The sequence below is a fragment of the Capra hircus genome, chromosome 4, assembly GCF_001704415.2.
Source record: "Capra hircus breed San Clemente chromosome 4, ASM170441v1, whole genome shotgun sequence".
Taxonomy (NCBI): Eukaryota; Metazoa; Chordata; class Mammalia; order Artiodactyla; family Bovidae; genus Capra; species Capra hircus.
Genome location: NC_030811.1, coordinates 119,966,847 through 120,038,935, shown reverse-complemented (window position 1 = coordinate 120,038,935; position 72,089 = coordinate 119,966,847). Strand labels below are relative to the sequence as shown.

Genomic DNA, 72,089 nt, shown 5'->3' with positions numbered 1-72,089 from the left:
GCCATTTCCTTCTCCACAAATCCTTAAATGTCTTTTTATATGTCAAAACACTATTTTGATTATATTTCAGTTCAACAAATATAAAGATTATTTTTCCCATATTTGGGTTCATTTGTTTTAGAGTAGACTGTTAACAACAGTTACAAACAATCTGAGACTTTATAACATTTATTTTAAAAATATCTGTGACAGGGATCTGATTGACTTTTGTGATCAATTTGAACTGTCTCTAATAAAGTCCACTGTTTTCAGTTCATTTGTATTTTAATCTTTGTATACACGAGGTTTTCACCTTTTGCAAAATGTGAACTGAGCTCTGTCAAGGGCTAAGATTTGTTCCTGGGTACTGACTTCCCCAGTGGCTCAGACGGTAACGTGTCTGCCTATAATGTGGGCGACCCAGGTTCGATCCCTGGGTTGGGAAGATCTTCTGGAGAAGGAAATGGCCCACTCCAGTACTCTTGCCTGGAAGATCCCAGAGGCAGGGGGCATGGTAATCTACACTCCATGGGGCCCCAAAGAGTTGGACACTACTCAGCGACTTCACTTTTACTGAGATTGATCTTAGCCCTGAAGAAATTCACCCTGGTCCTTCCCATCTCAGTTCCTGGAAAGGAAATGACTTTGCATTGATGTCCAGGGATTGATCTAGTGTGATTCTGCTGGATTGAAATGGAATCATCTTTCCCTGCCACTTGGCTTGTTTATTGATTCAGAAGAGACGGTGGCAGAGATGAAAACCCACAGTTCCCAGACTGTAACTGTTGACATTAAGGATAAAACAACCAGTAGAAAGAGCAAAACGTGTTCACCTGGGAATCAGGACAAGCAAGCTTTTATGAACCAAAGGCAAGTCCAAATGAGCTCAGGGTTACAGCAGCATGTGGCAGCTTGAAGTCAGATCTTAATTTACTGCCTGGGAATTGAACCTGGGCTGTCTGGGTAAAAACCAGGAATCCTAACCATAAGACCACCAGAGGCTGTTCGCTAGAAGCAGATCACTTGCTCTAGACTTCTCTGAAAACAAGAGTTTTACAAGAAGACTGAAATAGTAACATAGGTACAGAATTTATGAGAAGCCAGCACATATGAGAGAACACACAGAGAAGTAGTTTATTTAAGACAGAAGACAAGCAGAACTACCCATCCAGACAAAAGTGTACATCCTCTAATGAGGAGCCCTAAAAGAGTGGTTTAAATTGCTTATATGGGAGCATCTTCTGGGCCTTTTTTTCCTTTGGCCAATCATCCTGCTTCATTTCCCATATCTTATCTGACCCAGGGCCTTTCTGATATGCATGAGTATCTTTTAGCTAAAATGGATTCCAGTGGGAAGGTCTCTAGGAGATAAACAGCGCATAGTGTGGGGTAGTACTCTCTCCCTTTCTCACCCCTGAGAAACCTTTCTGCAAGTGTTTATTCAAGGAGGTCTCTTTGACCTCAAGAATTATAGATATGTTCATCTTGTCTTTTACTCCAGCAGGACTCAGATCCTCTCTGCTCCTGCTATTTTTCCTTGAAATATGAGAGAGAGACAAGCTCCAATTTGCTCAGCCTGACAAATTCCAGCTGATCAGCCCAGGGGCCCATCTATCTCCTTTCTCACAAAGAGACAAAAGGAAAGTCAATGCTTATTAGGTTTCAGGAGGAACCTGGGGAGAATTGCTTTCGATAAAAGTTCACTGGAAGAGAATGAGTTCAAGGTTGGGGCAGGTTCTCCTTGGCTGCAAGGGTGGCTAGTGCACTATTGCTGGGGCAGGGAGGGCCCTTCCTTCCTTTTCTTAAAAGTAGGAGATGAAATTCCCATGTGAAAAATATCCTCCTTGTAGCAGATCAAAAAGTAAATTCTTACCAACAGGGACAAGAAGTTGAGAAGAGAATTCTACACAAAGAATTCTACACAAACAGACTTTCTTACTTTTGTCCTTTCTGCTTGGTTATGCAGGCTGCATGGTTGTACCTGCATGAGAATCCTCTTTGGGGCCTCCTCAGTTCAGTTCAGTTGCTCAGTCGTGTCCAACTCTTTGGCCTCCTGACTCCATTTTAAATGAAGTTTTCTCATTATTTTCACTAGGACTTCTGAACTCTCTTCATCTTGTCCTGACAGAGTCCTTGGGCTCAGGGAGCAGATTCGCTAATCACCTCACAGCAGCCACCACTCAGAGGAGGACATACCTACCACATCTGCTCATGGCTCAGCTGTCACATCTGCAAGGGAGCATGGAACATTGGGGCTTGCTCTGTGAGTGTGGCGGACCTTTGAGGGAACATCTAAATCCAGCTTTGTTGATGTTTTGGTTAATGTATAATTCTCACAATTCTGGCACTACACTAATGGCCAAACTCAGTCTTTAAAAATGGAATTTGTTTCCACCACTCTTCACTGGCACTATTTGGGAACTTTCTGTATGCTTCCCTAGTGGCTTAGGCTGTAAATAATCTGCCTGCAGTGCAGGAGACCTGGGTTTGATCCCAGGGTCTGAGAGATCCCCCTGGAGAAGGGACTGGCCACCCAGTCCATTATTCTTTCCTGGAGAATTCCATGGAGAGAGATGCTTGGTGGGTTACAGTCCATGGGGTCGCAAAGAGTCGGACACAACTGAGTGAAAAACACACAAACATGGTGACTGCAGTATAATGTAGGCACAGCTGGTTTTCTTACTTAAAATCCTAAGGCATTGTGCCCTTAGAAAATTGTTTCTAAGAATTCTTAATCGCTCTTTTTTTTTTTCTTTTTTTTTCTTGCAAATCTGGTACTTCTTTCAAAATCTTAAAGGGTACTGGAAATTGGGAAAACACGAATCAGACATCAGTTTAAACCAAACCTTGATTCAGTGAATAGTGGGGACCTGTGTGATCATTTAACTCATATTTTTGAGTCATAGTTGGAAAATGCATTAGGTCCAAACAACATTCACTATTTGTCATGGGTAACACAAGTAGTAAGAGACCGAATCTGGTATTTTAAATCCCAGTGTTCTTCAGCTGTCTTCCATGTAGAGATAATAAAATGACACTTTTAATTTTTTATTAGCACCTCAGAAATTTCTTCACATACATTATCTTACTTTCTTCTTGCAGGCACCACATGAGACAGTCAGCACAGGACTCATAATTCTCACTGACAGATGAGGAAATTGGGGACCAGGGAGGTTAAATGGCTCATCATGGGCATGCTACTTCTCTGGTAGAAGGCATCATTTTTGTTGAAAGGAACATGTATAAGAGAAATGACACCAGTTTAGGAAGCAAAGTGTCTTAAGAGTCCTGTCTTTTCCCATCTGCACAATCTTGTCCTCATTATTTAAATTATCTGAAGTCTGTGTCTTTCACAGAGATACCTATTAATGAAATGAAACACACTAAGTAACAATAACAACTTACATACTAACAAGCTTAAGATAATGAATGTGATGAGCAGAAAATGGAGACGGCAAGCCAACAAATAGGGAACAGTGACAAGATGTGGGATAAAATTGCTGAAAAGAGTGAAAAGTTATTTTATTATGATTATTTTTATATTTACGTTTACTTTGTTGGAACACTCCTCTGGGCATGTAATTCATCACAGACCTACAGCATTTTTAGTTGTGAAGAACATGCAGACTATAATCATGGATGTATAACATGTTCCCATAGCACCTACCACTTCTAGAAAAGAACAGGATGGGTAGGTGTCATTTGGTGAAAGATACTTTAGAAATGAGAGGGTAACAGGCAGGAAGGCTAGGGGTCTCCAAATGGAGAAATTAGCCTGCAAGTGTCATACATTTTTATCTCTCTTCAGTGGCAGGAGGAAACAAACTAGCTATAGTTTTTCCTTCTCAATTCAAATTTAAAAGAAGGTTTCTATGAAAATACTGTGTTGCTATAATGACACCTGGTTTCACCTGAAGTTAACTATTCTCAAACCTTGAGTTAACCACTGCATTTTTCTTACAGAAGTGTTTGTCTCAAGCTATGTTAATGTACTATGCATTTACCCCAAATTCTGTCAAGTCGGTTCCGCCTAATGGCTCAGAACCTACTTGACAAACCAGTGTATGTTTCAGATAGTTTTCCCATAATCTACGTAAATGAAACTATTTGTATGGTAATCTGCCCTTCTGCAAGATTCAAGTCAATTGTTTTATGGCCAGGGACGAAACATCTGGTGCCAAGATTATTCCAAAATGCATCTTATAGATGAGGGGCCTGGCCATTCTGAGTTTTAAGACATTCCTTTCTTTCATTAACAGTCTGCTAGTGACTACATAACATCCAGCTGAAGACTAGCAGGGGGTACTCTTTCTGCCTCCTTCTGATGCCTATGTCAGAATCTTTCTCTTTGTCCTTTATACTTTAATAAAACTTTATTACACAAAAGCTCTGAGCAATCAAGCCTCGTCTCTGACCCCGGGTTGAATTCTCCTCCGGAGGCCAAGAATCCCGGCGTCTTTTTGTTCAGCAACAACCTTTCAGAAATTGGGTGAGATCTGTACCCCTCTGTCAGGTGAGTGCATGCTCCTTGGTGCCTTGTCTCGTCACAACAAAGATTTGGAGTGATGGACATTAAAGCCCCCCTCAGCGTGTCACAGCTCTTGAGTCTTGGACAGACTGTGTTATAGCTCTCAGGTCTCGAATGGACCATGTTATAGCTCTTAGGCAAATCAGTGTTACAGCTCAGTGTTACAGCTCTATTTTATTTAGAAGATTGCAGGGGGATCCATCCTTGAAGAAGAGAAGAGAGTGGAGGAGCCCTCCAGTGCATGTCCACACATGGGAGAGAGAGAGCGACAGAGAGTTTTTGGCTCCTTCTTTCATATGTTTTCTTCCCCCTGGCCCTGCCCTATGCAAATTGGGCTCAGCCAGCAGTGCTGTTCTACCTGAAGTCCTCAGGACCCTTCTTTGACCTTCCTTTGTTCTATTTTCACAGGCTTTCCCCTTCCTTGTCTTTTCAGTTCAGTTCAGTTCAGTCGCTCAGTCGTGTCCGACTCTGCGACCTCATGAATTGCAGCACACCAGGCCTCCCTGTCCATCACCAACTTCCACAGTCCACCCAAACTCATGTCCATTGAGTTGGTGATGCCATCCAGTCTTCTCATCCTCTGTCATCCCCTTCTCCTCCTGCCCCCAATCCCTCCCAGCATCACAGTCTTTTCCAATGAGTCAGATCTTCTCATGAGGTGGCCAAAGTACTGGAGTTTCAACTTTAGCGTCAGTCCTTCCAAAGAACACCCAGGACTGATTTCCTTTAGAATGATGGACTGGTGTGATCTCCTTGCAGTCCAAGGGACTCTCAAGAGTCTTCTCCAACACCACAGTTCAAAAGCATCAATTCTTTGGTGCTCAGCTTTCTTCACTGTTCAACTTTCACATCCATACATGACCACTGGAAAAACCATAGCCTTGACTAGACGGACCTTTGTTGGCAAAGTAATGTCTCTGCTTTTCAATATGGTATCTAGGCTGGTCATAACTTTCCTTCCAAGGAATAAGCGTCTTTTAATTTCATGGTTGCAGTCACCATCTGCAGTGATTTTGGAGCTCCCAAAAATAAAGTCTGACACTGTTTCCACTGTTTCCCCATCTATTTCCCATGAAGTGATGGGACAAGATGCCATGATCTTCGTTTTCTGAATGTTGAGCTTTAAGCCAACTTTTTCACTCTCCTCTTTCACTTTCATCAAGAGGCTTTTAAATTCCTCTTCACATTCTTCCATACGGGTGGTGTTATCTGCATATCTGAGGTTATTGATATTTCTCCTGGAAATCTTGATTCCAGCTTGTGTTTCTTCCAGCCCAGCGTTTCTCATGATGTACTCTGCATAGAAGTTAAATAAGCAGGGTGACAATATACATCCTTGATGTAGTCCTTTTCCTATTTGGAACCAGTCTGTTATTCTGTGTCCAGTTCTAACTGTTGCTTCCTGACCTGCATATAGGTTTCTGAAGAGGCAGGTCAGGTGGTCTGGTATTCCTATCTCTTTTAGAATTTTCCAGTTTATTGTGATCCACCACAATTTTGGACTACTTTTCCCTATTCTAACTACCTAACACCTGAGACTTGAGGGATGTGTTTGTGTATTGCAGTTTATTGGGGTGTTGTGAGTACAATTTTGGCTGGACCAGATGCTATCTGGGAAAAATCACTGTGGGGTAGGACTGATATGGTAGAATGAATCCAGCTCTTATAGACTTCCAACTGCTTGTTTACATAATTTATGCTCCATTAGCAAAGAAGAGATAGTGAAAAGTTTTGAAGAAATTCATTTGCATTCATTGGATGCAGTCACTGGTTTCCAACTGGATTTAACAAACTGATAGTTTAAAATCATAAAAACTTCGCTGGTTCTCCAGTGGTTAAGACTCCATGCACCCAGTGGAGGGGCCCCAGGTTGGATCCCTGGTCCAAGAAGTAGAGATTGCATGTTGCAACTAAGACCCAGTGCAGCCAAATAAATTAAATTAAAAATAAATAACATTACAAATTATGTACAATATATTATTTGCATATAATTATGATAGCATATTCCTTCATTTATTAGATGTTTACAATAAGTATGTAGACATTATAAAAATATACAGGCTAATGCCTTATAGCAATAGTTCATGAAGCTATTCAAATTTTATGTTCTCTTCTGTATATTGTTTTTGAGATTGAATCCAGGTACTACATTTCAGATTCCTTTGTTGACCATGATAGCTACTCCATTTCTTCTAAGGGATTCCTGCACACAGTAGTAGATATAATGGTCATCTGAGTTAAATTCACACATTCCAGTCCATCTTAGTTCGCTGATTCCTAGAATATCAACATTCACTCTTGCCATCTCCTTTTTGACCACTTCCAACTTGCCTTGATTCATGGACCAAACATTCCAGGTTCCTATGCAACATTGCTCTTTATAGCATCGGACCTTGTTTCTATCACCAGTCACATCCACAACTGGGTGTTATTTTTGTTTTGGTTCCATCCCTTCATTCTTTCTGGAGTCATTTCTCCACTCATCTCTAGTAGCATATTGGGCACCTACAGACCTGGGGAGTTCATCTTTCAGTGTCCTATCTTTTTGCTTTTTCATACTGTTCAGGGGGTTCTCAAGGCAAGAATACTGAAGTGGTTTGCCATTCCCTTCTCCAGCAGATGACATTCTGTCAGACCTCTCCACCATTACCTGTCCGTGTTGGGTGACCCACATGGTATGGCTTAGTTTCATTTATTCTCCAAGTTGTGGTCCAATGTGATCAGATTGGCTAGATGTCTGTGATTGTGGTTTCAGTCTGTCTGCCCTCTGATGTTCTCTCTCAATGCCTACCATCTTAGTTGGGTTTCTCTTACCTTGGACTTGGGGTGTCTCTTCACGGCTGTACCTTACCTTGGATGTGGGGCATCTCCTCATGGCTGCTGCTACTGACCTTGGATGTGGAGTAGCTCCTCTCAGCCACCACCCGTAAACTTGGACATGGGGCAGCTCACCTCAGCTGCTGACCCTGCCCTTGGACGTGGGAGAAACACTGGGTTGGATGAAGCACAAGCTGGAATCAACATTGCTGGGAGAAATATCAATCACCTCAGATATGCAGTTGACACCACCCTTATGGCAGAAAGTGAAGAAGAACTAAAGAGCCTCTTGATGAAAGTGAAAGAAGAGAGTGAAAAATTTGGCTTAAAGCTCAACATTCAGAAAAAGAAGATCATGGCATCTGGTCCCATCATTTCATGGCAGATAGATGGGGAAACAGTGGAAACAGTGTCAGACTTTATTTTTGGGAGCTCCAAGATCACTGCAGATTGTGATTGCAACCATGAAGTTAAAAGACGCTTACTCCTTGGAGGGAAAGTTATAACCAACCCAGACAGCATATTGTAAAGCAGAGACATCTTGTCAACAAAGGTCTGTCTAATCAAGGCTATGGTTTTTCCAGTGGTCATGCATGGATGTGAGAGTTGGACTATAAAGAAAGCTGAGCACTGCAGAATTGATGCTTTTGAACTGTGGTGTTGGAGAAGACTCTTCAGAATCCCTTGGACTGCAAGGAGATCCAAGCAGTCCATCATAAAGGAGATCAGTCCTGGGTGTTCACTGGAAGGACTGATGTTGAAGCTGAAACTCCAATACTTTAGCCACCTGATGCGAAGAGCTGACTCATTGGAAAAGACTCTGATGCTGGGAAAGATTCAGAGTGAGAGGAGAAGGGGATGACAGAGGATGAGATGGCTGGATGGCATCACCGACTCAATGGACGTGAGTTTGAGTGAACTCCGGGAGATGGTGATGGGAAGGAAGGCCTGGGATGCTATACAGTTCATGGGGTCTCAAAGAGTCGGACACGGCTGAGCGACTGAACTGAACTGAACTGAACTGAACAATGCTTGAAGTTTCTGGGCTTTCAAAAGGCTGGTGTTAACATACTCAGAGCCTATCAAGTTTAGAAAATAAATTCAGGCATTTGCATTATAACGACCTCATCAATGCATCTTCATTGTTTACTTTTCCTGTCTTTCTTTTCTCTTCATTTACATGCAAATATTGCATTTTTACTCCAGGCAAGAAGAGAAGATACAAGTATTAAGGATACAGAATATACCTCATGGGACTTTATGAAATGTGCTACTAGTTTCACCCTGAAGATCTAAGAGTCACGTTTCAAACCTTTGCATTTGGAATGCAAGCAGAATAAAATTCTAATAGCAAAGAAATTCCTAACTGTATGATGTGGAAATACATACAGTGCTGTGCTTTAAGGACTCATTGCCTGAATTATAGTTTTCTTTGCTTAATTATCATCACCATAAAATTTTTTGGTAGTGCAAGGTTTTAATGTATATTTTGCATCTTGCTGTGTGAAGCTTTAATTGTTTGGCTTGATTTTTTGTTGATGATACTAATCTCATGATTTAGTAACACTGGCATGTGATTTTAAAGACAAATAGTTGTGAAATCATTGTTACAATCCTATCACAATCTTTGAGTTCAATCCAGCTGAGCAAGCCTGTAGTCAGAGTATCTTGATTTTTTTTTTTTTTTTGAAACACAGTAAAGTGTGTAGTCATATTTTGAAGCATCTGGGTCAAATTTTTCTTTTAAAGTAATACATTGCAGTTTTTAGAAAAAAAATTAGGTTTACAGAAAATTCAGCAGATGGTACAGAGAGATAAGATACACTTTCTTTTACTCCCACTGTTTCTCCTATTATTAACATCTTCCATTAGCATGGTATATTTGTAACAACTGGCAGACTAATATTACTTACATTAGTAGTAACTGATACATTAGTACTAACTGAAGTTGAAAGTTTAATAGTAGAGATCACTTTTGTATTGGACGATTAGTTCTATAGACTTTTAAAAAATGCACTATGTAGGGTATTATACAGAATAGCTTCACTGCACTTCCACACCTGTACTTTGATCCATCTTCTTTCCTTCTTCCCACTAAGTTCCTGGCAATCCCTGATTGCTTAGTGTCTTCATAGTTTTGCCTTTCTGGATGTCATGTAGTTGGAATCACACAGTATACCAGTCTTTTCTTTCACTTAGAAATATGCATTTAAGGTTTCTCTGCATCTTTTCATGGCTTGATTACAAATTTCTTTTTATCACTGAATTACAGCTCATTCCATGAATATTGTCACAGTTCTTTAGCCATTCACTTTTCAAAGGACATCTTGGTCACTGCCAGTTTTTGACAATTATAAATAAAGCTGCTGTAAACTTTTATGTGTAGGTTTTCATGGAGACATAAGGTTTCAACTCATCTGGGTAAATACTTAGGGGTGTAATTGCCGAATTCCATGGTAAGACTATATTTAACTATGCAAGAAACTGTCACACTGTCTCCAAAGTGGCTGAAACCATTTTGTATTTCCACAAGCAATGAATGAGTTTCTGTTGTTCCACATCCTCACTAGCATTTGGTATAGTTTTAATCAAAATTTTGAATATATAATTAAAATTTTGAATTCTAACTGTTCAATAGGTGTATAATGGTATCTCATTTAATTTTGAATGACTTATAATATTGAGCACATTTTCATATGCTTAGTTTCCACCAGTATACTTTTCTTCAGTAAGGTGTCTACTCAGATCTTTTGTATATTTTTAAAATGGGTTACCTGTTTTCTTATTATTGTCTTAAGCATTTAATGTATATTTTGGATACAAGTCCTTTATCAGAAATGTGTTTTATAAGTATTTTTTCCTAGCCTATGGTTTATCTTTATACTATCAAAAAAAATCTTTCACAGATGTTTTTAATTTTAGTAAAATATGACATCGATTTTTCTCTCATAGAGTATGTTTTGTATTATATCTAAAAATTCTTCACTAAGTCATCTAGATTTTCCATTTTTCTATGAGTTTTATAGTTTTATGTTTCACAGTCAGCTCTTTCATTTAGATGCACCTTGAGTTAATTTTTGTGAAAGGTGTTAAGACCAATGCCAGTATTTATTGTTCTTCAGGTGCTGTCCAGTTTCATTTATTGAAAAGACTACTCTTTCTCCATTGAACTATCACTGCTTTTTTGTCAAAGATCATTGACTGTATTTGTGTGCATCTATTTTTAGCCCTCTGTTTTGCTCCATTGGTTTATTGTCCATTCTTTCACCAACACCACCCTGCCTGGGTGACCGCAGCTCTATAGTAAGTCCTGAAGCCAGGCAGTGTTGGTCCTGCTACCTTGTTCTTCTTAAGTAGATGTTGACTTGAGTCACCTTTTTTGTCATTTTTATTGCACTTCCCTAGATGTAGGTTTACCTACGTATCAGAAATAAACCTGACGTTGACACAACAGAAATGGAAATCTGAACCATCTCATGATATGACTTTTTCATAAAAAATAACAATAGAAAGATATATTTACTTTTTATCTACTATGTGCCAGGACCTGAGCAAATGACTTTTGGAAACTTGTGTAAAAACAGGCTAAAGAGGACTGTCTACAAACTGTTCACTGTCAGACAAGTGCCTAGTAGTTGGGCAAGTAGGGTTCTATGCACACTTTGAGATCTGTCACAAGCTCAGATTTTAAGCTAAAAGCAGCTTTTCTGATGAAAAGTTTTCAAAGCCTATATCTTCCGGCAACAAAAGCGACTATATTAAAATTAATGATGATGAGATAATTTAGGTAAGAAAGAAATATTTCCACAACAAATTTAACATTTAAAGACGTTTTTAAGTCCAAAAAGTTTCTGGGGAAAAAGCAGCTGACCAACTCAGAGATAAGATTTGTTCTGGCTTTGAACATTTTCTCCACGATACTATATGCCAACAATCATTTGGGAAATATGTCTACAAAGTACTGAGTCAATAGAAAGAGTATGTAATGTTTATATTTCTCCCATGTTTGCATAGCTTTATAAAAAGTCTTCTCTTATAACTTCAATTTTCTCTACATCACTTGTTTTATTCTTTAGAGAAAGACAAATATTGTATGACATTGCTTATCTTTGGAATCTAAAAAAATGGTAGAAATAAACATATTTACAAAACAGAAATAGAGTCACAGAAATATAAAACAAACTTATGATTACCAAAGGGAAAACTGGGAATTGGGATTGACACATACATAGTACTATATACAAAATAGAAAACTAATACAAATCTACTATTATAGCTCAGGGAACTCTACTCAATATTCTTTAATAGTCTATATGGGAAAATAATCTAAAAAAGAGTGAATACATGTATGTGCATAACTGACTCACTTTGCTGCACAGCAGAAACTAACACAACATTGTAAATCAACTTAACTCCAATAAAATTAATTTTAAAATATTTTTTCTTTGTCCAATAGTTATTCGTGTCATTATCCAATTTTCTAACTGGGTATTCCTGCCTTTCTTCCATATATATGATCTGCATAAATATTAAGGATATAATCATCCTGTTTCTTTTTTTGTCTGTTTTTCTTTCCAAATTGTTACTTTTCAAAAGTTATATAACAGAAATTTTATATTTCTATGTATTTTATCTATAGATTACTTCCCTGTATAATTGCTTATTTATGTTCCTTTATGCTTAACGTTTTCACCAGTTTTTTCCTTTTTCCCATATGATTGCCTAATCCACAATTTAATTGTCTAATATTCACTAATTCATGGTGAACAGTGAATATGCAACTGCCTTCAATAAAATTGTGATTACTGATTAAATAATTTCACTTTCCCAGTTGCTTGTTCATATTGCCTTTATCATGTATTATTTTTTATACACACTTGAGTACTTTCTGGAACATTCATTATGTTCCACTTATCTTCTTGTCAATATTTGGACCCAAACCACATTATTTTAATTATCATGCTTTCATTATCTGGGAGGTTAATTCTCCATTCATTACTCTTTAAATATTTTCTTTGGCTACTTTTTCTCATTCCTTCTCCAAGATTAAGCTTAAAATAATTTTCCACTATGTTTTCCTATCTGGCATAGAGCAAAGTACATGTTGTCTAAGTATATTAATGTGTATCTAGTATGGTTAACCACTAGCCTTAAGCTTAGAAAGTTCAGTCAGTAGAGTATCACATGTTTAATCTGAGGGCCCAGGGTTCATGTCTCTGTTTGGGTGCTCTGGTTTTGGGGCTTCTCTAGTGACTCAGATGGTAAAGAATCTGCCTGCAATGCAGGAGACCCAGGTTCAATCCCTGGGTCAGGAAGATCCACTGGAGAAGGGAAATGGCAACCCACTCCAGTATTCTAGCCTGAAGGACCCTAGCAGATGACAGTCTATGGGGTCACAAAGAGTCAGACATGACTGAGCAACTAGTCATGCACTAGCCCTAAAATATATCAGTATACCCTCTTATGTTTTTTCATCAGATAACTATTTACCTGCAAATTATATATAGTATTCTTTCCATTTTTTGTTTCTTATTTTTGTATCATCCAAAAATTATACAAAATTAGCTATTCAAGTTCACAAATTTTTTTAATGATTTTGAACTTTATCAAATATTTATCATCTGTGAGGTGATCATTATTTTATTATATATACTATAATCTTATATTGCCTTATTTCATCTTATATTAACACATACTCTTGGGTTCAGTGAAAGGGGCTTCCACACACAAAGACGGTTCTGGCTGCCACTCTGCCAAGGGCCCAACTTGCCTATAGTAGAAACCAGTGTTGAACCTCTGATATGGCACCATTCCCAGGAAAACCTAAACCGTAGTAGGGTGACTACACTGGATTATTTCCATTAAAGAAAGGATACATGTATTCTGTGTAGAATAAACAAGCATCTGTGCATGGGTTTTCTTCCTTTGGCACTATCATCACAACACTGACTTTGATTAAGGGATCATTCCACAGCAGAAGTGTCCCAAAGGATATACACCCATAGAATTCACTGTTGTTACTACATACATCATCACCAAGAAACAATATAATTAGAGAAAGACAGGGTCTATTGAAGACTCTGTTATACCCTAATTGGTATCAATGGGTGCGTGCTCAGTAGCTCAGTCATGTTGGACTCTTTGTGATCCCATGGACTGTAGTGCACAAGGCTCCTCTGTCAATGGAATTATCCAGGCAAGAATACTGCAGTGGGTTGCCATTTCCTCCTCCAGGGAATCTTCCTGACTTAGGTACCAAACCCATGTCTCTTGTATCTCCTGAACTGGCAGGTGGAGTGTTTACCACTGAGCCACCTGGGAAACCTAGTAGGTATCAATACCCAGAAAAATAATGTATGGTTTGAATCAACATCTGATCAGTTCAGTTCAGTTCAGTTCAGTCACTCAGTTGTGTCCTACTATTTGCGACCCCATGAATCACAGCACGCCAGGCCTCCCTGTCCATCACCATCTCCCGGAGTTCACTCAAACTCACGTCCATCGAGTCAGTGATGCCATCCAGCCATCTCATCCTCTGTCATCCCCTTTTCCTGCTGCCCACAATCCCTCCCAGCATCAGAGTCTTTTCCAATGAGTCAACTCTTCTCATGAGGTGGACAAAGTACTGGAGTTTCAGCTTTAGCATCAGTCCTTCCAAAGAAATCCCAGGCTGATCTCCTTTAGAATGGACTGGTTGGATCTCCTTGCAGTCCAAGGGACTCTCAAGAGTCCTCTCCAACACCACAGTTCAAAAGTATCAATTCTTCGGTGCTCAGCTTTCTTCACAGTCCAACTCTCGCATCCGTACACTACCACTGGAAAAACCATAGCCTTGACTAAACGGACCTTTGTTGGCAAAGTAATGTCTCTACTTTTCAATATGCTATATAGGTTTGTCATAACTTTTCTTCCAAGGAGTAATTGTCTTTTAATTTCATGGTTGCAGTCACCATCTGCAGTGATTTTGGAGCCCAAAAAGATAAAGTGTGACACTGGTTCCCCATCTATTTCCCATAAAGTGATGGGACCAGATGCCATGATCTTCTTTTTCTGAATGTTGAGCTTTAAGCCAACATTTTCACTCTCCTCTTTTACTCTTTTTTTTTTTTTCACTTTTTTTCCTCTCCTCTTTCCCTTTTGCAAGAAGGCATCAGAGGGCAGACACACTGAAACCATACTCACAGAAAACTAGTCAATCTAATCACACTAGGACCACAGCCTTGTCTAACTCAATGAAACTAAGCCATGCCCTGTGGGGCCACCCAAGATGGGCGGGTCATGGTGGATAGGTCTGACAGAATGTGGTCCACTGGAGAAGGGAATGGCAGACCACTTCAGTATTCTTGCCTTGAGAAAGCCATGAACAGTATGAAAAGCAAAATGATAGGATACTGAAAGAGGAACTCCCCAGGTCAGTAGGTGCCTGGTATGCTACTGGAGATCAGTGGAGAAATAGCTCCAGAAAGAATAAAGGGATGGAGCCAGAGCAAAAACAATACCCAGCTGTGGATGTGACTGGTGATAGAAGTAAGGTCTGATGCTGTAAAGAGCAATATTGCATAGGAACCTGGAATGTTAGGTCCATGAATCAAGGCAAATTGGAAGTGGTCAAACAGGAGATGGCAAGAGTGAATGTTGACATTCTAAGAATCAGCAAACTAAAATGGACTGGAATGGGTGAATTTAAATCAGATGACCATTATATCTACTACTGTGTGCAGGAATCCCTTAGAAGAAATGGAATAGCCATCATGGTCAACAAAAGAGTCTGAAATGCAGTATTTTGATGCAATCTCACAAATGACAGAATGATCTCTGTTTGTTTCCAAGGCAAACCATTCAATATCACAGTAATTCAAGCATATGACCCAAGCAGTAAGGCTGAAGAAGCTGAAGTTGAATGGTTACATGAAGACCTTTTAGAACTAACACCCAAAAAAGATGTCCTTTTCATTATAGGGGACTACAATGCAAAAGTAAGAAGTCAAGAAACACCTGGAGTAACAGGCAAATTTGGCCTTGGAATATGGAATGAAGCAGGGCAAAGTCTAATAGAATTTTGCCAACAGAATGCACTGGTCATAGCAAACACCCTCTTCCAATAACACAAGAGAAGCCTCTACACATGGACATCACCAGATGGTCAACACCGAAATCAGATTGCTTATATTCTTTGCAGCCAAAGATAGAGAAGCTCTATACAGTCAGCAAAAACAAGACTGGGAGCTGACTGTGGCTCAGATAATGAACTCCTTATTGCCAAATTCAGATTTAAATTGAAGAAAGTAGGGAAAACCACTAGATAATTCAGGTATGACCTAAATCAAATCCCTTATGATTATACAGTGGAAGTGAGAAATAGATTTAAGGGACTAGATCTGATAGATAGAGTGCCTGATGAACTATGGACAGAGGTACATGACATTGTACAGGAAACAGGGATCAAGACCATCCCCATAGTAAAGAAATGCAAAAAAGCAAAATGGCTGGCTGTCTGGGGAAGCCTTACAAATAGCTGTGAAAAGAAGAGAAGTGAAAAGCAAAGGAGAAAAGGAAAGATATAAGCATCTGAATGTAGAGTTCCAAAGAATAGCAAGAAGAGATAAGAAAGCCTTCTTCAGCAATCAATGCAAAGAAATAGAGGGAAACAACAGAATGGGAAAGACTAGAGATCTCTTCAAGAAAATTAGAGATACCAAGGGAACATTTCATGGAACATCTGATACATGGTGATAATTTCCCAAAGCCAGATTATGTGGGTCCAGGAGCCAAGGCTGGAAGTGAGAGTGGCTCTTCATACTGTTATACATAATTACCCACTGACAGAAGTTTTGCTTTCTGTCCTTTTTGACATCTAGGCATTTGGCAATTTTGGTTCTTCAGGGAAGTATGCCTCCATCAGTTGACAGACAGTGCTTTCCTTGAATTGGAGGTTGAGGTTGCCAGTCACCAGTTGGAGATTTTTATGCCTCTGAACCTACTATGGATTATCATAGACATATATGTTATAGTCTTGGGTTACTTTTAGTGTCTTATCTTTTGTTATAAGTCTTAACATTTTATTTTGTTCCAGGTTTTTTGAATCTATCAAACTTTCCATCTGTTCTTTAAGTTATTTTTACTATATTGTTAATTATTTTTGTTTCTATTTTTTTTTATTTCTTCTAATCTTTTGTGGTTTATTCAAATAGTAATTTTTACCTTCTTGGGTTGAGGATATAATTCATACAATTTCTTGTTTTATAATAAAACATTTAAGAATATCCATTTTTCTCAAATACAGATTTAAGTTTACAAAGTATTGGTCTTGCTATCATTTTCTTTTACTTTAGTGAGATTTAGTATTTTCATGTACATTGGCTATTTATATTTCTCTTGAAAAATTTCAGAACAATTTTGAATTGTTTTTCCTTTTTTTACTGTTTGAAGATGAAAAACATGGAAAGAATATTGATTTGGCATGTCATATAAGTTGAAGTCTTTTTTCCCTTATTTCTTCTTTTGATTTTGAGTTTTTACCTACATTAATTTTATCTTATATTGCCCTTAACTTATTATTTCCTCACTTTAATTTGCTTGAAATTTTGTCCAAAGAGTTGATCAGTTATTCCAAGATTGTTTATAGAAGTTTCCCCAGTTGATTAGGAAGGTTGTTATTATCATATACTATATTCATAATATATGTAAAACATGCATATATACTTGTATTTTATACATGTATTTTATTGTCAGGGATCTGCTGTTGGATATTTCAAGTCAAATTTAGTATGTTCTCTAAGTATCTTAAAAGAAGAGCATTTTCTGGAAAAAATATTCAAAGTCAGATTTAAACTTTTTTGTTTATGGGGAACTAATTCTTCAGGACACTATAACATGGGTTAATAGAGTATTGAAGACATGTCAGAAACAGGGAAACTAAGGGTGTGACATTTTTAATCAGTTATTTGTACCTTTCAGACCTTCTTAGATATTGTCTTACTTCTGCTTGATGGAGCTATTGTGGTATCCTGGACTTTATAGAAACCACTAAGTCCTGATAGACTGTTTAACTGCTTGTTGTTCCAAATTTATTTAATCTCTACTAGGGAACAGTGGTAAATGGTTTCTTAAAAGTAGTGACTTGCTGCAGAAAGGATGGCTTTCTTAGAGAATTCTGATGGCACTAATAATAATTCTCCTAGAAAGATTTTTAGCAGGCCCCAAATAAAGTCCTGAAACTAATGAGATGCTTTAAACACTGTGGGCCCTACAGGACTATAAGGGGCAATGGGCAAAGCTACTTCTATAATGGCCTCACCAGGTAAATGATACACTCTTCCTCTGGCTTACACTCAAACCTGGCAAACCTTCAGGTTACTGAATAGGTTAATCAGAGCACACCAGACTGTAGAGTGTGTTGTTTTCAAAATCCAAACAGGCCATGAAACATGAGCTCTTTCTCAGTGTTGGGAGGGACAAAGTATGACAAATGTGTCCTAGCACATTTCAAACAGTGATTCAACTTTACTTATTCTTGAATTTTGTATGAACTTCCTGCTGTATGTATCCCCTTATGTCTTCAATCAATCAAGTATCAATTACAGCTTTAAGATTCACCCATAATGCTGTAAATAGCCCTGGCTGATTTATTTGTTGTTCAGTATATCCTTTTATGGGGCTTCCCAGGTGGTGCAGTGGCTAAGAATCCACTTGCCAGTGCAGGAGACACAAGAGAGGCGGGTTTGATCCCTGGGTCAAGAAGATTCCCTGGAGTAGGAAATGGCAAAGCACTCCAGTATCTTTGCCTGTAAAATTCCATAGACAGAGGAACCTGGCAGTTTACAGTCAGTCTATGGGGTCACAAAGGGTTGGACACGACTGAACACATACCCACTATATCATTTCATGAACATACTATTTATTTATATATTCTGTTATTAGTGGTCTTTTGTGTTCTTTCTGATTGTGGATCATTAAAATGCTTCTAAGAACAGTCTTGTCTGGTAGATACATATCAGCTTCCCATTTCCTACTATAAAGGGAAAATATTCAGGGTCATAATTTACTATGATGTTTGCTACAAAGGTTTTGAAAATACTCATTCCTAGAGTAAGGAAGGGCTTTTTTTATTCCTAGTGTTCTGAGAGTTTTAAATCATGAACAGATGTTGAATTTCATCAAATGCCTTTCTTTCATCTACTGAAATAAATGCTTCTTTTCTCTTTTGTTCTTTACTGCTGCAGCAAGAGCTGCTGTGGTCCACATCGGATGAACCTCAGCACTTCAGTGTATTCAAGCACATTTCTCATTGTCAGTATTTGCAGTCCTTTTCCTGAAGATTGTGATGAAAGGTGCAGAGGCTGTTCTGCTTTTGCACAAAGCAGGCTTCAAGGGCCTGGAAATGAACACCATTACCTTCTTTCTCCACTAGGGAGAGCCACACTCAACTGATTGCTGGCAGGTCTGCTATTTATTCTAGCTTCTCCTTTGCATGAGGGCAACTCTGAGGTGCGTTTTATACCTCTTCCTTCATTTCCCCATTGGATTGAACTCTGGTTCCCACAGTGGTAGCTGACTTGATGATACAGCCTGCCTTTCCTTCTTTGTCGTACCTCCTCCTCTTCTAATCATGATTCAAGAGTCCCCCAGACAAATCAATTAGACTTGAATCCTGGTCTTAGTTATGTTTCTGGGGATAGCGATCCAAGACCATTGTTGGCTTTTCCAACCTTGCATTCCTGATATAAGCTATGTTCATTCCGTATGATGTATTATATATTGATGAATGTTTTTATTCTATGGATGACTTTTGAATCCACATTCATTAGAGCCTGTAATGGCCCTTTCTCTCATTGACACTGTTGGGTTTTCTAGCAAGGTATGCTTGTCTTATAAAATGAGTTGAGAGCAAGCCATATTTTTTCATTTTACTGAAATATTTTGTGGAAGATTGAGATTATTACTTCCTTGCATGTTTAAAAGTACACTTGAAGCAATCTTTGCCCTACATTTTTTAAGTAGGGTTTATCTTTCATCCTATAGGGTATATTATTAAAGCCTCCAGGGTGCTATTTCTTCCTGAGCTCCAGATCTCATCAACATGCCGCCATTACAGTAGCACAGCCAACAGGATATCTGAGGGGCTGGTGAGGAGGCTAATTGAGGCCCAGACCTGGAGAATCAATGTAACTTTGAGGCAAGACAGTAAAGGAGTATTTTCATCCCTTCCATGTTAAAAAAAAAAAAACAAAAAAAAACAAAAAAAACACCTTTATTCTAATTGCAGTAAAGTAGCAAATTACTACATTTTTAACTGGAGCTCTGCCAATTTGTTTTCCAGTAAGTGCTCAACTTCCCTGGTGGCTCAGCCGGTAAAGCGTCTGTCTACAATGCGGGAGACCTGGGTTCGATTCCCTGGGTCAGGAAGATCCCTTGGAGAAGGAAATGGCAATCCACTCCAGTACTATTGCCTGGAAAATCCCATGGACAGAGGAGCCTGGTAGGCTACAGTCCATGGGGCCGCAAAGAGTCGGATATGACTGAGTGAGTTCACTTACTTAAGTTCTTAAGTTCTCAAGTTCTCAAGTTCTCTCTCCATCTGGTTCCTTCCTGGAGATCTCACAATCAACCAACTATTCAAAATCGGGTCAGATGGTTCTCATTATCTTCCTGGAGTCACTCCTTATTTTGGTCACCGCACATGCCTTTCCTCTAGTGGTTAAATACCACTGCTCGCATGTCCTCCATCATTCCCTTGATCTCTGCGGACGACTCGGAGTGGATTTCCACGTGCTAGCATGCCACTCTCCAAGGTACTTCTGAGCTTTGAAGAAGGAAATGTCTCCTGGAGGACCACATTAGTTGTAACTAGGAGTGGGGGATATCTCAATTATAGGAAGGGGTTTCTGACGATGATTAAACCAGAAAAGAAAAAGACAGGAACCTAAAACAGAACAGGAAGACCACAGACACAGTAGCCTAATCACTCTCCTGTCCCCAACGTGATTCATATCTTTTTTTTTCCCCTCTTGGATCACCTCTAACTTCTTATTTTTTTTTTTTTTAAGCATAATAAGAGTTCACAAACTCAATTTGTTGTTTCATAGTATTTACTGTCATTTAATTAGCTCATCATTTGTATCACATTTTGGAATAAAGTACACCTGTGATACTGTTTACTTCAAACTTTGTTTTGTAAAATCAATTTAATATTTTATGGCAAGTGTTAACAGAACAGAAAAAGAACAACACAGAAAATACTAGAGTGCATTTCATTGCATGCACAAAACAGGGATAAATATCGTTTTGTGAAACTTTAGTTTCATTCACATACAGTGAAATGCAATAAAATATTCAATGATTCTTTGGATTTAACACTTTCATATGGTAGACGCTTATATGGTAGACAGCTTATATTTATTTATTTTTAAATTTATATATATTTTTGCCTACTTATTTTTATCATCATATTTGATTGCTATCTTGGTTAGAGAATTCAAGAGTATGTCTATGCTATTTTTCTTTGACCCTTGACTATTTCAGAATAATTTTATTCCTTTAACAATGAAAATATAATTTAACTAAGTATAAAGTTATTTTGTTAGAATATTTTCTCCATTATACTCTTTAATTCATTGTCTTCTGAGATTTGTATTATAGAGAATTCTAAACTATTTTCTAATTTTTTGATCACTCTTTTTTTTTTTTTATTTGGGTGCACATGTAAATTGTCCACCTCCCTCTACTGTTTTAAATTACAATATTTTACCAGCAAGTGCCTAGGAGTGAGTCTCGTTTCTTTTAATCTGTCTGCACTTTCAATTTATATACTCATGTTTTAATTCAAATAACATTTTTAATTTTTGTTATTATCAGTGCTACACAAAAAGCAGACCTGATCATCTTTCAATCTTTCCGTTTCCTCCTCAAAATCGTCAATTTTAGATTAGCATCAAACTGTTGAGTTCAGTTTTGTCATGCCTAACATAACCCTGCAGCTTCTATACAAACGTCCAACTTGAGTGACTACTTGAAGGACTGTTTTGTTCCCAGGGAAGTCTCGTTTACAAGCTGAAGTGAAAGTCAAAGTGAAAATGAAGTCGCTCAGTCACGTCAGATTCTTTGCGACCCGTGGACTGTAGCCCACTAGGCTCCTCCATCCATGGGATTCTCCAGGCAAGAATACTGGAGTGGGCTGCCATCTCCTTCTCCAGGCTAAAATTAACCCCAAAAGAAGTGGGCTCCAGAGAGCAGAATAAACCTCACACTGGGATTTTCTGACTTCCTGTCAGGGAATTCCTCTGACATCCCACACTTCAGCCCTCCCTCTAACCCAGAAGCCTGGATTCACTCACAGCAGGAGTTTTGCACAAGTAGTTCCCTCTCTCTGAAGCCTCTTCTTTCAGATCCTCTCTTGACTGGCCTCTCATCATTCAACTTTTGCACAAACGTCACCTCCACAGAGCAATCTCCCATGACTACACCTAGTCAAACTCCTTAAGAAAAACATACTGAGTTTTTCTTCTTAGAATTTACCAATGTGTTTTATTTTCTTGTTTATGAAAGTTTATTGCCTTTCTCTAGATACAGGAAAGGATCTTATCTATTTCATCCCTGAAATTCTGAGGTCTTCAACACTTTCTGATTAATAGACTGCTTCCCTTATTAATAAGCAGTTCTAAAATTAAAGTTATTTGGGTTTAATATTTGAAATTATGTACCTACATATTTTGTAGCTTCACAGACTTAATTCCAAGATGCAGTCATCAGAGTTTGTTATCTGAGACAGACTGCATTTGCCTTTTCCAATTATTTTTTTCATAGAAATTACCATTAATTTAATAAAACATCAATACCAGAACCACTTATTTGAACAGTATCTTCTGTGTGTATTTTTGTAAAGTTATATTTTAAGATTTTAACATTGATCCTAAAAATTCAACAGATATCATGCCATATCTATTCGTCCATGCTGTGTATCATAAATTTAATAAAAATTTCCTGGACTTAAAAAAAATGTTTTCTTTGCCAGTACAGATATACTATTTCCCTTAACATGTCCTGCTTCTAAGAACTTTAAGGTAAGCTAGTTCAAAATTATAATAAGTATGTCCTTTCAGGGCCTTCTGTGGTGGCTCAGCAGTAAAGAGTCTGACTGCAAAGAAGGAATCAGAGGAGGCATGGGTTCGATCCTTCGGTTGGGAAGATCCCTTGGAGGAGGGCATGGCACCCTACTTCAGTACTCTTACCTGGAGAATCCTATGGACAAAGGAGCCTGGCAGGCTACAGTCCATTGTATCACAAAGAGTCAGATATGACTGAAGTGACTTACCACACATGCATGCAGGTCCTTTAAGGTGCTCAGAAGTATTTAACCTTAGTTTTAGGTCAGCAAACCATAATCTAATCACTTTCAGAATCAATGAATGTGAAGGACAATCTCCATTAAGCAAATACACACGTGCAAAAATATGTGCATAATTTCAGTGGCTTCACGGACTCTGCTAATTTTATTTACTAACTCAGATTAAGAGCTCCTGCCTTAGATGATGATTTTTGTTTATGTTCCAGTGTTTTCATTTGCATTGCCTCTTTTGTAAGGAGTTTGTAAATCTTTAAGAAAGAACTCAAGAATTTGACTTAAATTCATGTAAGCAATTTTAGCTTTTTGTGACTTGTTCTTATAAAAATATTTATCATATAACCTTGGATGTCAAGGTCAAGAAAGTCAAATAACTTATTTTTCAATCTTTATTTGCTTCTATAATCATAGTTGCATACTAAGTAATTAGTCCCAGAGGGACATGGTATATGGTAAAACTAGACATCTCCTTGTTATAGTTTTTGTTCCAATATTTAAGATTCACATTAAAATTTCTAGCTTGGAGAAATAGATTGTATGCCATGTCTTGCTCAAAGAAGTCAGTAGGTCAGACTCTTGGTAGCACACTGATAAAGAACTGTTATTTTGTACCTTGATGCAATGAGTGTAATGAGAGTTCTTTCCAACCAGCATAATGTTCTTTATTACAAGTGAGAATGGTGAACATCACTGATACAGATACATGTCCATCTTGCCTTAGAACTGATCAATCTCATGACCTGAACTTTGTGTAAAAGTAAATTACATTGTGGATTTTCCCAGTCTGACTGAATTTGAAAATGTATACTTATTTATGCTTGAGTGTATACAAATTTTAGAGTCCAGATATACTTAATAAATAATATTTATCTTGTCATATTATGCATTTTAACCATTAACCTTGAAAGAAAATAAATTTCTAAGTTAATAAAATAGTGAAATCAAATCTTTTATTTATTTTTTCTCATTAGACTGAAATAATAAGCCAAGTGAACAAAAAATGTCAATAAAAGATTTAGCATGAAACATAATTTCTCAAATGATAATGTTAAGGATATTATGAAAATATCACATTGCTTATAACTGAATTGCAGAAAATCAATGCATTTACCTTTGAAAAGCAGAGGTATTCATTGCTTCAGGCTCCAGTCTAGGACCTTAGACTTGGTGCTGCTGGTCCTATAGAGATGATCTTCTGGTTTGTTATGAATGAAAATGGAAGAGTCTCTCTGGAAGGAAAACTCAGGTAATTTCTATCTCAACCATATCTATTCCATAGTGTATATGGAACGCAATGCTAGTTCTGCCTATCATTCTTTGCCAGAGTAGAAAAGAGGTTCCAAATAAAATAGTCATAAAGCCAAAAATAAGAATAAAATATTTAAAATTATAATTCACTTAACTAGTGAAAACTGAACACATTATCTTCTTTAGTTGGGAATTTGTAGTCATCTTTTGCATACTATATTTAGCCAACAACCAAATTTTAATTTTAATTAGCAGACATTAAAATATAATTAGCAAGTAACAGAATAACAAAGCTAGAAAAATTCATACAGATCAAAGGAAGCAACATTTTTTTAGCCATAGCAAAAAGTGTTCTTTCATGAATTTAGGGACTCATGATGACCCCTTCACCGTCCCCATATCCCCTTCCCAGGCAAATTTTATAGAAACGACATTGCTTTTTGACAAAAATGATGGTGATACAGGAATGGCTGTCAAAACAAGAGCACGTACATTCTCAGTCAAAAGATCCTCAAGCCCCAATAAACACCTTATATAAAGGAACATAGCAAATTCCAACACAGCATACACACAACAAAATTAATTAATTTATCAGAGACCAATACAATTTTGAATATGCATTTTCCAGAAGGAAGCAGGGGGCAACAGAAGCCACCTGCAACTGTCAACCCTGTGGGAGTGAAACAATGCATTACAAAATACCCACTATATAGGAATTCTAAGTGAAAAACAAATGTTTTATCCAAAAAGAAAGTTGGTTGATGGCCCAACATATAGATATTTATTTGTATATATTTATATAGACAATGATAAAAATCAGCTTGCATGAGGCTCAGAGTCTATCTACTTTGAAGTTGTATCACACATACTATAAGCAATTTACAGAATTTGTCATTTGCGTATACAAGAATTGCAAAATAACTTAAAATGCACTGAAATATAGAATGCTTAAAATGTCTTCATATAAACCTCCCAGGATTTACAGGGATTGGCCATAATCAGCTTTTGCCAGCATGGAATAAAAACTACAATCAAGAAAAAGGAGACAAACCCAAGAAAAGGGTTGAAACAACAACAACAACAAAATTCTCTTTTATTATTTCTTATTTAAAATTATTCCTTATTTAAATTATTATTTATTTAAAATAATGTTGTAGACTTGCAGTGTTGAAAATTTTGTTCTTGCCCCCAGCCAGGGGTTTTGTTTGATGATAGTTTATTTTCTGTAGCCTTTTGATCTCTGCTTACTTTCTGCAGATAATGGGTCTTTAGTAGGAAATCAGTGGTGTCTGTGGTAAATATTCACTATACCGAGGATGGTCAGGCCAACCCCTGAGCAGTCAGTGAGATGATGCTTTGAGTAGCCGAAAGAAAAGGAAAAATATAGATCTTGCTATTAGAAAATGTTCTATCACTTCACACTAATTCTCTTGAAATAAAAGATCAGTGATTTGCCCAAGAAAATGTTATGAACAAAGCGTGAGATAGCCTCTTCATTTATGCTTCGGAAAGTGGGCGCTCCTTGTGTAGGTAATTAGAGTACAGTGGGTGCAGAGTGGTGCTTGGAGTTTAGGGTCAACTTTGCTGTCCGCTCCGTAGATTTTACAGGCGATTTGCTCTTTGCTTTAAGAAGAGAAAGTGATATTGGAAAAAAGTCAGCACTTTAGACTAAAGCAAAGCACCCTTCACAAAGCCACAGACAAGAAGCAGGACAGAAAGTCCATGGCTTGTAGCTATCCTCGCACCTGCGGAAGAAGTTATAAGATATTCGCTCATCTTGAAGATTTCCAATGCTCCTTATTAGGCTGTTTTAAACACATACATATATATATTTAATTAGCTCGCCAGCTTGGCTCTGGTGCCCATGAATGTCTTGGCATGCACTGCAAATAACAACACATACAAAGTATTTCAGTCCCAGGAAGTGGTCTTGTTTGCTTTGTCTGTTTTCAAACCATGCCATTTCACGGTTGGGAACACTGAGAGGAACAAATGCAGATACTTTTTCCTCAAGCAATTTTGTGACGATTATTCCCTATAGTCATTTGGTTGTTCCTAAATGGGTGTCTAAAAACACATCCCCTGTTTTACCACTGCAAGTGTAAAACCACAGGAGGTGAAAACCAAACCAAGGGCAGCAGGCTTCTCAAGGGCAAGGAGAACAGGTTCTGGAGCATGTGCATTTGGGCATCTGCTTTTAGAGGAAGAGCTTTCTCAACTTTTTATCCTTAAAATCTGAAGAAAATTTAGCATTATCAAGAACTGGACACATTTGACAGCTCTCTGAGACTACATAAGAGAGGGAATGAAATTGTCCTTTTGCATTTTTCTTTACATATTTTATCCATGAATGTAAATGATATACCTTTACTAGTAATAATCATTATTGATAAGAAAACAAAAATGTGATGGACCTTAAAGCATTTCTTTTCTTTCTTCCTTTAATTCAAGAAAAGTCAAAAGAGTTTGAAGGGAGTGAAGGTAGGCAATTACAATCTTTCAAATATTTCAGCTAAATCATGTCCAAGTCTACTTTGGTAGTGATAGAAATTAAGGTGAAAGCACACACTCTCAAAAGTCACTGTAGAGTAAATATTTAGGGTTCTAAAGGGGCGGTTTAGCAGACTCACATTAATGTTTCTAGTTAGGTTACTTAAGTGTCGCCATTGATTTGCCTTTGTTTAGGTGGTGAGTCATGTACTTAACACAGAAACCTGATGACTCAAAACCCAAGGTCAGTGGTGGGTCTCTGGAGTGTGTTGCTTCACTCAAGCTGGGGGACAAATTTCAAAAATGCAAAAGTAAAGGTACAGTCCATGTGTGGCTCTAAATATAAAGATTATGCAAGGAAAATATATACAATCCATGTATAATCACTTGCATCAGGGCCAAAATTAAATATGTGCCCTCATTATCTTTGAAGGGAGACTCTTTGACAGGAATTCATTTAATTATAAGAAATAAATTCATGTAATTAAAAGAAAGAAAGAAACAAAATGATTACATGACTCAAATTGCCAGTAGTACTTGACATAAAGTATGTATGATAGCGAATAAAGGTTTAAAAAATGCTAAAAACAATAAAACCAAGGAAAATGATTCATTCTTCAAAAATGATATTTTGTGAAATAATGTTTCCTTTTCAGTATAAGCATTGCAGATTGGCTCAATCTTGCTGAAAGTGTTAATTATGTGCCTCTTTTCTCAACTAATCAACCCTTCACAGGAGATATCCATCATTCCTGAGAATGATGAGATTCGAAGGGAACAGCTACCATCCTGACACAACATTTTCTATTATACTGTGTCCAGTATGTGCAAATTAAAACAAAATTTACATAGGCAGTATAACTGCAAACAAACCCAATTATACACTGTAAAGAATATGTTAAGATTAATATTTTGAATTGCCATCAGATATACAATAAACCACTGCAACACATAACATTTTTTTCCGATTGTAATCATTCATCCACTTTAGGCACCTGCATTACTAGCATATTGTTCATTAAGTGAAATTTATGTCTGTCAAGCCAATTATGTTTTTTTTTTCCCTATACAGTAAATTCTAGAACAAATCTGTTTTGTCATCAAATCATAGATTGTTTCTCTCTTCTTTCTAAAGGTTTTATTCATGCCTGGAAAGAAGGGATATGTGCTTCTTCATAGATCTTGGTAACCCCAAAGATTTCAACAGTGAAATCTGAGACTCTAAAATGCTATACTGGGTCCTATGTAATTTTAACAAATAATCATCATAGTCAATTTCATTTAGACGCACACTATTCTGAATATATAGGGCTTCCCAAGTGGCACTAGTGGTAAAGCCAGTGCAGGAGATGTAAGAGATCTGGGTTCAATCCTCAGGTGGGGATGATCCCCTGGAATAGGGCATGGCAACACACTCTAGCGCCTGGAGAATCCCATGGACAGAGGAGCCTGGAAAGCTATTGTCCCAAAGAGCCAGCCACAACTAAAGCAACTTATCACACACAAGCACACATTCTGAATATAACATTATTGTTTTATCAAACATGCTGTGGTTTATTCCAAAGAAAATTAAAAAAAAAACAATACTTTTTTTTTTTTGTAAAGTGCAAACTTTGGCTACTCATCATGCTCTATTGTTGTTATTGTTTTGGAATGATGAGATTCAGGATTGCAATCAGGAGCCCTGACTTTTAATTTCCTCTGCAGCCACTCACCTCAAAATCTCAAAAAATTTATTTCTTTGATGTTTCCTAAAATGAGCATAACAGTTGTTTGCATTTTATTGTTTTATATATATTTTCTCATGAGGAGGCCAGAAATTGTATTTGGTCACCTGTTTTGCTTTATTTGGTTTCCTTTTGCTCTGTGCTCAAACCAAGCTAAGATAACCTGTTTTTCCCTAAAAATGATCATTCTCTTAAGCAGCTCTTCCCCTCACATAACCTGTATTCTGCTGTGTCTGTTCCCATCGAGTAGCTGGAAGCTCTCTCTCCTCTAATCTTCCTGGTGATTCTGGTTTTGCCTCTCTTATGGCCTTAACAGGGCTCACATTGACTTATAACTCATTATATTTGTATTTTATCCGACTGATTACACTATAAACTCATTAAAGGCAAGGATAAAATTTTAGGAATGTTTTTATTATTCTCAAAGTGAAAAGCAATGCCTTAAGTTTTTAAACTTTTGCCCCCACCACAAAATACCCTGTGAAGAAGAAAGGGAGAGGCTGTTATCTAAATTATGGCTAGAAAATGTGAAGATAACATGCTTCAGTGAGGAGCAGTCTAACAGAATCTGAAGATTTTTCTCTGATTCAGAATGTGATTTCAAGATGTCCTTTGACTTCAGTGTAATAATGACACCTTTCATTTGTTTTAATGTTTAAAGATTCCTCAGTGCTCTCTCGGGTACAATTTCTCATGCCTTTATAAGACAGGGTGAAGAGGGATTTGTTCCATTTTGCAAATGGAAATGTCTAAGAAGTCTTCTTAGAAGTCTGATGAGTATAGGCACTTAGCTTTCTTCTTCAGCCCTTTGTCTTTCTGGTGATAGTGCATCACACTGCCCTCACTGGGATGCAGATAAACAAGATCGCTGCCCAAGGCTGTGTCTGTGACAAATGAGTTTGGCCAATGAGAAATAGGAAAGAAAAAAGCTTCAAATATTTTATCTTCACTGTGTAAAACAATTATTTCAGAGAATAACAGAAAATTCCATCTACTTCTTTTATAAGAAACAAGACAAAATAAGAACCTATCATGACAACACAAGAGTCGAGATCTTGGAGTCCTTGGAGATCAGGTGGAGGAGGAACCATTTACTCACATTCTCAGTCACTGCCTTCCTCCTGCCTTTAAGTCAGCACAGTGTCCGAACTGGAAAGCCTTCCTGGCCCTCAACTGTTTGCCAGATGGAAAGACTTGGCTCCCTTTTTGCACCTTCCTTTTTAGATGGTTCCATCTGAACTGCCATTTTTTTTCCCCCTGCATCTACAGCCATGAGGCTCGAAGACACTGGGCAGATTGAACAAAGCTGCACCCTCTCCTTCGCGCCAAACTGGAAGATTCAGCACCTACCATGTATCTCTGATGGAATACGTATACACATGACATACAAATGTTGTCTTAGTTTATCCTCTCATTAGGCCCATACAGTGAACACACAGATTAGGAAAACTCAGCGGCATGGAATAACTCAATCTAGGTTACACAGTTAATAGATAACTAAACAAAGGTACAGAAATGAGGACACAGCAATGCAGTCAGATCAACTCACGCTCTGGATGTGTTTTTTTCTGAAAATCCCTCAGGCACTGCAACCTTGCCTCACTGCCTCCACATATTAGATTAAGATGTGAAGCTATTATTTAAATGTACAATAATCTTTTCAGGGAAAATACAACTGGCTTTAGGGAAAAAAAAATAAACTTTTTCCCCAAGACTGAACTGATAAGTATTGGATATGAAAACATCAGCTTTTTTTTTCCTAAATATTAATAAAGTTTGTTTTGTGCCATGCAGTATGCCAAATGTCTGATGATATAATATCATTTTGAAATTTTTTATAGTCTTTTAGACGTTACAGGTTCCTCCAAATTCATTTCAATATTTGAATGAGATGTGGTCCCTCCCTTATTCTTACATGTCCTCTTCTTTCTATGAACTCTTCTCTATACTTTTAACCTAAATTTGATAGCCTGGAACCTGGAAAAGTTAAGTTGATGTTCAAAGTACCACCATTAGTGGTGGGAAGAGAAAGACAACCAAAGCTTCTGGCCACCAGGAAAGGTACGGGACATGGATATTTAATTCAAAGAAGGAAACCATTGAGACAACTATCTAGATAATTTATCACATCTAAATCTTGCCAGCTCTTTAAATATCCTCTTTCTCTGGGCTGAGATTGTTTTGGTGGATTGATTTCCTACGTGAGGACAACTTGGTTTTGATATGGGGAAGAGTCACAATTCAGGGCACCAAATCTAATCTACAGATTTAGGTATAATCCTCATAGGTTCTTCTTCTTGTTTGAGTATCCAGTGGGATTAAAAGGAGCAAGAGAAGAGAAAGGGCACAATTTATGTCCTGCTGTGGCTTTCTGATCTGGCTGCAGAATCTTAATTTTCAGTCATGTTTATCCTATGAACAAACTTAAAATGGAAATTTTCCAATAATAAAAGAAGCAACACCAGAAAAACTGTTTTGCCTGTGAAGAGGCCTAGGTTACAGCTCTAGGGACAGACAGGCCTTGACTAACCTCTTTTTTACTATAGGTGTCAGCTTTACAATATGAAATTAGCTGTGAGAAAATTTGAGCTATCTTTTAATGCAATTTTTATTCAGGTTTGCACATACTAAATCACAAGGGGAAGCGTCAAATAACACGATGATTTTAATCCTATAATTTTTTGAAAATAATATCTTTTTTATTAGATTCCTATGGAACTAGTGCCAATTTCTTATAGAGATCCATTTTTTAAAAGAAATGTGCTTCATTTTGACCTAATGCATAAATTCCCTATTTTGCCCAGGCATGTTGGCAGCAGCTGTTTAAACTTCCTTTCCTGCTTTCCTTTAGTTAGCAGATTTACACCTCTATTCTAGTTATGAGGCCTCTTGTAGCTGAGGGAGACAACCACAGCTTCCCATGTACACAAAGGTCTAGGTGACAAGGTGCAGGAGCGATACCCCATTCACCACAGAAGGTTCCAGACTTTTCTGCTTACAGCAGGCTTTTGGGGTTCCTACTTTCTACAGCAACTCAAGAATGGGCACATAAAAGTGAAACTGCCTTCTGCCTGCTAGGACCACAGTGCATCTCAAAACAGCACATTTTCACTGTAATTGACTCATCCAAGTAAGAACTGATCCTGGTGCAGACAGGGTGATGATTAGGACAATAGCAGCTAATATTTCTTTACCTCTGACTGTGGTCCCAAGAGGCTGCCACAATCATTCTGCTGATTAAGGAACTGAAACTGAGAGGGGTTATACAGTACTGTTTGCTCAGATTGTAGGTGAAGGACTGCTACTCAGGAGTTCTGTCTGAGGCTAGAAACTGATTTGCATCTTAACAAATGTTTGTCTGAGCACTTAAAGAAGCACATTCAACTCAAGAATAATCTATGAGGACAACTGGTGCCAAGGTGGGATGACTTTGCTGAGGGCCTGTGGGCCAGATTTCTGATCCCATCACACTTACATCACTCTAAGGACAGTGTCCTAAGCTTTTGCAATTTGCTTTATTTCAAGCACTGAGAGTTTAACCTATATTGGATCTTTTAATGCACATAGGATTCTGAATTCATACAGAAATGCTCTCTCAGACTTTTTTGAAGCATTCGTATGAAATTAAACAAGGTTAATATGTATAAAATCTCCCAGAGTATTGACTTTCCTTGGCACCCCTGGAGACCATACCACCACTCATCACTTTGATCTCCCTCCAAACTGGGGGATCAGTCAGTCATATTATAGAAAGGAAAAGTAATTGAATGAAATTTTATTTAAAGACGTTATATGTGCTTGATTTATTTTATCAATATAAATGTATCAAGATAACACCCATTATGTTTAGACAAATAAGAATAATTTGATGGTCAGATTCTCCAACCAGCTCCCAGGAAATAAGATAGAATGCTCTTAATTTCAATGCTACTAGCAATTTCTAGGGACACCACTTTCACCATAGTGCTTTTAATATACATACACACATATGTATACATGCATGTGAGTTTTTTTGTCATAAGCTTCACAATTACACAAAACTTTTACTTTGCTTTTGTTCATCTGTTCAATGTATTTTCTTTGTTTTTCTCTCAAGAGCTGTCTGACATTGGCTTATTTTTAAATTTGGGCAATTTAGAATATCTTTTTCTTATGACAAAAGTAATAAATTATCAGTGTACAAATGTTATCAATACAAAGAAAATAATCAAATAATTTGACGGGCATTTTCATATTATTTCTTGTCATTTTCTATGTGAATATCTCAGATTGACTTAAAATTTAGTATTCTTTGTTTTCACTTTAAAGATCTTTGTCCTATATTTTTTCACGTTATATTACATATTGGTTATTTTCTAATTTCATTAAACTTTCTTTGAAGACATGATTTTAGAAGGTGCTTACTATCCATTGTATGGTTTTGCCATGCTCATTGTGACACTTCCCTCCTATTGGTCCTCTGAGTATTTCCCATTGTGGGCAGAACTCTGTGATATGCATTCTTGTTCACAGGTCTGGGTCTGCCTCACTCCTGAGCTCCTTGGATTTTCCTTCCCGAGCATCATCTCAGGGCCAACTTCAAGCCCTGACACCGATTTTTCTTGCCAAATTCCCTCCAGAAAGGCAGTATCAATTCACCCTGCAAGCAATGATACAGCAGAATACCTGAGTCACTGTAACCTTGCTGGCATGTGTTGATTATTAAGTGAAAGTGAAAATTGCTCAGTTGTGTCCGACTCTTTACAACCCCATGGACTATACAGTCCATGGAATTCTCCAGGCCAGAATACTGGAGTGGGTAGCCTTTCCCTTCTGCAGGGGATCCTCCCAACCCAGGAATCGAAACCAGGTCTCCCACATTGCAGGCAGATTCTTTACCAGCTGAGCCACATCTTTGCCAAATTACATGTGTCAAATTGTCAAAATTGACTAAGGATTTGACTGGGAATGCAACAAATCTATAAATACTTTTGAAAAACTTGACATATTTCCAGTACTGAGATTGCTCATCCAAAAACAGCCTATTTTCTCATTTATTCAGACCTGAACTTTTCTAACAAAATGTTCTAATCATTTTCATATTTACACTACTTATTTGCTATTCCTTTAAAAAATCAGATATGTTATACTTTTTTCTTTTTACTATTGAGGATTATATATTATGCTGCAAATATTTTCTATTTGGTTATTGCTGTCATATTGACAACTGATTTAAGTTTATATCTTTGCTTTGAGCTTATCAATATTACATGATCACTTTTGATATCTCTAAGTCATTTAGAGTGGATTACATAATCATTTGCATTTCTAAAATGGACATTTTCTCTTCTTTCCCTGAGTATTAGACACAAATATTTCTCTGTTACACCACTTATTAGCTACACTTGATTTAATCAAACAAATGTTTTAAATTATTTATAGTACAATGTTATTTTCATTTGTATATTTTGTAACTTTAAACTTTCTTTAGTAACGTTAAACTGTCAGGCCTCTGATTTTATGCTAATCTTCCTGTGTCAAATTTCTCTTTTCTGCTCAGCTCTTAATTCCTTTGGATTCATTCTTAGTTCATTTGGAATTCTTAATTCATTTGGATTAATTCTTAGTTCATTTGGATATTTAGCTCTTAATTCATTTGGATTCATCCTTAGTTCATTTGGATATGCAGCCTAAATTGTAATTTTTTTGTTATTTATTAAATACATTCAGCTTTAATTATTATATTTTAATGCATCAGATATTATTGTATTTTACTATTTTAGAGCCTTCTTTGTCTATATTTATGTTCCTTTATTGCCCTCTTTATGCATGGTTATTTCAGAGAACCAAAAAGTGATGACCTCACTCACGTGCCAGGTTTACTCTGCTAGATGTTTAAAATATATCATGACACAATGCTAAAATGTTATTTGGGGCACATGTGTCACTATCTCGATTTTATAGATAAAGACTCTGATATTCAGAAAGATTTGTATGCAGCTCACTCCAGAAACAAGGTATCTAGGAGACAATGTTATCTACCACTACTATGTCATTCATATTATAAGGTTCTAAATCCTTTTTGCTTTTCTCTCTTTTTAAAGCTTTTAATAATATTCTTGTTTATGTTTTCAGATGCACCTGTGGGGTCACAAAGAGTTGGACACAACTGAGAGACTTTCATTTTCACTTTCCATAGTTATTTTGTGATTAAAAAAAAATTCTGAGGGTCTTTTCTGAAAGCTTGAATTTAATTACAATAGCATACAGTGTGTATAACTTCAGCTTCCATAAGCACATTACTTATTCAAGTCACAGTTCAAAGTCCTAAAAATTCTTTGGAATTTTATTCTTTTGTAACCAATAAAGTCAACCATCTAGTTATAACCTTGGTCAAGACAGTTGGTGGCTAATGTGGTATGGTTATGTAGGGGACAATTTATCATTAATTAACGTCACTGTGACAGAAGAAAAAAAGGAAGCTCTGAAATTACGAACAATAAAAGGTAGTCAGGAATGAAGACCCATTCTCCCTTCATTAGCTCACCTACACACAGCCTTACATAACTACTCACTTATCGAGAGTTGATCAGTGACATGCTCTCTATGTATATAATTTCATTTAATTCTCAAAACCATGAGGATCATTCCTATTTAATAACTGAGAAAGCAGAGGTACATGCAGCTGTGAGTGATGGACATGAGACGAGAACAGTCTAATAACTGTGCCCACTACCTCCCCTGGTGAGAGAACCAGCTGGTCTAAGAAGCATGTTCCCCTGGATTTCTGCCTCTTTGGCGCAGATGTAAAGAAGCTGCCTGCCAATGCCGGAGACGCAGGAAACGCCGGTTCAACCCCTGGGTCGGGAAGATCCCATGGAATACGAAATGACAACCTACTCAAGTATTCTTGCTGGAAAATCCCATGGTCAGGGGAGTCTGGCAGGCTACAATCCATGGGATCACATTCAGACACAACTGAGCAACTGAGCACGCACAGCTGTGATGAATACACCTGTCAGGCTATAGGTGGCAGCAGTGTTCCTTGGAAGAAGGAGCCCTTGCCTTTCTTGAGAATTTGCGCTACTTTGACCAACAGAGTGAAGTCTTTCCAGCAACTTCTCAACCCTTTGGTCATCTATCCAGATAAAGCTCCTCTGGCAGCTTCCTGAAACCTTAAGGAGAATGAAATCATTCGTGACAAGATCTTAAAACACTGGCAAATTCTGCTTCATGGCTCCTCAATCACAGAGCCCTAGTAATCACAAATGAACTTTGCAGAACACTTAAGTGTCCATGCATTAAAAAAACCCTTACAGCACAAAATGAAGCCTTGGTTTTGCAGACCCAGCTAGTTACTGAATTTCAACCAGTTAAGTTAAATATAGTTTACAGGAGAATTTAGCCAGTACAGACTCTTACTCTGCATAATTCGAACTTAAACATAGCTCCAGCAGATTCTTTGACCTGTATTATCCAAAGCATTGCCTCAAATCTATTTTTTATCTTATTCATGGCTGCTTGATTTACATAGCAGCCATTTAACTGATAGAAGTACAATGATCAAATTAATTTAACCTGTGTAAGCAGCCAAGTTGGATCTTTATACCAAAATCTACATTGAGGTCTGGATTGTATACACGTGGCTCTCTACCTGGATGTCATGCACCACTTTCTCATATTTTAACTCAGGAAAATAATCTCCAGCAAGATACTGAGCCCCTCATCTACCTCCCCTCACCAGCTCTGAAATCTGTTGTAATATCATTTCTCTAACTTTGACCACTTTTGGAAAGCTGCTACATTTGTAAGCCAGAGAGGAGCTTCCGGAGCCCTTGGAGTCTAGCAGCTGGAGCAGCAGCTGCCTCTCAATGCTCAGGTTCACATCATGTTGAAAACACAACAATCATATTCCTGAGTTCAGAGAATCACTATTCCTGCTGAGCAACCACACATGGAAACATAACTACACCTTAACTATGGCCAGTTTTCTTATGAGTGCCAGCTTGAAGAGAACAGTTTCACAAAAGTCCAAAACAATGCTGGAAAAAAACAATAACAAAAGACCAGTTTCTAAAAGTGTATTTTTTAGTATCACACACATGCACACACATCTCATAGTACATAATGAAATTTTTTCTCTCACTCATAAGAACTTTTTAGAGAGAATGATTCTCATAATTAACTGCTCATAAAAATGGGTATTTCTGCTTCTAGATTCAGACATTTGTTTTGGGATATGAACTTTTTAATAAGCTTCCTTGTAAGTCTGGCACAGGACAGCTGCACTTTGAAAAACACTGTTTAGAAGTCTTGATCGTTTTTGAAACAGAGGCAATGTAATCAATTTATGCAAATATATGAAAAAAGACAAAAGCAAAATTATATCTGCCCTCTCTCTCTTCCTTTTCTCCCCAAACAAGACCTCCACTTGTCCTAGACACTTACTTATAGGAAGGCAAAAGAAGGGGTGATCTCTGTAGCCAAAAAGTCATCTTCAGGGTGACTACTATTTTGTCTGAGTGTCAGGTTTCCCAGAAAATGGGACTTCTAGCACTGAAAGGAGGAACGCCCCAGGGAAAAGGATACAATGAGGACTTCAAAATAAGTGTAAACAAGTTGCTGTGGAGACCTGAATGAGGAAACAGCCAATTCTGACTAAGACAACAGGAGAAAGTTTTATAAAAGAATTTGCATTTGTGTACAAGTCCAAAAAGAGGGAAAGAAAACATCATTTTCAAAGTCAGAGAGGTAAGAAATATCTGAAAACATTCAGGAAAGAGCAATTTAGAAGATTATGTGTGAGGGTTAGGAAATCAGGAGAAACAGCTGGAAATGAGACCTTGAAAATCTATGATAGTGCTTTGGAAATGATAATTATTTAATACTTATGCTCTGTTGTGACGTGTTCCACATATTGAGATATGAGCTTATTCAAGACTTCCTGATTACCTGTGATGTTGTTACTAAAAGAACTGGGGAATTGCAGAGGAAGAACATTTTTTGTGTATGAGAAAGCTAAAATAATAAATTCAATTTTTGAATATTTAGGGACCTAATCTAAATATTTATTTCCATGAAACAAGCCACCATAAAGCCTAGCACCTTAAGACAACAATTTATTATCATATCTCACAGGTCTGGAGGATGGTCAGATGGGGCTCAATTCAAAGGCTAGCTGCCTTCAATCAACACCATGTCTCAAGGCAGCTGCACTTGGTGCTCAATGGCTGGCTCTAAGGACACAGCAGAGGCTGCTTATCCTGTTGTAGGAAAGGTCTCGGATTGGCTGGTGAGGCATTACTCCTTCCTATCTCATTGTCACAGCAGTCACAGTCCAGTCCAGGCTCAGGGTGGGGGCAAGCGGCACATGTGTCAACAGCTGCTGTCAACCACTGTGCAGGGGCCCTGCTCTGCACAAGCCTCCTGGGACAGACACGGCGGTGGTGGAGAGGAGGTTAATGGGGACAGCAGGAGCCCTGGTCTGGCTTTCCAGAGAGAAGTCAGGATCAGACTGTTAATTTGTTAGGGGAACCACTGACCAAAACCACTTGTCTTGGCCAGGCACAACAGTAATCACTTGCATTAGTTATCCTCCAACAGGAAGTTCTGGTAAAGAACGTGGAACTAACAAGCTACCAATGACAGGAAGGATTTGGGAAAGGTCAAAAGAAGAGAGGAGATACCAGTTCATATGCCAGACCTATGAGGTCCTACCACCTCCCAGAATCCTCCTCGCTGGAACTCGTCTTGGCTGAGCGAAGTGCAAGCCACCAGCAAGGACCCTGAGTCACCAAATATGGGCCAAACAGGATGACTGTCCACAGACAATCTGGCAACTAACCCCACTACCATAAGCCCAAGACTGCAAGTCATGTGGCAGACCTTCTCCTGGGTTCTCATACCTCGCTGCTCTCTACCCAGGGGCCCCTTCCCAATAAGTCTCTTGCTTTGTCAGCACTTGTGTCTCCTCAGACAATTCATTTCAGAGTATTAGACAAAAGTCCACTCTCAGGCCCTGGAAGGGGTTCCCCTTTTTGCGACAGATTGAGAAATTTTCTAAGGAAAACTTAGTAGTTGAAACCATAGAAATGGATGAGACTGGAGCACTAAGAACAAGAAAAGAACTACATTTAAGAGAGGAATTTAGTTGGAGAAGTCCACAGAGAGAAAGCGGAATGCTAACAGTCAACTTGAAGGGGCCAGAGGGGAGTTCAGGAAACCAGCAGCTGAGGGGTGGGGCTGTGGGTGTGACCTTTAGGGGTATAGCTGCCAGGCTGGGGTGGGACTGGGCCAGGCTGTGTTCATAGCTTCATTGGCTTGTTGGCAAGAATGTGGAGAGGGGATCCATAGACGGGAGTATAGACTGGGTGGGGAAGGACAAAAGTAGGAAACTGGGGTGGTGGTGAATGGAGGGGATGTTTGGCTTCTGTATAAAGTAGATGTTCTCCATGAGACAGAAAGAAATGAGTAGAGAATGGTGTAGTTTATTGAGGTACTTGGGGATCTGTTCTCAGTGCAGATGGAGCTAAACCAGTTCATGCTACAAGCAGGACTTGTTACCCTCAGAACATCTATAGGACATTCTAAATATTAGTTATGGCTACAAAGATTGGAGAAGAGAAAAACCTAAGGGACTGCAAAAGCCAAGTTCTATTTATTTGCTTTATGATTTTTCTTCAGTATTTTGGTTCTAATTGTGGATTATCAAATGTAGGTAGAATTAAAAGAATTAAAAATAAATACCATAAAGATACAGCTCAATTGGATAGTTACATGTGCATTAGCTTTTGAAAAAATATCTGGTAAAGTAGCTATATATTTTGTGATATACAGATAATAAAAGACTATTTTTCTATATTTTTAACATAAATTTCTGCTCTAGGAAAATTGAGTAATTTGAATGTTATAATATATGTTCAGAGTTATTTTCAGCTAATGCTTTTCCTTCAAAGAGAGACAGAACTACTTTGACAGAAAGAAGTATGAATTAGGAACTGAGAATTTCAAACTAAATAGTTCAGTCAACTAAGTAAAAACTGTGATGAAAATAAAAGGCCAACAGCCCAGGTTTTGGTAACAGGTTGGTATTAGAGTGTCACAGACACCATGGATGACACATGCCTCCCTATATCAAGTGAAAAAACAAAAGGCTAATATAATTCTTGGTCTGTAAAGGCAAGATTTCAATTATTTTTTCTTCATCATGTCTTGCCTTTAATAAAACAGGAAAACAAAGATACGTGGTCAGTGTAATTTACAAATATTTTGTTTTCTCACAAATGAAAATATAAAAACGATTAACTCTTTTAAGAATGGAAGTATGTCTTCCATTTTTGTATCATTGTGCTTGGCATACAAGTTCTCGAAAGGATGGAGAGTGAATAAATGAAGCATGGGTACTGAAATCAGCTTTATTTGAATATGAATATAACCTGAAAAATCATAAAGCAAAATTACAAATCAGGATGTGGGTGTTAGAGGAAATATTATATAGGTATCTAACCTAAATATTATATCTTATGTAATAATTGTGCAAGCACAGAGACTTACACATGAATAAAATGAGTGGCTGGGCCACCATAGCTTCTGCACTAGAAGTTAGAAAATGTTAAATGTATACAAAATATTTTCCAGTATTTAATTGTAGAAGAAAATAGAAATGAAAATTTTTAATGTGTTTCAGATTAACCTTTGCTACTGCTGATCATTTTTAGTGGAAATGGCTTTGGATGGATACAGGCTTCCATGAGCAGTACACCCTGTTCCTTTAGAAGAAGCAATGGGTGAGCCTGGTGATGGTTGGAAAATGAGTGGTGATTTCTCTTTGAAATTTGTTAGATTTGTATAGCCTTTGCATTTAGCACCAATCACAAGACTAAGAAAAAGATATTAAAATAAAATGAATCTTTTTAGAGTACATTATTCAATCTAAAATATAAAGAATTTAGAAATAGAACTTTTCATCCTATGCATAGAATCTTCATCTGGGATAAGTAATCTGATTCCACAAAGTGGATTTATGATTTCTAGCTTGGAATATTCTATGTAGGCTAATAACTTCAGTTCCATGATTTGGAGACCTCATCAGTTAGATTGTAAATTGTCTGCTGAGTGGTCTCTGTAATTTTGAATATAGCATTTAGGTTCTTCTTTTGACAGTGAGAAAGGAACAAAGACAATGTCTCCAAAAGTATAAAATCTTTACCAAATAATGGCCAAAAAAATTACAACTGTTAGCTGTGTATGTGCATACATGTGCGCGTATGTGTGTGTTTATATACATGTGTATAAATATATATTTTTCAGCTTGGTTTTTTCCTTTGGGGAACAAAAGAGATGATAAAGATGAAAATGAGACAAAGTCACACAAATATGGCTTCAGAGAAGCTGTCTCCTTTCAACATGGCATAAGGTACCATAAGCAATACATGTTGGGATAGCTGCTTACCTACATCACAGGGACCCTTAGTCAAGCTCACAACAAATAGTCTCCACTAGCATATGAAGCCTAAGGAGGAATCTAGGGTGGCATATATTATTTTTAAAATATTGTTTATAAATAGTATTTAAAGATATACACATGCACACACACATGGGCTTCCCAGATGTCTCAGTGGTAAAGAATCTACCTGCCAATGCAGGAGGCACAGGAGACACAGACTTGAACCCTGGGCTGGGAAGATCCCCTGGAGAAAGGGAAGAAATAGCAACCCACTCCAGTATTCTTGACTGGAATATTCCACGGACAGAGGAGCCTGGCAGGCTATAGTTGATGGGGTCTCGAGTTGGACGCGACTGATAAATATATATATATGTACATATTTTTACATATAAATGTAAAAATACATTTAAATGTTTTTTATATATAAATCACCCTGATAAAATGATGAAATTTTAAAAATCTAGTAGCTAAAAATAATTTGAATGTTACAATATAATTTTCTATTACAATAGTAGTATCAATAATTCTTCAATGATAAACTATAAAGAGACAAACTCAAAAATGAGAAATTCAATATTTTATGCTCCCTTCATCCTATAATACTACATCAAGCATTTGAGCAGGATGGAGAACAGTCTAGGGTAGTGTAAGGTATTGCTCATTCCATGCCAAGGTTAAAACTTCAGTGAGTTTCCATTGGCTGAATCAGTGCATAAATTAATGCTATTCAGAACAGCTTTAACTTGCACAGCTGACTTAGGAAATGTGTGACTAAGCTTCTAAATTGGCATCGAAGCCACACTGACAGGAGCTGCCTTATCACTGTACCACTTTCTGCCTTTCACCCCCCTTGCTTCCTCCCATTACCATAATTACTTTCATCACAGGCAGCTGAAGTTTCTCCTTCAAAACAGAAGCCCTTGGTAACTGGTCTTGCTTAAAGCTATGAGTCCCTGAAAATGTGGTGTGTCTCTTTCATTTACATGATGATGAAGTGAAAGTCTCTTAATTTGGGTCATTATCGATACATAAATCCGTAGAGAAAATGAACATGCATTTATAATGCAACCAAATGCACATGATTTATTGTGTTTATAGTGTGTAAATACAGAAGGAAAAGAAGTCCAGTCCTCAGATTCCCTGGACATGAAGCCCTGCCAGCGACTAATGGGGCAATTCACACCCTCAGGAAGATCAGCCTCCAGCTCTCATAGCTCATCCTCATTTTAACTGAACTAGCTTTCCAATTTTAGAGAAACCATCACACATAAATCTGTCTACACTGACCCATCTTCCTGTGGAGAGTTTGTGAGTGGTAAAATGGGTTTCCATACCTGATTGTGGACTTTGTTTGGGGATTTTGGCTACCTCTTGAGGGCTGGAAGTGGAGGGCACTCGCTGGTTGGCAGAGCTGTGCATACTGCTGGGAGCTGCCACGGAGACATTCTTGCGAGGTTTCATATCCTGCAGCCACATGGGTGAGGCCTCAAAGGCCTGCATCCTCCGGGCATGGCTGTTGGCGTTGACTTTTAGGTAGGCCTGGGCTTTGTGTTCCTGAAGCTCTCCATAATTGGCGTCGGTCACCCTGCACTCATATAAGCCTTCATCCTTTTTCCTCACTTTGGAAATCTGAAGCTTGTGAGAGATGTCATTCCCTTGGACTTTCACTGTCTGAAAAATTGCAGGTAAAAAAACAAAGTGCCACATCAAGTGATTTGGTTTCCATATCTTGTCCTGAGCTTGCTAAGGTTGGGAAATTAAAAGGTCTTAATGGCCTCACAGGCACAGTCAGAAAGTTTTTTATTTCCTCAGCAGTCTAATTAGAAGATCTTATTTATCTTATTCTATTAACACCTAGATTCACAAGATCATGGAAACATGAGTTCAGTCCAGCTGAACCAGATTCCATCAGCCACATGGTTTGCATTTGGTACCAGCTCTACCATGATCCCATCAGGGGACTGGCCTCTGCCAGGTGAGCTCAACTGAATGAAGAAGAATTTAACTTGTGCATAGTTTACAAAGCCTCTCTTCTTCACTGTAGGCTACCTACCACTCTGAAAGATCACAAAAACATGCTGTTGGTCACAGCTGACTTTAAGTGGGAATGTGCTTTTAATCCCCACTTCAGGATGATTACTAAATGAACTGACAAAATAGACTTGGATAGTAAAGTTTTTACTCCAGCTGTAGGTGCAGTCTGACCTATAGTCATGGGGTGGCAAGACTCAGGGAGCAAATAAATATCATCTGAAATCCTATGACTCAGAGTACATGCCCCTACCACAGGGTCTGTGTGCTGCTGGAACTTGAGATGCCATTAATTAAACACTGCTTTGATTTTCAAAATAGAAACTGACTCCCACTTCTGATACCATTTATACCAGATTAACATCAAGAACATATATATGGTTATATAGAATATATAAAATTCTACATAATGTGCAATAGATCTATAAGCATCTTTATCAGAAGAGGTAGATTTGATATACATCATATTATCATATTATCCATGACTGACAATGATGGACTTCATATGACATTCAAGATCTGGATTTGGATAATTTCCAAATTAATTTCAAAAGACAAAAGAAGAGAAGTGAGAAGGCAGAAAGTTATTCCTGTACTGGGCATTACACTTTCAAACAGCCATAAATAATTTAGAAAATGTGGGAAGTGTTCATCTGGTTTTTACACACAGAGTTGTATATATAAACAGTTTTCAACATCTGAACCATAACCAAAGTATGCATTTATATTCATGAAAATTGCATATGAATATTATTAAGACTGTAAAACTAATGGGAAACAGTAGTTTCAAATATATTTTCAACTGGGTATCCTGATAATGTTAGGTAGTCAGAGTGCTTATATATTGTTATTATTCCGTTTTATAGTAAACTGAGGCTTAGGGGGTTTGGGTCAGTGCTTGTCAATGTTGACTGTACACTAGAATCATCTGAGAAGGTTTAGAAAATACTCTCATTTGGATTAATAGAGAAACACTCTGCATCTCTCCAGGGCAAAGCTCATACTGTATTTTGTAAAAACTCACCTGGGAATTCAAATTAACTGCTGGCTTAGGACCTATGTTCAAGATCACATACCAGGTAAACTGGGAACACACTGCTTTCTACCTCTGTGTTTACAGCTCTTTCCAGTTGCCTAGATTGTATGAACTCTGGGCGTTGATAATGCTGTTAGCAGTTGTGTGCACAACTATGCAACTATCTGCATGTTTCTCTAGGTCAAGATGTGTGAGGCTGCTTTACGACTGGTCTTTGGAGGATTGGGGTATGGGTGAAGAATGAAAGATGAATAGGAAATAAACAATCTATCTAATTATATGTGTATATATAAATGAATATTTAAGAAAAACATCATTAGTAACTGATCTTACCAATAAAGCTTTTCTAGCACTGTTGGAAAACAACAGATTCTGTGATATAAGAATAATTAAATTGAAAGAGTCTAAAAAGTCAGTGAGTTTATGAAAAGAAATTGGGAGTTTCTGGTTTATATCTTATTTTTGATATTTTTTCCATGCTGAGATTATATAGAGAATTTGATTGTATTAGCATATTTTTACACTTTTAATTATGATGGAACCCCTATATTCTATCACTTTATATATGCCTAAAATAGCCTCAGAATAAATTTCCTTTTAAAATGTGATCATCAGATTCCTTATACACATATTACTTCTACTAATGAAAACTTGTTTACTAATTATCAACAAACTAAGCAATTCTATTAGTATAAAGTGATTCTAGATGGCTTCCTCTGAGGTATAGTAAATTTTTTTTCTAATTTCAGACATTTATGAGCAGTAATAACCAGCAGAGTAGAAACACATCTCTGTATTTCCAACAGGTTAACCTCCTCTAACAATGCTTTTATATTTATATTGGCTTTTGGTCTTATATTACATGATTTTGAACACTGGCATTAGAAATGCCAATGACATTGAAAGTTGAGTTATTTTAATTACAACTTCACCACCCTGTTGGATGCTTTAATTTTTTTTTCTGCCTGGGAAGATTTTCATCTTTTACTTGCTATTGAAGGATAATTATTGGTATAAATTTGAACGTACTCTTATAGTTAATAAAAGCAAGAAAGTGTCACATTCCTCATTGGGTGCAAAATGATTCCCAATCAATTTTTCAAATATTTACGCCATTATGATAAATAATTTTATTGTATGAATTCTAAATCTGCTTCAGTGTGTTTGTACCCAGTGACGTAAGGTATGACAGAGCCAGAGGGCTCTCGTCCTGCGTGTGCAAATTTCCTCTATTGGGAACAGTAAGTATAAACACTTTTGAAAACCGAAATTCACTAACTGGTGCCCCGGCCCGAGTGCACCGGTTTCATTGACACTCACGCTGATCTTGGTCCCATCTCCGTCAGGGTCCCGGTCTGGCAGCAGCTCAGCCTGTGGGGAGGGATGGGGAGTGGGGCACACGGATGCTCAGAACTCGCCCAGCCAGAGCCCTCCGCAGCGCAAACCTGGAGGGAGGGGCGCTGCCCCAGCTACCCGCCAGGGGACCAATCCCTGTGGCTGCGCTCGGGGACTCCGGAGCAGGGATTAGGGGACAGGGAACTCTCGGGGTGGGGGAGGGGTGAGGAATCGGCGCGGGCGCTCAGACTCGGGGGACGGGGACTCGGGAACTCGAGGAGCTGCATTCGGGTCAGTGCCCGGGGTGCGCGAGTCTGCGGGGGATGGGGGACCTGGGATCTCGGGGGACTGCATTCTGTCATGCCCTGCTGTCACTCCTACAGACCTTCCCTCGCCCCCGCACATCCGCAGCTTCTTCTGCAGAACTACCTCCTTCTCGGTTCAGACCTTCGTTTCTCTACCCGCCCCCTCTTCTCTCCTCCTCTCCCCGCCCCTCTCCACTTGAGTCGCCTAGGGTTCCTCCGTCACTCCCCATTCCTTTTTTTCCACCGTCACCCCGTCTCTCCTTTCCCCATCTCCCGCCTCCCTCCTGGGTCTCCTCCCACCTCCTTTCTCCCCTTCCATTCCTCCTCCTCTGTCTCTCCCCCCTCCTGTTCAGTCTCCCACTCCTCTCCATCTCTCCCCCCGCTCCCTCCCTCTGCGTCTGGCAGGGGTGGTAAGAACCCAAGAGGGTGGGGGTGGAGGTGGCGGTGATGGAAAACCGACAGAATTTTCCCCCATCCCACCATAATGAAGGGATAGCGAGTGTCTGGGGATGTATCAACGCAGCAGTGCCATCTAGGGCTGCTGAAAATGTCCAGTACTAAAAGGAGGAGTCTATTCCCAGTTCTTAACCGGAAAAGACTAGACAACCTGCTTTCCCTTGGTTTTAATGCGGTGTCGCCAGGACAGTGTTCACCCCCTGGCATCCCTAGGTGTCATCCTTGCCACCAGGAGAGCCAGGGGTGTACCCAGGGGCGCCCCAACACCATCTTGGTCAAGATCTCGGCTGGACACTCAGGAGTCTAAGTCAGTGAATGGACCGGACACGAAGCAGGAAATTCGGGCGACGCAACTCCGCTACCTGTGCCCCAGCCACATCGGCCCCAGGCTCCAGATCCTCCGGCCCCCGCAGGAACCACCACTGGATCTCCAGGTACACCGAGGCAGAGCCGCTCTGGAAAGCGCAGGACATCTCCACATTCTGCCCCTCCGTTGCTGTCACATTCCGCGGAAACTCGGTAAATTTTGCTGAAAAACAGAAACGCACCCTTTTGGAATATGCACTCTGCTCTTGACAGCATCTCTTGTGAGCTCACTACATTTTCCTGGGTCAAAACAAACAAACAAACAAACAAACAAAAAAAAAAAACCCTCTATGATATCCCAGAGGCTCCCCCCACCCCTTTCCTTGGCCTCTTTCTTATTTTTGGTATCATGCCTAAATCATTTTGTTGTTGATCAAATCCAGATAATAGAAAGGTTAACTAGCTTTCCAATAACTCCCCTCTGCTAGCCAGGCTGCTCACAGTTAGATACAAATACCTTTTGTCAGACTGCAGTATTCCCCAAAACTTACTGAGGGATTCAGGGAAGTACATTTTATACAAATCTGTCAAGCTGATACATGAAGAGAGCCTCTTATGTCCAGGTTTCTAAACAATCTGTGACTAACTGAATGTTCCATGTAATAAAGAAAAGATCACGATTATCTGTCAAAATTTACATTCCTGATATATATATATATATATATATATATCACAACACATTAGCAGTTGTGGTTGGAGGGCTACTGCATTGAAACAAGTTGCACAGTTTTTAAGCTGTGGATATTTCTTTCTTTCTTTCCAAATTAACCTTCATATCTGTTCCCAACAAGCTATTGTATTGTAAATTGTCATACATCATGGGATGTAAGAATCACACACCTGGGCTTGGTTCAGATTAAAGATTGTTCTAAAGTCACTAGAGACTTTTTTTTTTTGAGCCTTTTCATTACAAATCTTGACACTGCTAGTTTGCAAGATTCATGGAGTCATGGCGAAACTCACAAAAATATGTTTCCTCTCCCAAAGGCACTTCCTTAACACGGAATGCGTTGGATGGTTGTTCTTATCTTGTCTAAGAGACACTCTGAGAAAGGCTGATGATTCCTTAAAAGTCTAGGAGAGATTTGTAGCTTAAGGAAGTGCACAGCTACAATGCGTACTCATGGGGAGGAGGATTGAGGGGCTGCAGGATCGATTTAGGGCAGATGCACTTTACCCCCACTCTTTAAAGCAAAGCGCCATCAGTGTCTCTTTTAAAAATTTATAAAATCCCAACATGATCTCTACTGAAATAGAAATGTATTTATACTTAGAGGAAACGGGAGATGTTAAGAAGACATTCTGATCTGAAAAGGACTTTTCTGTTGATGGCATTTCTGTCTGCAGAAGTGATGCAGTCTTCTGGCACCAGAGATGTGATCTGTTCATGGTGCTGAAATGATCACTGCAGCCTGCGAAGTCCTGAACAACTGGATTCAGCAGGCTGCTGCTGCTTGTAATGCAAGTCGTGCCTTTTTATGAGTCCTCAGAGGAGTCTGTCCTTTGATAAACACACACGCAAACGAAGTCACACGGACACAGAAAAAGGAAACTCTAAGCCCATACTGCCTACATAGAGGAGGGCTCGCCATAGAGAGACCCCATCCCCAGCTCTGTTTGCAAAGAAGATAATGTATGCAAGAGTCGTTACCCTGTGCATGCACACAGATAGAGGGAACACACACACACACACACACACACACACACACTCATAGCTCTGTGTTTGTGCTCACCGAGGAACCCCCCTCGTTGTCAGGAACCAACTGGATTTGCTCTCAAATCTACCTGGGCTACTATTAATAAACTTTAAAGAAAAATGCCAAACAGAATACTATTCTTTGTTACTTGCTAACAACCTGACTAGATCTGCCTGGCCATTCTTTGAATGCAAAGACACACACACACCGCGAGCAAATGTACACTTGCCAGTGAGCACAGACTTACCTTGAGAAGAAAGCCCTTGCTGTACATATAAAACGGAAAAGAAAACAAATCCAACATACGGCAAAAAGATCCCCATCATTCCAAAAAGTGTAAGGTTGGCGGGGGTGGGGGGTGGGGGGTGTCACATCGGTGTATCCAACAGCCAAAAAGCTTCAAAAGAAAGGAATGCCACTGTCCGGCAGGCTTGGTCTCAGCGCCCAGGGTGCGGAGCCGCGAACATCCCGCCCCTCGCCTGCTCGGACTGCTCTGGAGACCCGGAGAGGGGACTGGGAGTTGGCGGCGCGGTCGAGGGCTGGGTACTGGGCTCGGCTTTGGCGGGCTGCGCTTGCACACCCAGACCTCGGCGCGGAGTAGTGCTCGCCGCTCGGCTGCCCGCCTTCCGCTTCCTGCTGCGGGTCCAGCGTCAGCCCGCGGTGCGGGGAGCCGGGCGCGGGTCGCGGGGCGCGGGGACGGCGCGGGGCGGGGGCCTCGCGGTTTCGCGCCGTCTCCGCTCCTCGCGCCGCGGCGACGTTAACTCCGTGCGCGCCGGGCCGCGTTGGGTCTCCGCCTGAGTTCCGGAGAGCAGCGGCCCCGGTCCTTCCCCACGCGCTGCTTCCGGCCGACTGAGCCTCTCCCGCCTCAGTGAGTCCCGGCAGGCGGACTGCGGCGGGGCTACGAGGACGGGGCCGGGGCAGCGGGCGGGAGGATGGGGCTCTCCGGGAAGGAGAGGGACGGGACTGGGCGAAGACACTGCGCCGGGGCGACGAAAACAGCCATTGGAGGGAGATGTCGCTTAACCAGTTATTAACTGCTCTAACTAGGAAGAGCGCAAGCTATTATTTCACACGGATTTATTGCTGAGCAACCTCGCGAGGAAGAGAAGCGGCTCCTGCAGGGGACCGTATCACTCTTGCTGGTGAATGGAAGGGACGAAAAGTACAAAAAGTCACGTATTGAGAGAATTTTCCAGAAAGAAAAGTCGTACCACTTTTACGCTTTCATTTATTTCTTTTTGCTAATTCATACACTACTTTGCTTTCCCAGCCTCCATCTCACGTGTATTTTGGCGGTGGGGGAGGGGTCTCAAATACCATTAGGGTCTTCATTGCATGGTCTATTTTTTGTTTGTTTTGTTTTTCTTTTGGCTAACACAGTAATGTTTTCATGTTCCCTGAGATTCTAATAATAACAAATACAGTTTTAGGAAGAAAAAGTACAGTAAGCTTTACGATATGGAACAAATCTAGCTGTCTTCCATGGAGAAGATTTGAGATGTGTATTCTATTTCTTATTAAGAATCTAAAAACAATAACTGTCGCTTTAAAGACTCTGTCCACCGTTAGGCAGTGAATTTAAGTCTTCTTAATAAAATTAAAATTATTTGCCCTTTAAGCACAGTGCCAGGTATTTTATTTTCACTGTTACTTCTATGCATCTCTACCACAGATTTACAGTATTATTTGAAAATATGACTAAGTGTTAACAATGCTGTCAGGAAACCAATGCAGTATATGTATTTTCAGTTTATTGCTAAAAATATGTAGGTGGCTAATTCCTTCACAGACCAGAAAAAAAAAAAATACTGTTGGATTACTAAACCACTTATCTGCTGAATACAGCAGTAACTTAAATGTTCAGAAAATTAAGGCACAATAACTTCAGAACAATATTATTTTTCTGGAGATTTATTTATTTTTCACTGTGGTTTGGCAGACTGTAAGACTTGGAGAAAGTCATGAGGAACGTTTTATATTTGTTCATGTTTAGGCTAACATGACTCCTTATCCTTCCTCTCTTGAGCAAAGAATTCTGAAGGATGTCTTTTCAAGAAAATAAATCATTTTTTACATCGAAACACTTTCTTATGGAGAATGTGTTCACAATATAGAAAAAAAATTCCAAGTTAATCCAGCTACTTAATACATTATTATCTGAAAAATAAAAGTATGAAGATATTCGATCCTCAGATGTTAGTCACCTCCAGCTTTAAATTATATGCCTAACAAGATGTGTGCAGTGTTTAATCACAAGGTTTTAGCTTTCTTTTAATATTTCATATAAACATGAGATTAATATATCATGGAAATGACCTGACTTGAAGGTTATCTATGGTTAGAACTGTTTCTAATATAAAGAAAAGGGCGTCCATTTTAAGCAAAGGAAGTTCTGAATTAATTTAGCAAAGCATGTCAGCTCTTTTTAAGGGTACCTTGGTCAATGTAACTGCAGAAGTACAATACAAATAAGTTGAAAATGTGAAAAGTAGAGTGAGAAACGTTTTTATAGGACAAACTATCAAGCTTCTTTAAATAGAAAGATATAAGCATTTAAAGCAGTGAAAGAAGGAAAATGATGGAAAGGAAGGAAAGAAGAAAGGAAAAAGTAAGTAAGAAATGAAGAGAGAAGGGAGATAAAATTGGGTAAAAAAATTATGCTCTTTTCCTTGTGAAAATAGCCTTATATATATTTTATTTTCAGTCTTACCAGTGAGACCAAAGTATTTTCTTAATACTTGGCACATCATCATAAGGACATTTGCATTACCTCTTTTAGAACATTTGCCTTATTAAAGACAAAATGTCTCTATATGAATAGTTAGAAATAAAATTAAATTAAAACCCAAATATATCCAGTATACCAAATGACACAGTTCTAAGTCCCATTATTTTAAATAAGTCCTTGTAAAACATTATATTTTCTTATAGGATTGGAAGCAACTTCAAGGAAAGACAACCTGTCCTCATCCAGTTGTGGGAGAGATATTTCCTGCTCACTTCTATGCCTTATCTTATAAAATGACTGCATATCTCTTCTTTGAAAATACTTATGAAATAGATGCTACGAAAAATATGATCTCATTTTTATTATTGTGTTCTTGCTCTTTGAATTAGCTTTTGATCTTTTATTTTTCTTTTCAAAGATTAAATATCAATGGACATGTGTATGCTAAGTCATTTCAGTCTTGTCCAACTCTTCATGACCCGATGGACTGTAGCTTGCCAGGTTCCACTGTCCATGGGATTCTCCAGGCAAGAATACTGCAGTGGGTTGGCATACCCACCTCCAGGGGAATCTTCCCAACCCAGGGATCTCTTAAGTCTCCTGTATTGGCAGGCAGGTTCTTTACCACCTGGGAAGCCCATCAGTGGACGTGAATTTGTGCAAATTTCAGGAGATAGTGGAGGACAGAGGAGCCTGGCATGCTACAGTCCAATGGAGTCACAGAGTCAGACACAACTTAGTAACTGAACATTGTTACAGCTGTTTAACCCTAAGATTTATAATAGAAATGTTTATATGCTTCTTTCTCAGCTTGAGTTCATGCCATTGTCTTCCTTTGGTTTTTATTTTTCCTTTTTTTCCTTTCCTTCCTTCCTTCCTTCCTTTCTTATTTTCATTGGAATTTATCCTGTGTGTGTATATAAAAAAAAAAATACTTGTTTAACTTTTGTCTTTCAAATACTGTTCCCTTATGAGTCTGTAGGCCTTTACAAATGCTTTCAGAGCCATCCATCCATTCAAGAGTTGACTGGAGAGGGGGCTCATCAAGTTCAGTGATTATAGACTAAATCATTTCTTTCTCCTAGAAAGGATTTTAGGCATTTTTGCATCTTGGGCTTAATGGGAAATCACCACACTTCACTGTCATAGGCTTGTGATAGAGTGATATTTTATATTACATTTCCATCATCTCTCCTAAGTTGGGGCTTAAGTGCCCAATGTAAACATTTTTCATTTTCTGAGTAAGTGGAAGTCACAAAATTATGTATTTTATTTATAAATAATCATTAAAGCCAATTCTGGAATAGGAAGATCACCCTTAGGAGCTGGAGGCATAAACTTCATCTCTTCATCTCTCTTGCAGAGATCTCACAGTGCTGTGGAGTGAGCACACTTTTCCATTCCTGCCCCTAAAGAGCCTCCCTCTGTGGCCTTGAACACATTCTTTGGAGAAGCTTAAGACTGAGTAAGAGAGAATATTTCAGGGTTTTGAAGAAAATTTTCATTTGTAACCTCATGCCTGCATTATTTTTCCTCATTAGGGAAAATAAGAGGAATTAAATATTAAATAATTAATATTAATTATTAATAAACATTAATATTTAAATAATAATAAAACAAACTCTTTAAATATGGAAGTAATATTGACAATTCAAAGAAGTTCTTTCAACTAAAAAAAAATAAGTGTCGAAGAGAAAGACATTAACTTCTATCAACTAAAGATGAGCTTTTTTTTCTTTTTTTTAAACTTATTTATTTATTTATTTTACTTTATTTTACTTTACAATACTGTATTGGTTTTGCCGTACATCAACATGAATCCACCACAGGTGTACACCACTGGAGTCCACGGGTGTTCCAATCCTGAACCCCTCTCCCACCAGAAGCTTTGGTAATGCTGGGTTTACCAGTATCCTCCACATTGTCAGATTTCCAAAGATTGACAGAGTCAAGGACACACAATTATGACAAAAAAATATGAATAATATACTTTTAAGACATATACACAGCATATAGTCACAAAATAAGTGAATTACAGAACCAGAATGGAACTCAGTAAGGAATGAATCTGAACCATTCTACATATGAGGGATTAGGGCTGCTAGTGATAGTCAGTTGTATCACACACACACATACACACACACACAACCAAGGCAAGGCCTTATTTCTTTAGGCTCTTAGCTCAAAAATGCTTAAAATGTAGGGCAGAGAATTAAACATTTTAAAACAAACAAACGAACAAACAAAAGTTTGTTGTCCATACTCTTGGTTCTATTTATACTGAAAAAGTGAGCACTGAAAATAAAATTCATTCCACCCAAACACTTTCCTAGGCATGAGTGCACAAGTCATTTGTATTTTCAGACTCTGAAATCTTTTGAATCTTTGAATCGAGTCTTTAAATCTTCTCTATACAACTTGTTGTTTCATATCTCATCTTATAAATGATTCTGAGAGTGAGGTTACTGATGGTCATTGGAAATGAACAGCAATATCAAAGAGCCAGATGGCCTATATAGACTCTAACTGTCCATCATACAACTGTTCATTTAAAATTTCTGCATGGCATTTCTCCCTTTATCTTTTCCTTCTGTACATGGCTAAACTATAAATTACCTAGATCTAAATTATTCTCTGGAGCTCTATGTAACTTTGGAGTTGAAGTTCATGAAGTAAGAACTCTTAATTATTCATGAGGTCATGTTAAGTCATTTTGAGAATGTAACATCTGGCCTGGTGGTGGCCCCTGGAAACAGCAAAGGAAATGTCACATTTTCTGTATTTTGTAAACCCAAAATATAATCTGCTTAGATGCCCTCTACAAACCTATGGACCCTTTTCTTTAAGATTGTGATAGTTGATGTACATTGTTATATAAATTACAGGTGTACAACAAAGTAATTTACAGTTTTAAAGCTTATACTCCACTTATAATTATTATAAACTATTGGCTATATTCCTTGTGTTGTACAGTATATCTTTGTAGCTTATTTATTCTATACATAGTATTTTTGAATTAATTAATTAGGACATGTCATGTCTTACTTGTGTCATGTGGGATCTTTCCTTCCAGTGCACTCTCTAGGTGTGGTGTGCCAACTCAGTAGTCACATTGCATGGGCTTAGTTGCTCTGTGGTATGTCGGATCTTACTTCCCAGACCAAGGGACAAACTTGTATCCCCTACATTTCAAGGTGGATTCTTAACCACTGGACCACCAGGGAAGTTTCCCAAAGTAGATTGTACTTAATCCCCCACCCCATGTGCCCCTCCCAAAACTCATTGGCTCTTATATCTACAAGTTTTTTCTGTTCTTCATTAGGAAAAAAGTTAACATGAATAGTATATGTCCATCCCATAGTAAGATATCTATGACTAGAAACCATGAGGTAAGGAAAGCTGAGGATCTTGTAACTGAATCTGCTATTTCCAGACTATTTCCTCTTATTTCAAAGTCAAAATGCAGCTTTTGAGATATTTATTAATTTTAACATATGCTTTTTATTCATTAAAAATCTTGTGAGGTTGATTAGACATGAATAACTACTTTCTAATCTATTTTTGTACAATGGGTAATTATTTGGGGAAAGAAACGCAAAATACAAGAAAACTAGCAATTTTTGGTAGAGTCTGTAATTTCCATGGTTCTTTGCCTATATTTATAAAATAAATAATAACTCATAAGGTGCTGTAGAAAATCTTTCAAGAAACAAAATAAATTTATAAACATTTAACTAGCTTTAAATTTTAAAGTATACATGTTTCCTAATTATTTACTATTGCAGACTGAGTTCAAGTTTCTCTTCAGTATTTATCACTATATCCTCAAGCAAGTGACATCCTCCCTAGATATCACCCAGTTTCCCATAAATAGGGTTTTATATCTTGGGAGGAACATAGGGGTCCCTAAACTCCAGGGCATAATCCCTGATGATCTGAGGAGGAGCTGATGTAATAATAATAGGAGTTAAGCACTCAATAAATATAATGTACTGAATCATCCCCAAATCTCCCTGCAACCTTCCACCATCTGTGGAAAAATTGGCTTCCACAAAACCAGTCCCTGATGCTAAAAATATTGAGGACCACTGTACAGTAAAGTCTCAGTAAAAGCTAATTATTACTTTATTGTCATTTACCCCTAATTTTGACTTGTGAGCCTTTTCATGAAAATCAGACTGAATGAAAAAGAAAGTCTAGTTAAATCTTACAATGAGTTGTTAGGAAGAAAGTATGGGAGTCTTCTCAGCTTCTCCAAAGGCAAGCAGTGGTAAATTATAACTGTATTTCTGAAATAAAGATCCTGAAGTCTGAGAGAAACACTGGAGTTCAAAACATCAAAGCTAAATAAAACACTGTATTCATGAGATGTGTATTAGGAGGTGCCAAGACAACAGTTCAGAGATCTAAAATCGGTTTAGCCCTGTTATTCCACAGAATTATCCTAGGGAAAGGGCTTTGGCCTGACTCCAGTACATATGAAGTTTCAGCAAACCAAACCAGATATGTTAATAGTGACTATTATTAAATCTTTATGGCAATGAACTTAATTGGAATCAGTCTAGCTGTAGTAGAAAGGGTTCAGTGAGTTAAGGGATCACTGTCATCATAATACCTCTGTGTCTTCCCAACTCAACACAAAGCCTTTTAAGGGAGTATCCCAGAAGTCCTATGATGGTTAAAGACATAGTGACCACACTGGAATGGTCTTGGTTCTTGTCAGTTGTCTCACCATAATTGTTTACAGCACATACTTTTGTTTTAAGACTAATATGACCATTCTAGCTAAAGAGGAAAATGAAGCTTTTAGATTTATATCAGCTTCAAGATCGTGACTGGGTAACTTGCAAGATACAAGGTGAAAGACTAATACTTCTTTTTTTTTTTTTTTAAGTTTTCTAATGCTTTATACATACTATTGGAGGAGGCAATGGCACCCCACTCCAGTACTCTTGCCTGGAAAATCCCATGGACAGAGGAGCCTGGTAAGCTGCAGTCCATAGGGTCACCAAGAGTCGGACACGACTGAGCGACTTCACTTTCACTTTTCACTTTCATACATTGGAGAAGGAAATGGCAGCCCACTCCAGTGTTCTTGCTTGGAGAATCCCAGGGACGGGGGAGCCTGGTGGGCTGCTGTCTATGGGGTCGCACAGAGTCGGACACGACTGAAGTGACTTAGCAGTAGCAGCAGCAGCATACATACTATATATAAATATATACATATAAGTATATATATATAAATATATATATATATTTAAGCTTTTCTACAATGCTTGATAAAGGCTTGAGAAAGAATAGTAAAAAATAAGAACAGATGGAGATATTGGAAAACAAACTAAATGAAATGGGAACACTGAATATGAAATAGAAAAAGTGAAACAATCTAGGTAAAAATAAAACATCAATATACTAGAAGCCAGTTGTTTTTAAACATGGTTGCTCATTAGGAACATATTTGGAGCTTTGGAGAAAAAAGCAATACCTGGGTATTTGTATTTTTCAAAATATTCCATGATAATTCTTATATGCATTGGGATTTTGAAAAGCATCTACAGGTTTTTCTTTTTTTTTTTTTTTCTTCTTCTTACATACATTTATTTTTCATGGAATGAATTATTAGGTTATATTGGCAACATTTACAAATTGCTCTTTTCAATCATCTTTTTTGTTTGTTTGTTTGTTTTAAGAAAGAAGGATTTTTTCCATGGGTGGTAACTATTTTGCTCCTTAAGTTAGCTCATGTGTAATAATAGGTTAATTTGTGCTTTTAAATATCTTTATTCTTTATTTTCTTTTTTTTTTTAATTTTTTATTTATTTATTTTTTTAATTTTAAAATCTTTAATTCTTACATGCGTTCCCAAACATAAACCCCCCTCCCACCTCCCTCCCCATAACATCTCTCTAGGTCATCCCCATGCAATTAAATGGAAGTCTTGGTGATATAGAATTCTATTGTTTTTCTGTTGACCAATCATGTTACAATGGTATTATATGAGTAATAGTTACATGATCACAATAGTAAAAGACGTTTATCAGTTTTAACATCAATAGGTCAAAAAATAATAATAATTACAATTGCAAGTCACAAAGGGAACATGATTAACCTAATATGAAAATATATAATTACAATATAAAATAATTACATACAACTTGAGGGGTCCAGCAGACTGATGTAGTAAGTGGAAGTGCATGTATTCACATGTTTTCATCCACCCTGCAAATCTATGTCTTTGGGTTGGTGATTTTAACCCATTTGCATTTAAGGTAATTATTGATATGTATGATCCTATTACCATTGTATTAATTGTTTTGGGTTTATTTTCGGTAGGTCTTTTCCTTCTGTGTTTCCTGCCTAGAGAAGTTCGTTTAGCATTTATTGCAAAGCTGGTTTGGTGTTGCTGAATTCTCTTAACTTTTGCTTGTCTGGAAAACCTTTGATTTCTCCATCAAATCTGAATGAGGCTTGTTGGGTAGAGTACTCTTGGTTATAGGTTCTTCCCCTTCATCACCTTGACTATGTTGTGCCATACCTTTCTGGATTGGAGAGTTTCTGTTGAGAAATCAGGTAGGAGTTCCCTTGTACATTGTCATTTTTCCCTTGTAGTTTTTTAATATTTTATTCTTGTCTTTTAATTTTTGTCAGTTTGATTACTATGCATTTTGGAGTATTCTTCCTTGGGTTTATCCTGCCTGGGATTCTCTGTGCTTTCTGGATTTGGTTGAGTATTCCTTTGCCGTGTTAGGAAGTTTTCATCTATTATCTCTTCAAATATTTTCTTGGCTCCTTTCTTTCTCCACCTTCTGAGATCCCTATAACATTAAAAAAAAAATGCATCCAGTTCTGCTTTATTGACTATGCCAAACCATTTGACTGTGTGGGTCACAAAAAACTGGAAAATTCTTAAAGAGTTGGAAATACCAGACCACTTTCTCAGACCGCCTCCTGAGAAATCTGTATGCAGGTCAAGAAGCATGGAAAAGTTGGAACCAGACATGGAACAAGAGACTGGTTCTGAATTGGGAAAGGAGTACATCAAGAATGTGTATTGTCACCCTGCTTATTTAACTAATATGCAGAGTATATCAAGCAAATTCTGGGAGGGATGAAGCACAAGCTAGAATCAAGATTTCCAGGAGAAATATCAACAACCTCAGATATTCAGATGGTGCCACCCATATGGCAGAAAGCGAAGAAGTACTGAAGTGCCTCTTGGTGAAAGTGAAAGAGGAGAGTTAAAAAGTTGGGTTAAAACTCAACATTTGAAAAACTAAAATCATGGCATCCAGTCCCATTGCTTCATGACAAATAGATGGGGAAACAATGGAAACAGTGAGAAATTTTCTTTTATTGGGCTCCAAAATCACTGCAGATGGGGACTGTGGCCATGAAATTAAAAGATGCTTCCTCCTTGGAAGAAAAGCTATGACCAACCTAGACAGCATATTAAAAAGCAGAGACATTCCTGACGAAGGTCAGTCTAGTCAAAGCTATGGTTTTTCCAGTAGTCATGAATAGATTGAGAGTTGGACTATAAAGAAAGCTGAAAGCTGATAAATTGATGCTTTTGAACTGTGGTGTTGAAGGAGACTCTTGAGAGTCCCTTGGACTGCAAAGAGATCAAAGAGTCCATCCGAAAGGAAATCAGTCCTGAATAGTCGTTGGAAGGACTGATGCTGAAGCTGAAGCTCCAATAATTTGGCCAGCTGATGAGAAGAACTGCCTCATTGGAAAAGACCCTGATACTGGGAAAGATTGAAGGCAGGAGAAGAAGGGGATGACAGAGGATGAGCTGGTTGGATGGCAAAACCAACTCAATGGACATGAGTTTGAGCAAGCTCTGGGAGTTGGTGATGGACAGGAAAGCCTGGCATGCTGCAGTCCCTGGAGTCACAAGGATTCAGACACAACTGAGCAACTGAAATGATAATGAATGTTCGTGGTTTAATGTGGCCCCAGAGGTCTCTTGTTGTTCAGTTGCTAAGTTGTGTCTGACTCTCTGTGACCCCCCACCCCCCGACAACCCAGGAACTGCAGCACATCAGACTTCCCTGTCCTTCACTATCAAACTCAAGTCCATTGAGTCAGTGATGCCATCCAGGCATCTCATCCTCTGTGTCCCCCTTCTACTCTTGCCCTCAATTTTTCTCAGCATCATGGTCTTTTTGAATGAGTCGGCTCTTCACTTCAGGTGGCCAATGTATTGGAGCTTCTTCTTCAGCACCAGTCCTTGCAACAAATATTCAGGGTTGATTTCCTTTATGACTGGCTGGTTTGACTTTCTTGCTGTCCAAGGAACTCTCAAGAGACTTTTCTAGCACTACAGGTCTCTTAGGCTATCTTTTTTTTTTCCCATTTTTTTTCTATATTCTGTTTTGTGGCGGTGATTTCCATCATTCTGTCCTCCAGGTCACTTATTTGTTCTTCTGCCTCAGTTATTCTGCTATTGATTCTTTCTAGTGTAATCATTCATCTATATTTGTTTTTTAGGTCTTTGGTAAATATTTCTTGCATCTTCTCCATTCTATTTTTGAAATCCTGTATCATATTCACTATCATTATTCTGAATTCACTTTCTGTATTTTTCTTTTTTTCCCAGCCACAGTGGGATTGTGGTTCTTCTTGTTTCTTCTGTCTGCCCTCTGATGGATGAGGCTAAGAGCCTTCTGTAAACTTCTTGATGGGAGGGACAGGGTAGGAAAAACTGGCTCTTGCTTTGGTGGACAGGGCCTTTCTTAGTAAAGCTTTGCTCTAATTATCTTCTGATGGATGGGGTTGTGCTCCCTCTCTGTTCATTATCTGGCTTTAGATGGACCCAGCCCTGGGATCCATAGGATCTTTAGTAGGGTTAATGGTGAATTCCAAGAGTACTTATACCAGAGGAGATCCTCCATGACTGCTGCTCCCAGTGCCCTCATCCCTGTGCTGAGTCTCTGACAAACCATGCCTCCACAGGAGACCCTGGAACACTAGCAGGTAGATTTGGTTCAGTCTCCTATAGGGTTACTACTCCTTTTCTCTGGGTCTTGGTACATGTAAGATTTTGTCTGTGCTCTCAAATTTGGAGCCTCCGTTTCCCCAAGTCCTGCAGAAGTCCTATAAACAAATCACATTGGCTTTCAGACTCCCTGGAGATTCCTGGTCTATTTGATGGATTCTCAGATTGGGAAGCTTGACATGGGCTCAGAATTTTCACTACTGTGGAAAACTTCTTTGGCATTATTTTTCTCCAGTGTGTGGGTCACCCACCCAGTGGGTATGGGGATTTTTTTTAAATCGTGATTTTGCCCCTCTACCATCTCACTGGGGCTTCTTTGTCTTTGAACATGGGATTCAAGTGTCCTCCTTTCGATGTTTGTTCTTAACTACTTGTGATTTTGATGCTCTCATAAGAGGAGATGAGTGCACATTCTTCTACTCTGCCATCCTGAACCAGAAAGAGACAAGGTAAGACTTATTTAAAAGGCTTGGATTTTGTAGTGAGTTGTTGTTGTTGTTGTTGTTGTTGTTGTTTTGAGGTTGGACAAAAGGAGATTTTGATTCGAAGTCAGAGTGGTATAAATCCTCAGAGTAAAAATCATCTTATATTCTTTTTGGACAGACCCATAGGCCCTGTGGGAGTAGCCCCCAATGGCTAGACTGAATCATCAATTACTCTTAATAATTGCTAAGAAAGAGCAAAAAGGCTTTGGGTTTAAAAAAATATGAGTACAGGAAACTGTTCTTTGAAAAAACACCTTGCAACTTAAGAAAGAAAGAAACAGGTAAAGGAGGTCTTTAGAATTTCCTGGAATTATGAAATGTGCATTCATGACTCCATTTTGAGAGTAGAGGGCTGTGTGTGTGTGTGTGAGCATGCATGTGTGTGCATGCATACATAAAGGGTGCACTGCAGCAGTGAAATACAGGGAAGGAATGCAACAGGGGAAAGGGTGGTAAATATAAGACTAAAGGGAAAACTGAAGCTGGCACTCATTCTTATATCCTTTTTGGCCAGATTACTATATTAAACCACATATGCTTGCCCCAGCATGCTATATTTTCCAAGGAAGAGGTACACCAACCTTCTTAATTTATTGAGGATTCAATACTTCATCTCTTAATCTCTAACTTATGATCTATCCTTATCCTCTCATCCCTTAGTTACTTCAACCTTCATTTGGATGGTGCTTTCCAAATACTGGTATCTCATACTTGTAGTTTCATACAAAATAAAAATATTGTTTACCCTACTAAAATTACCTGATTTCATTGTCTCATATGAACTATGCCATTTTCTAGAAGAGTTGTACCTTGGAAATAATAAATTCTGGCATATCATCACTTACCAAAACATTTTATTCTTTCAATCATTTTACTCCATTATCCCAACAATGTTGGTTGGTCAACTATCTTGCAAAGCTTATCCAAAATTCCTCTTCTGACCCTTCCACATGCATCATTTTCTCCAGTCTTCCCTGCCTTCCCTCTCAAACTTAGATTCAGTATGCTACCACTTTAACCAGTCTTGGCCTCAATTGTTATATAAAGACACCGATATAAACATTATGCAGGTTTCTGAGTATGTCTAGGTTAATGTTCATTAAATGTCTAGTTTAATGTTCATTCAGAAATAAGGGACCCCATGAACAGCAGCGCATCAGGCATCCCTGTCCATCACCAACTCTTGGAGTTTACTCAGACTCACGTTCATCGAGTCAGTGATGCCATCCAGCCATCTCATCCTCTGCCGTCCCCTTCTCATCCTGCCCCCAATCACTCCCAGCATCAGAGTCTTTTCCAATGAGTCAAATCTTCACATGAGGTGGCCAAAGTACTGGAGTTTCAGCTTTAGCATCATTCCTTCCAAAGGAATTCCGGGAATGATCTCCTTCAGAATGGACTGGTTGGATTTCCTTGCAGTCCAAGGGACTCTCAAGAGTCTCCTCCAACACCACAGTTCAAAAGCATCAATTCATCAGTGCTCAGCTTTCTTCACAGTCCAACTTTCACATCCATACATGACTACCGGAAAAACAATAGGCTTGACTAGATGGACCTTAGTCGGCAAAATAATGTCTCTGTTTTTGAATATGCTATCTACGTTGATCATAGCTTTCCTTCCAAGGAGTAAGTGTCTTTTAATATCATGGTTGCAGTCACCATCTGCAGTGATTTTGGAGCCCCCCAAAATAAAGTCTGACACTGTTTCCACTGTTTCCCCATCTATTTCCCATGAAGTGATGGGACCGGATGCCATGATCTTCATTTTCTGAATGTTGAGCTTTAAGCCAACTTTTTCACTCTCCTCTTTCACTTTCATCAAGAGGCTTTTTAGTTCCTCTTCACTTTCTGCCATAAGGGTGGTGTCATCTGCATATCTGAGGTAATTGATATTTCTCCCAGGAATCTTGATTCCAGCTTGTGTTTCTTCCAGCCCAGCGTTGCTCAGGATGTACTCTGCATATAAGTTAAATAAGCAGGGTGACAATATACAGGCTTGACGTACTCCTTTTCCTATTTGGAATCAGTCTGTTCTGTGTCCAGTTCTAACTGTTGCTTCCTGACCTGCATACAGATTTCTTAAGAGGCAGGTCAGGTGGTCTGGTATCCCCATCTTTTTCCAAATTTTCCACAGTTTATTGTGATCCACACAGTCAAAGGCTTTGGCATAGTCAATAAAGCAGAAATAGATGTTCTTCTGGAACTCTCTTGCTTTTACCGTGATCCAGCGGATGTTGGCAATTTGATCTCTGGTTCCTCTGCCTTTTCTAAAACCAGCTTGAACATCTGGAAGGTCATGGTTCACGTATTGTTGAAGCCTGGCTTGAAGAATTTTGAGCATTGCTTTACTAGTGTGTGAGATGAGTGCAATTGTGCAGTAGTTTGAGAATTCTTTGGCATTGCCTTTCTTTGGGATTGGAATGAAAACTGACCTTTTCCAGTCCTGTGGCCACTGCTGAGTTTTCCAAATTTGCTGGCATATTGAGTGCAGCACTTTCACAGCATCATCTTTCAGGATTTGAAATAGCTCCACTGGAATTCCATCACCTTCACTAGCTTTGTTCATAGTGATGCTTTCTAAGGCCCATTTGACTTCACATTCCAAGATGTCTGGCTCTAAATGAGTGATCACACCATCGTGATTATCCAGGTCGTGAAGATCTTTTTTATACAATTCTTCTGTGTATTCTTGCGACCTCTTCTTAATATCATCTGCTTCTGTTAGGTCCATACCATTACTGTCCTTTATCAAGCCGATCTTTTCATGAAATTTTCCCTTGGTATCTCTAATTTTCTTGAAGAGATCTCTAGTCTTTCCCATTCTGTTCTTTTCCTCTGTTTCTTTGCATTGATCGCTGAAGAAGGCTTTCTTATCTCTTCTTGCTATTCTTTGGAAGTCTGCATTCAAATGCTTATATCTTTCCTTTTCTCCTTTGCTTTTCACTTCTCTTTTCACAGCTATTTGTAAGGCCTCCTCAGACAGCTATTTTGCTTTTTTGCATTTCTTTTCCATGGAAATGGTCTTGATCCCTGTCTTCTCTACAATGTCACAAACCTCATTCCATAATTCATCAGGCACTCTATCAGATCTAAGCCCTTAAATCTATTTATCATTTCCACTGTATAATCATAAGGGATTTGATTTAAGTCATACCTGAATGGTCTAGCAGTTTTCCCTAGTTTCTTCAACTTCAGTCTGAATCTGGCAATAAGGAGTTCATTATCTGAGCCACAGTTAGCTCCCGGTCTTGTTTTTGCTGACTGTATAGAGCTTCTCCATCTTTGGCTGTGAAAAATATAATCAATCTGATTTTGGTGTTGACCATCTGGTAATGTCCATGTGTAGAGCCTTCTCTTGTGTTGTTGGCAGAGGGTGTTTGCTATGACCAGTGCGTTTTCTTGGCAAAACTCTATTAGTCTTTGCCCTGCTTCATTCTGCATTCCAAGGCCAAATTTGCCTGTTACTCCAGGTGTTTCTTGACTTCCTACTTTTGCATTCCAGTCCCCTATAATGAAAAGGACATATATTTTTGGGTGTTAGTTCTATGACGTCTTGTAGGTCTTCATAGAACTGTTCAACTTCAGCTTCTTCAGCATTACTGGTTGGGGCATAGACTTGGATTACTGTGATATTGAATGGTTTGCCTTGGAAACAAACAGAGATCATTCTGTCATTTTTGAGATTCCATCCAAGTACTGCATTTCAGACTCTTTTGTTGACCATGATGGCTACTCCATTTCTTCTGAGGGATTCCTGCCCACAGTAGTAGACATAATGGTCATCTGAGTTAAATCCACCCATTCCAGTCCATTTTAGTTCGCTGATTCCTAGAATGTTGACGATCACTCTTGTCAGCTCTTGTTTGACCACTTCCAATTTGCCTTGATTCATGGAACTGACATTCCAGGTTCCTACACAATATTGCTCTTTACAGCATCAGACCTTGTTTCTATCACCAGTCACATCCACAGCTGGGTATTGTTTTTGCTTTGGCTCCATCCCTTCTTGCTTTCTGGAGTTATTTCTCCACTGATCTCCAGTAGCATATTGGGCACCTACTGACCTGGGGAGTTCCTTGTTCGTATCCTATTATTTTGCCTTTTCATACTGTTCATGGGGTTCTCAAGGCAGGAATGGTGGTCTGAAGTGGTTTGTCATTCCCTTCTCCAGTGGACCACATTCTGTCAGACCTCTCCACCGTGACCTCCCCATCTTGGGTTGCCCCGCAGGCATGGCTTTGTTTCGTTGAGTTAGACAAGGCTGTGGTTTATTGTGATTAGTTTGACTAGTTTTCTGTGAGTATGGTTTCAGTGTTTCTGCCCTCTGATGCCCTCTTGCAACATCTATCATCTTTCTTGGATTTCTCTTACCTTGGGCTTGGGGTATCTCTTCACGGCTGCTCCAGCAAAGCACAGCTGCTGCTCCTTACCTTGGACAAAGGGTATCTCCTCTCCACCGCCCTTCCTTACCTTCAACGTGGGATAGCTCCTCTAGGCCCGCCTGTGCCAGCGCAGCCACCGCTCCTTGGACGTGGATTGCTCTTCCCGGCTGTTGCCCTGTTCTCGGACATGGGGGTCCTTCTCCTGGCCACCGACCCTGGACTAGTATGTGGGGTGGCTCCTCCAGACTGTCACCCCTGACCTCAAACGGAGGGTGGCTCCTCCCAGCCACCGCCCCTGACTTCAGACATGGGGTAGCTCCTCTCGGCAGCACTGTGTGCTGGCCGTCGCAGCCGCTTGCTCTTAATGCGCCGACCAGATCCAAGATTCCATTTAAGACATGATTTCAATAAGTTACTAAACTGGTGAACTATGGTGGAAGTTTAGGTCTCATGGCATTAGTATGTAAGGAAGCTTCTTTAAGGAGACCCAGAGAATTCTATGATCAAAGGGTTTTTGAAGTGATTTATAATTTGAAGGAACAAAGATATACATGCATTTATATTGTACATATATATAGGAGGGAAATTACAGTTGGTAGTGTTAAGCACATCTTAGATTTAATAGACACATCAGTCTGTTTAAGAATGGTAGTGCTATTTTGCTACTGTTCCTAGTAAACAGCATGAGATTTCCTACGTTGCTTTATGGGTAGCCAACACTTGACAACATCAACTTTTTTTTAGTTGTAGCTATGCTAATATTAAAATAGGAATGTGCATAAATGTGTTCTAAGAAACTTGTACAAGCATATTTACAATATCACTACTTTTAATAACTCAAAACTAGAAATAAACCAGATGTTTATCTACAGTAGAATAGATAAATTGTGTATTCATATATCAAACATCAAATAAAATTGACAAACAGCTATAAACAATAAAATTGACACACCTCATACACATATTGAGCACAAGAAGTCAGAAACAGAAGAATAATGTACTGTATTGTACTATTCAATACAATTTCAAAAAACAAAAATCAGAGCTGAAGTCAATATTGGAATTGTAGAAAGAGACTTGAAGGGGGCTGGCCATATCTGTTTTTTGTCCTGGGAACTGGTTTTGTGTGTATTCTCAGTGTGATAATTTATTGATTTAAACATTTATGTTTTCTGTAGTTCCCTTTAATGAAAAGTTAACAAGAAATTCAAAATCATTACCATTAAACTGACATCATTAAACATTCATTTTCACCAGCCTCAAACAGCTCCTCAGTGAAGCCTGTAACTCTGTTATTTTCACTGAAGTAATAGCAAATCTATTATTTTCCTAGTTGGTTTACTCCCATTCCCCACAGCTACTATTTCAGACTTTTGCCAGCTTCTTCAACCATCAGGTTCAGAGCTCCTCTTTTATGATGTGCGAACACACTACTCTCACTCCAAATATTAAATATAATCTCTCAATCATAAGAAAAGTTCACCCAATTTTCTGTCATCATACACACAATCTTCCTGCAGGATTGAAGTTAATTATTTAAAGAGGACAAATTTATTGGTAAGAATTAAGTTTTGCTCAGAGTGATAAAAGGCAAACAAATAACAACACTCTTAAGCAAGATTGAACTTCAACTCTCTGTCCTGTAGACAATGGTGAGTGGATATCAGTGGTTCAGGGCCCAGCAGGCTTTCTACTCTTGGGAGCCTCAGAAAGGCAGAATGTTCCTTTTGTCCTCACGGTTCAACAAAATCATATCTGCATTCCAGAGCAGCATAGCAGAAAGGCAAAGACACAGGGCAAATATGAGGATGGGCAGGGGACTTGTTATGGGCAATGCACATTCCTCTAGGTCTGCTTTTCCTGATTTTCTGTTCTTTACACCACATACACTCTAATGGAATCACATTATTCCCAGACCATCCTCGTAGACTCTCTCTTCCATTTGTAATAATAATTCTTATAAATTTTATTTATAAGAACTTCTATGAAGTGCAGCAAGCTCCAGTGCAACAAACCCATCTATGTGCACATGCAAAAGATGACTTATGCCCACTCTCATTCACTATTTAATGCAGTGTAATCTGGATTTTTGCCAACAAAAATCCCCTGAAATTATTTCACTGCAATGACTTTAATCTCTTTTGCAAAATAAAACTCAGACTTTTTCCATTCCTTATCTATTTTGACTTCTTAACATCATTTCATTTTGAAGACTACCGCATTTTTCACAGATGGTCTTTCCTCTTGATTTCTGAACATCTTTCTCTTGATTTCTTACCCCAAATCAAAAGATATTGAGAGTTTCCAGGGAACCATTTTTAAAGGCAATATTTGGGGTGAGGGCTGCAAGGTGCATGACTATCTTGTGCTTGACTAGTGATGAGGTGACAGGAATCTTAAATCCTCAACCTTCTGGTTCCAGCCAGTCTGGGGTCTAGTGTTTGTGCTCAGCAGACAGTCACCAGGTCTCCTACCCAAGGTTACCTGGATAGCAGTCTTCTTAGTTTCTGCAGAACAGCTCAAAGATATGCATAAGATTGTTGTTTATCCCTTGAGGAAGAACTTGGACTGTTTTATCACTGAGTATTGTTTAAGCTACCATTTGTTGTCTTGCTGGATTGCTTTGCCTTTGTTTCTGAATTCCCTCACTTCCCTAATCAGTAACTGCTTAAGGTGCTTTGGTTTCCCCAGGCAGGTAAAGAATCTGCCTGCCAATGCAGGAGACACAAAGACATGAGTTCCATTCTTGAGTCAGAAAGATCCCCTGGAGGAGGAAATGGCAACCCCCACTAGAATTCTTGCATGGGGGAATCCCATGAACAGAGGAATCTGATGGGCTACATCCATGGGGTCACAAAGAGTCAGCCACAATTGAGCAGACAGATAAGTCTACACTTTGGAGCTAAGGGAAGGCTGAAGAGACCTTTTGGTTCATACAAGAAATATCTATGAGGACCCTTCAGCGTTCTGCTTAATTTCATTTGCCAAAATCCGTTGGATCATTGAAAAAGCAAGAGAGTTACAGAAAAACATCTAATTCTGCTTTAATGACTATGCCAAGGCCTTTGACTGTGTGGATCACAATAAACTGTGGAAAATTCTGAAAGAGATGAGAATACCAGACCACCTGACATGCCTCCTGAGAAATCTGTGTTAAGATCAAGAAGCAACAGTTAGAACTGGACATGGAACAACAGACTGGTTCCAAGTCAAGAAAGGAGTACATCAAAGCTGTATATTGACACCCTGCTTATTGAACTTATATGCAAAGCACAACATGAGAAATGCTGGGCTGGATGAAGCACAAGCTAGAATCAAGATTGCCGGGAGAAATATCAATAACCTCATATATGCGGATGACACCACACTTATGGCAGAAAGTGAAGAAGAACTGAAGAGCCTCTTGATGAAAGTGAAGGAAAAGACTGAAAAAGTTGGCTTAAAACTCAACATTCAGAAAACTAAGATCATGGCATCTGGTCCCATTACTTCACGGCAAATTGATGAGGAAACAATCAGGAAACAGTGACACACTTTCTTTTCTTGGGCTCCAAATCACTGCAGATGGTGACTGCAGCCATGAAATTAAAAGACTATTGCTCCTTGGAGGGAAACATATAACAAACTTAGACAGCATATTGAAAAACAGAGGCATCACTTTGCCATCAAAGGTCCATCTAGTCAGAGCTATGGTTTTTCCAGTAGCCATGTATAGATGTTAGATTTGGACTATAAAGGAAGCTGACAACTGAGTAATCAATGCTTTTGAATTGTGGTGTTGGAGAAAACTCTTGAGAGTCCCTTGGACAGCAAGGAGATTGAACCAGTCAATCCTAAAGAATATCAGTCTTTAATATTCGTTGGAAAGACTGATGCTGAGCTGAAGCTCCAATAATTTGGCCACTTGATGCAAAGAACTGACTCATTTGAAAAGACCCTGATGCTGGGAAAGGTTGAAGGATGGATGAGAAGAGGATGACAGAGGATGAGATGGTTGGATGACATGACTGACTCAGTGGACATGAGTTTGAGTAAGCTCCAAGAGTTGGTGATGGACAGGGAAGCCTGGCATGCTGCAGTCCATGGGGTCACAAAGAGTCAGACATGACTAAGAGACTGAAATGAACTGAAATGAACCTTTTTTTCAAGGCCCCCTTTTCCACCCTGCTCAGTACTGCTAAGCACTCTGTCTTATTCCACCTTCTGTTCATTCTTTACCTAATTCTTAACAACTTCAGCTCTTTCAGTTTCATTACACTATAGGCAGCTCCCAGGACTGTAATTTTATCTAAAGTATCTCTACTGAGATCTAGGATTACCTGATTATTGAAAATATCTCCCAGCATGCCAAATTCACATCTTTTTCCCATATCTGTACTTATTTTGTTTTCTAAGTCAGGAATGGCCTAATACTGTAAATCATTCTGCAATTAAAAGATCTCCAAGTCATCTTGCTTTTTTCTTTCTCTTTCCCTTTGTTCACTGAACTACAAGGGCTGCTGATTTACCTGCTTAAATTACTCGAATTTTTATTCTTAGCTTCAACACCAGGGCACTATAATTGCTTATCTGTATCACATAAACTTTCAAATGTGGTTGTCTCCTTCCACTCTTCACTACCCTGTGTCTTTTCCGCTCTGTAGTAATAAGGATTTTCTGAAAGTGCAAATCAGATATTGTCACTGTTTCAACATGATCACTGGAATAATTGCTACAGTCTTAGGATTATTTCTACTACCAGATTTCTGCCTACCACTTTAGTCTTATCTCTTGTCACTGACACATTTAAATTTTGTGTTCCTTATCCTACTTGGTGATGAACTGTGCTTTGTCAGCACACAGTATTCTCTCTCTGAACAGTATCTTCCCCACCTGGACCCCTGACATTCCTAGTCCTCACCCCTTGCCTGTGACTCCAAATCAACATAAAACTAATGCACTCCAGATCCTTTCATACTAGTATACTCTTGTCCTATGATTCTTAATCACTCTATTTTTCTTATAAAACTTATCATACTGTTTGGCAATTGCTTCTTTAAAATTTTGTTTTTCCTGACAGGCTATTAGCTCTGTTTATGTAGAATTTGAGTTATTTTGCTCAATGTTTTTTCTTCAGTACTTAACTCGGTGTCTAACAATAAAAATGTCCCTGGGAAAGAATAACAAATACAATTCAGTAAAACATTACATACCTAGAAGCTGGATATATCTTTGTTCAATGCCTGAGATAAATAATTGCTTGTTAAATAATGAAACTAATCTAAATCGATTACCCTTACTTCAAGAGACTTTGGAAATGTGTCCACATCAGTGATTAAAAATACATGAAGAGACTGTTCTATACATCTGTGTCACTTTTGCTGTCTCGAATACAGGGTTATTGTCACCGTCTTTCTAAATTCCATATATATGTGCTGCTGCTGCTGCTATGTCACTTCAGTTTGTCTGACTCTGTGCAACCCCATAGATGGCAGCCCACCAGACTCCTCCATCCATGGGATTTTCCAGGCAAGAGTACTAGAGTGGGGTGTTGTTGCCTTCTCTGATATATATGCCTTAGTATACTGTATTTGTGTTTTTCTTTCTGGCTTATTTCACTCTGTAAGGGTGGGAGGATTTGGGAGAATGACGTTGAAACATGTATAATATCATATAAGAAATGAATCGCCAGTCCAGGTTCAAAGCAGGATACAGGATGCCTGGGGCTGGTGCACTGGGATGACCCAGAGGGATGGTATGGGGAGGGAGGTGGGAAGGGGGTTCAGGATGGGGAACACGTGTACACCCATGGAAGATTCATGTTGATGTATGGTGAAACCAATACAATATTGTAAAGTAGTTACCCTCCAATTAAAATAAATAAATTTAAATTTAAAAATATACATGAAGAGACAAAGGCACAAGGACCGCTCAATAGAGAAAATATAGTATTTGACAAGCAGTAATTTAATAATTGGACTTCTGTATGTATTAATAAAATAATGCACCTAGACATATATGGTACACTTTTCACAAAATTTATCTCAAGAAAGATGATAGACACAAATCTAGAATGCAAAGTTGTATAACTTCTGAGCCTGGCAGGCTATAGTCCATAGGACACAACTGAGTGATTGAGCATGCATGCACTGTGGCATTCCTCAGCATTTAATTCTCTGTATTATGTTGATTACAGCTGGCAAAACTTAAAGTGATGTCTGTATTACTGATCATTCTATAACTTAAAATACTGAGTAAAGTATATAAGTAAGGTTAAAAACAACTATATAACTTCTAGAAGAAAACAGGATAAAATCAACATTACTTTGGGTTTTGTGGTGATCTTTTTTTTTTTTTTTTAGATAAAATGCCAAAAACACAGTTCATTAAAGAAAAATGGTTATGTTGGAACTCATGAAACTTAAAAATATCTTCCATGTGAATGACATTGTTAAGAGAATAAATAGACAAGCTATAGACTTGAAGACAATACTTTAAAAACATATTTGATAAGGAACTTACAATATTTGATCTCAAACGTACAAAGAACTCTTAAGTATCAAGAGCAAGAAAACAACAATATTAAAATATAGCAAAATATTTGAACAGATACCTTACAAAAGAGGGGAGGGTATTCAGTGTATTGTGAAGAAGCATTCAATGTATTTGTCATTGGAGAAGTGAAAATATAAAACTAGAACACTTATTGGAATAACTAAAATCCCCAAATCTAAAAATGCCAAGTACTGATAAGAATGTAAAGCAACAAGAACTCTCACTCTTTGCTTGTGGGAATGCAATATGGTACAACCACTTTACAACACATGCTTACAGAGCTTTGCAGAGCTAATCATTGCCTTAATGTATGATAAGCAATAGTGCTTCCAGATATTTACAAAACTTATTTGAGTACATAAGTAAGTAAGTGACATAAGTGAAGTTACTCAGTCGTGTCCAACTCTTTGTGACCCCGTGGACTGTAGCCCACCAGGCTCCTCCATCCATGGGATTCACCAGGCAAGAATACTGGAGTGTCTTGCCATTTCCTTCTCCAGGGGATCTTCCCAACCCAGGGATCGAACCCAGGTCTCCTACATTGCACGCAGATGCTTTAACCTCTGAGCCACCAGGGAAGTCCCATTTGAACATATATCCACAAAAAAAACCAGAATGTACAATTATTGATAAATCTTAATTTATAGTGTCTATATGCATCTACGATGTCTTAAAATAGGTGAATGAATAAATAAACTACAGTACATACCTATAATGGAATATTCTTCAGCAATGAAAAAGAACTAACTATTAAATTTGTATGACAACATGGCTGAATCTTAAATGCATATTATCAAAAAAAAATTAAGTTGAATAGACTGTATACAGTTTGATTCCAGTTGTATATTATTCTGTAAACAAAACAGTGGTTGACAGGGGCTCAAAGTGGGTGAGAAGGTTGAAAAGATGAACATTACATTTTTAGGGTAATGTAACTATATTGTGACTTCCTTGGTGGCTCAGACAGTAAAGCGTGTGCCTATAATGTGGGAGACCCGGGTTCGATCCCTGGGTTGGGAAGATCCCCCGGAGAAGGAAATGGCAATCCATTCAATACTATTGCCTGGAAAATCCCATGGACACAGGAGCCTGGTAGGCTACAGTCCATGGGGTCACAAAGAGATGGATATGACTGAGCAACTTCACTTTCACTTTCAAATATATTGTATGATACTGTAGT

The 72,089-nt window shown here is 38.6% G+C and overlaps 1 protein-coding gene across 3 annotated transcripts; it reads right to left on the bottom strand.

Moving 5' to 3' along the window:
• On the bottom strand, nucleotides 23,598–48,656 carry VSTM2A (V-set and transmembrane domain containing 2A). Of its 3 annotated transcripts, none has more exons than XM_005701173.3 (5): nucleotides 48,027–48,656; nucleotides 46,079–46,245; nucleotides 44,941–44,991; nucleotides 41,888–42,224; nucleotides 23,598–25,657 (listed from the first exon to the last, which is right to left on the bottom strand). In XM_005701173.3, the coding sequence occupies exons 1-5, from the start codon at nucleotides 48,103–48,105 to the stop codon at nucleotides 25,581–25,583; spliced, it is 711 nt and encodes a 236-aa protein (XP_005701230.1). In that variant the 5' UTR covers nucleotides 48,106–48,656; the 3' UTR covers nucleotides 23,598–25,580. The 3 variants fall into 3 exon arrangements, with proteins under 3 accessions (XP_005701230.1, XP_005701229.1, XP_013832171.1); XM_005701172.3 differs by having other exon boundaries at nucleotides 23,598–25,535; XM_013976717.2 differs by having other exon boundaries at nucleotides 25,566–25,795.

Bases quoted from the DNA above. Each gene is read 5' to 3' on its own strand.
- VSTM2A (XM_005701172.3), bottom strand. From the start codon at position 48,105: ATGATGGGGATCTTTTTGCCGTATGTTGGATTTGTTTTCTTTTCCGTT. The intron at 42,225-44,940 runs GTGAGTGTCAAT...GCAATTTTTCAG, and splicing joins GAGATGGGACCAAGATCAGC to ACAGTGAAAGTCCAAGGGAA. The intron at 25,536-41,887 runs GTATGGAAACCC...CTCTTCTTAAAG, and splicing joins CAAACAAAGTCCACAATCAG to CAAAGAGCAAATCGCCTGTA.